Raw genomic sequence first — 72,089 nt, 5'->3', positions numbered from 1 at the left:
CACTAACGTTTACTCTTTAAGTGCAATTATATCACTCCACCATTGATGATCTAATGAGACGATGACATAATAGTCATGCGCCGTGACGATGCTGACTCATCAAAACAACATCATTTTGTTTAAGAAAATTTAGTAAAATATAGTATGTCAAGATATTTAGACTCGAAACCTTTTGAAACAAAAACTAAAGCTTAACCACAATGCCAACTTAAATTTTTATTATAATTTTACAAACATAATATACATAATTCCGTGATTCCCTTTTACCCCTATTTCAAATCACCGTCTTTAACCTTTCATCTCCACCATTATTAGCGACAACAGTGATCTTTACTGTAGACACCCGTTTCTGTCCGGGTCTTTTTTATGTTATTTATTTTATATTATTATTATTATTATTATTATTATTGTTATTATTTATAATTATACATTTTGCAGGCTTGAAAATGGAGCCCAATATAATATCCCCAAGCCAACCCAACTACACTCAACAGACCCAAGATCAATTCAAGCCCATACCCAATACCAACCCAATTAGAGCCCAACTACATTTAACCGACCCAAACTGATCCACTTGGCACAACCCGAACCGGCCCAAGCAATTGGCCCGAACCAACTAGGGTTTCCCCCCATTTTTCAAGTGCCACATCTCCCTCAGCCACACGAGCTGGACCCATCCAACGATCCATATCAGTGGCCATTAGGTTTTACCCTAATGAACATCATCAGCCACTACCGCCGTCGACCAGCTGACTGGTACGTGAATGCCTTTGATGATTTCCCGAGCCACTGCTGAGCCATCTTGAGCCACTTCCTTCATCAACAATGACCAATGCATCCATCAATCAAAGCAATTCAATCAGCAGTAAAAGATTGGCAGAGAAATCAGAGGATAATAATAAAAATGACAACAAATCTAAAGGCAAATCCCCACTATCTCGAGGAAATCTCTGCCACAATCTTATCTCCTCGGCAACAGGGAGATGTCACACATGCAAGATAAAAGAAAAAATAGAGAGAGAAAAATATTCATTCAGGGTTTGTCAGGAAAAAATCCAGAAAAAGAGGAAAAATAGGGGTAACCATTCGATGAGAACCACACACACATAAAGAAAATCAGTGAGTAAATGAGAGTAAAGAGGACCCTTACCTTGGTCAGAGTAGCGTTGAGAAGCCCACAGGTCGCCAAAATCTTGATTTTCCGTGAGGTAAACCCTTATATCTAAGGATTTAGGGGCAATTTTAGGCTAGAAGGGGATCGGTTTTGGGTTGAGGGCAGCGATATGATTCTTTTGGGTTAATTTTTTCTCTCCGGCCACCGCTGTCCACCGTCGGCTACCACGAGCTCCGCCGTGAGCTCCGCCGGTGGTCGTTGTTTCTTCTCTCTTCAAAGGAGAGAGTTGAAAGCGTTTGAAGCTCTCTTTCTCCTCCCTCAGTTTGAAACCGAAACAAATGGGAAATGAGAGAAATTAAGCCTTGGGTTTAGGTTATTTGTCCCCTACGAAACGATGTAGTTTCAAGGGGGACCGTTTGAAGATTTTGTGCATGGGTTAATCCCACTCTAGGTCCTTCTACTTTTGTAATCATATTTTTCAGCGGTTTAATGAAGTTTTATTTTATTCGACTTTGAGCACTTATTTTTTAATTCTTATGTTTTAGTCCTGTTAATTGTGTGTTATATTATTTTTTTATGATTGGACTTTGGACATGATATTTATAAATATGTTATTTTAGTCATTGTTTTACTTTTAGCTTAATTATTATTCAACCCTCATGTTTCTATTTTAGCTATTTTAGTCCCTTAAGTTGTTGAATTTGTTATTTTGGTCCTTTAACTTTATGTATTTACTGTTAAGTATTTTAAATTTTTGTTAATTATATTTTAGTCCATAAGATTATGTTTTTTTGTCATTTTAGTCATTTAGTTTTCTGTTTTACTGTTTTAATCCCTAAGTTTTTATTTTTGGCTATTTTAGTCCTTTAGGGTTTTGTCTTGTCTACTTTGGTCCTTCAAGTTGATGTTGATCATATTTTGGTCTCTTAAATTTTTTCCTATTGTTATGTTTTAATCCATTATGACTGTATGTTGTATATTTTGAGTATAACATTAAATAAATGTTATTATTTTATGTTATAAATATTTTATTTGTCTTTTGCAATCATATTTGTTTCTATTTTATTTCCTTATTTATTAATATTATTCGAATGTTTTTGAAGAACACCGATTTGTAGAATGAGCGTGGAAAACTTCACTTGGTCGAAGTGATTCGATCCAATATGTCATTTTAACAAAAATGTGAACATGAAATAAATCAAATTTATTGTGTTAATTAATTCATCTTGTATTTTATTTCGAACAATGTGATGCATATTACTAAATAGCGATTTATTTTATGCAAAGATTGATTTTCATTTTTATATTCGATTCACATTTTTTACAATCAATTATGAGGGAATATTCTATTACTGATAAAAAATAGTTGAGATAGCTTTCCCGAAGGAGGATTGTTAATTTCAAGATTTTTATCGAGTTAAAGAATTTTATCTAATTAATTGGTTCGAAACAAATTAATCAATGTTTAATAAACAAATCATCTTTTAACTTTATATTCGATTCATCATTCCCACTATTTACGACGACGTGTAAGCGATACAGTACTAGTTTTTGGGTGTTGTCGGGGTGCTAATCACTCCTCACACGTAACCGACTCTCGAATCCATTTAATCAAATCTTTGTTGGCGCAGACCATAATTTTGTCTTAAAAAACGATTTTTCTTAAAATTGTTTTTAAATGACGTTATTAGGTATTCGATCTAACTAACCCAAAGGTCGATGACGACTCCATTTCAACTTAATCCAAATTTATCTAAAATCACCAAAATTTTACAAATTAAAGTCATAACTGTTTTTTAAATAATATTTAATTGTTTTTTCAAAAAAATAGTTACGACAGCTTGGCAACTCCGCTGGGGACCTTTTTTTAGAGAGTAAGGCTGTAGGTTGCTTACATATTGTCGTTGTGGTGGAAATTATGAGTTTGAATCTTTATTTAATTTATGATCCGTTTATTGAAGCTTTAATTTTTTCATTTTTAATTGTCATACTAACGTTTGAATTTTTGCTTTCAACTTTGTCAAAGTTTTTGTCGATTTTTTTTATTTTCCGTTTTTTAGTCAAAGGTAGGTACGTTCCTCCTCACACACATCACATGCATTTGCATGACATAAGCTCTAGACATGAGCTTCGATCCAATTAAGTCGGGGTGAATGCTTTACTCTCGTAAGAATTTATTCTTCGTATGAGTTTTAGCAAATAACCCATGGGATACATACCTTATACCTTTGTAGGGATTTATTCCTTGTATAGGTATAAGATAGTGAATCCCCTCGAATTGAACTAGTTCCGTTCGAAACCTGTAATGGGTGAGGATCGAGGGTTTGGCAGCCCAATGAGGCACCGACATCAAGGACAATTCGAGTACCATTTTCCTGTTAGAGCCGAAACCATGCATATAGTGAACCGTAGAACGATCACCTTAGGTATAGTCATACTGAACCTTTGTCCGTCATTAGGTAACTAAAATAAGTATACACAAAGGAGGAACATTTCTAAACCTTTACCTTTTTCTTTAGATTCGTAGAATATATTTATTATTTTTTAATAAAAACATGCGAACTAGATACCATGCGGTTAGGACCAATTTCTTGAAAATAGATCATTATGGGTAGAAAGCATGTCCGGGTAGGATTGCTATCTATTGAAAGGATGCTCGGGTAGATCTCATATCGGGGTAGGTGTTATATTCATATTTGAATAACATATTTATCTGTATAATTTGTCTTACATGTACTAACTAATCTCTTTTATTTGTGTATACTAATTTATTTATTTTGTTTGTTATTTTTCATCATTCTTTGCATTGCATTGCATCGTCATAACATAATGCAAAAATGTTGATCCGCAAGGGGATATTCAAGAGAAAATTTTCACAAGAAGAAATAAAATTTTCAATCAAGCAGTCGCATACACAAACATGCATCGAGGGATGAAAAAAGTTCAGAGTACAAGAAGGAGACTTGCTTGAGGATCGTGTAATATTCGAGACTGAAATGATGATCCATTGATTCAAGCGGTAATTCAGTAGTGGAGTCTTATCTACAATCATGTCATTTCTAGTCATCAAGGAGCGACGCATTGACTTTACCACCGCAGGGGCATTAACCGAGTTAGGTTACAGAGCATTGAGGGGCATCAGTTCCAAATACGAAGATACGAAACTCAAAGATTGTGCAACATTCGAGACTGAAATGATGATCCATTGAGCCAAAGAGTAATCCAACAGTAGATTCTCATCTACAATAATTTCATTGCTAGTTATCAGGGAGTGACACACCAACTTTACCACTGCAGGGGCATTAACCGAGTTAGGTTACAGAGCATTGAGGGGTATCAGTTCCAAATACGAAGATACGAGACGAAGCAGTTAGCTTGAAGATTGTGCAACATTCGAGACTCAAATGATGTTCCATTGAGCCAAAGAGTAATCCAGCAGTAGATTCTCATCTATAATCATTTCATCACTAGTTATCAAAGAACGACGCACCGAATTTACCACCGTAAGGTCATTAACCGAGTTAGGTTACAGAGCATTGTGAGGCATCATTTTCGAGGATGAAGATCCGAGACGAAGCGGTGATCCACTTCAGACTCAATATCTAACCAAAGGCATGTCTGTAAAGTGGTCTGTCTTGTAATGTGAAAGCTTTTATTTCTGGTGAAAATTATCCTAAGATATTCATCGTTTGTATCAACATTTTTGCATATGCATTTGCATCTTTTCATTTGCATTTCATCATTCATAAAAACATGAAATTAATCAGTGGAGAATTTGATGAGGTGGTCCAAACCACGTGACACCATATAGAAGCAACATTCAAATAAACCAGTACAGTGAAAACATATTCAGCTGGTTGTAAGACTGAGCTTTCCAGGATGATCTAAGAAAAGAGTCCTCATTCCCTGAAGTCCATGATGTTGACATCATATAGGAAGCTCCAGACATTCCGCTGAAAACTGTAAGGCACTGAAGCTCAAGATCCAAAACCCGATGGATTCAGGGGCATGAACAATCAAAGAAGGATGAGGGCATTTCATCTACCATTTGTATCCATAAAGATTGTTTTGTTTGAACTCGTTTTTGTTCTGTTTTTAATATTTGCTTAAATATTTTTAATCTTAATGTTTGAATTTATTCTACCTTCTAAGGTTGAATAATTGAGCGAATTTTAATCTTTAGTTCTTTGAATATCAAATGAATTACGGATTCTCTTAATTCTTCAAGAATTATAGATTTTTGATATATGGCAAGATTAGACCATTTCTTATCCCATCTAAACCAAAAATAAAATATCAATTTTTTACCCAAAATAATTCCTGATCACTACCAAAGAACCAAATTTTGACATTCCCTCTCTTTGAGACCTCGAAACATTCTTTTCGACCTTGAAACATTGCATTTATCCTTTCGATACGCAAAAGTCATACCTTTCTTTGAGCCAATAAAGTCACACCATCATCTTCTTAGACGCAAAACCAATATTTTTCTACCAATAAAACCTTAAGACATTGAGTACAAGTTATTCACTTGAACATGAACTTTCCTACCATAATAAACAATGTGGGGCATCTCGCATCAATCCAATTCCGATGACAAGTGAGGAATTACTCCCAATGCTAGTTGAGAAGAACATTGGGACTCCATTTCAATCCAAACCAAGAGAAGCACCATATCCTGAAGGCCATGTTATAAATTCCATATGCAGCTATCACATTGGGAGCTCAGGGCACACCTCTGAGAACTGTGAGATATTGATGCGCAAGGTCTAAGATCTGATCAATTCAGGGGCATTGAAGTTTAATGTGTAATGGGGCATTCTGATCAGGAGTTGACTGGGGCATCCATAAGGAGCTTTGTTGTATTCTTATGCATGTCATCTTGTTTGAATTTGTTTTTCTTTTGTACTTCTTATGTTTAAATGTTTGTAGGTCACTTGGCGTTAGAACATTTTCAATAAAATGCTTCATTCATAGGAAATGAATAATGAGCAAATTTTAATCTTGAATTCTTTAAATACCGTCTTAATTAAAAGCTCTTTAAGAATAGAGGTTGTAAATCTTTGACAAATGACAAGATTGGACCCAACAAAACAAGGACCTCTTGACCCTACTCCAGAGATACACCAAAATATATACCCTTCTCTTGCAGGGACCGATCTAGTTTTGTCTTCACATGAAGAGTCAATCAAAGGGTTTGTCATTCAGGTATGTGTTAGGAGTAGACAAAATGGAGCAACTACCACATGAGCTTGCAAAACTAATTAGTTTACGCTTTTGTTAATGACATTAAATGATGATCATGATCTTCTCAGATGGAATGGTCAAGTAGGCAAATCTAGTTTAGGTCAGTTGCTTGGGAATTGAATTCTAACAATGAGATTTCCTAACTTTTAACAAACACAGGGACGATAACAAGTTCTCCTCAACGAGCTTAAGAAATGAAATCTGTATACCTAAAATATATATATGTATACAATAAAGCTGAGCTATTACTCTAAAATAATTGGTTATAGAGGAAACTCAAAAGCCCTGGATTTATGAATAGATTAAATTCAAACCATGAAATTGATCAAGTACTTGGCAATCTGGTGTTTGCTCCACTGTGTTTGTCAAATCGAAGACTTTGTGACGAAATGAATCCTTCAGCTAGTCTGATAAAGGCAATTATAAAATATATGTACAATAAAACTGAATTCAGCTAGCCAAACAAGGGCAAATTAAATCAAATTTATTAAATAAGGAGTTTCGGTGAATATGGACTAATGGAGTTGAGAAACACCTGTTATAGTTAACTTCACACGAGCACTCAGAAATCTGATTTTTAGATCGATATTTATGCACTGCCTTGACTAGAGGAGTCTATGAAGCTTGAAAAAATAGAAGATTTCAAAGAGCTAAAACAAAAGTGTGTTTTAAAGAGTCTAGCAATTTACTATGCTAGTTGTGACATTTTGTCCGCCTCCGATCAAAATGCCAAACTAAGAAAGAGGGGCACGCCATGATCTTCAAGGTGACCGAATCTATGAAACAAACCTTATAGTTTAGGTAGCTAACCTCAAAACTAACTTTTCAATCTTGATATTTGTCAAAGATTTGTAGTTATCAAAGATTTAAAAAGTAGTTGAGTTTTTGATATCCAATGAACTCCTGTTTATGATTTGTTTCAATTATGAAACTTAGAAGAAGGCAATATTTTTTCTAAACTCTTTTGATATTTTTTTCAAAATTTTGAAAATCCAAAGGAAGAAAAACATTTTCAAACAAGATAAGTTCTCTGGAAGTATATTGGAATTCAACGAATATTTCTATGAAGCTCAAGATCGAAGCTAGAGCAAGGGAAGCCAATTTTTGGAACAAAATTTAGTGGGGCAAGGAAGCAACTTGTCTCAGGTCGAGGTTTGCAAGAGTACACTTTAGTGGAAAATGAAGACTGTGCAACTATTGTATAAGAAGAGATCGCACAAATCCCTTGATAAGGCATCGCACAACATGAATGAGAACATGAGAGCTGGGAGTCGGAGTACACTTACAATAAATGAGTACAGAAGCTACATCATCAGATCAGTGCACAACAAATAAATGATAACACCATACCTTTGACCAAACACAATAGTCTGAACTCTTTTTATCATTTCCTTACTTAACCATTTCTCAAAGATAGCAATGATCTTGACCCTTGTTAAATAGCTATAATTTATTGAAGGATTAAAAGTGTAATTAATTCTTTGATTTACAATGAACTCTTGTTTATGATTTGTGTCAATTGTGAAACCTTGAAAGGGGCAATATTTTCAAAATCTTTGATTAAACATTTTTCAAAACTCTTTTAATTGATATTTTCAAAACTTTTTGAAAATACAAGAAGAAGAAAAACGTTTTTCAAACAAGACAATCTCTCTGGAGTGGATCTTGGTAGTTGACATATGGCTCTCAGACACAAAGCTCATGCTTAGAATCAGTGCTGAAGCAATCAACATCGAATGATGGGTCATCTTTGGAGATTCAACATCAAATATTGGGATATCTTTGGGGATTCAACATCTTGATGCGAACGATCAGATCTTTTGAAGGCATTTCCTCCACTAGCAGGAACAAGAAGACTATCAGTATCCTTTGATAATATTTCTCTCGTAACAAAATATTGTCTCGCTAGAGACAACTTCTTTTGAAAAACAAATTTTTTCTCGTTTGAGACAGTTTTCTAAAATAATTTTTTTCTTGCTTGAGACAATTTCTTTCAAAACAAATTTCGTCTCGCTTGAGACATTTTTCCTTTGAGATACAAATTTCGAATTTGTTTCACATTAAACAAAGTTGATCTTACTTGAGATCGTTTTCTCAAAAAAACAAACTTTGTTTCACATTGAGACAATTTCTCTAAAAATAAATGTTGTCTCACTTGAGACAATTTTCCAAATTATGATTTTTTTCACTGGAAACAAACCATCATCTTTGAGTCGTTTCTTTTGAGACAAAAATCTTTGAGTCGTTTCTTTTGAAACAAAAATATTTGAGTCTGTTTCTCTTGAAACAAAGTTTTGTCTCTCTTGAGACAATTTCTTTTGAAAAAATCTTTGAATTTGTTTCCTTTGAAACAAAGTTTTATCTCTTAAGACAATTTCTTTTGAAAATCATCTTTGAGAACGTTTACCTTGAAACGAATTTTGTCTCCCTTGAGACAGTTTCTATCAAAAACCAATCTTTGAGTCAGTTTCCCTTGAAACCATTATCCCTAAAAATGGTCAGACATTCTCATCATGTAGGAACAATGTCATCCACCGACGAGATCTCCTCATCACGTAGGAGCAACATCAACCTTAGATAACCAGACTTCCTCATCACGTAGGAACCGGGTTATCTCTAATTATCCCTAAAGATGGCCTGCCATCCTCATCGCATCAAAATCGTGTTATCCCCGACCAGACCTCCTCATCATGCAGGAGCCGTATCACCCTAGATAACCAGCCGTCCTTATTGCGTAGGAACTGTGTTATCGCCCTTCCTAAAGATGGCCAGAACTCTTCATCACGTATGAGACGTTCCATCCCCCGACTAGACCTGCTCATCACGTAGGAGTCGTGTCGCCCCTGATAACCAGCCGTCCTCATCACGTAGGAACCGTGTTATCACCCTCCCTAAAGATGACCAGAACCCTTCATCACGTATGAGAAGTGTCATCCCCCAACCAGATCTCCTCATCACGTAGGAGCTGTGTCACCCTTAGACGACTCGAACTCTTCATCACATATGAGCAGTGTCATCCCCACCAACAAACCTATCCATTTTTAAACCAAAAAAGGAGAACCAGACAAAAACGTGTTGTCTTGTCTTCTTTGCCCTATTCTTGTTAACACAAGAATGTCCAAAGAGGGGCAGTTGTAGACACCCGTTTTTGTCCGAGTCTTTTTTATGTTATTTATTTTATATATTATTATTATTATTATTGTTATTATTTATAATTATTTTGTTTATATTTTACAGGCTTGAAAATGGAGCTTAATATAATATCCCCAAGCCAACCCAGCTACACTCAGCAGACCCAAGATCAATTTAAGCCCAAACCCGGTACCAACTCGAATAGAGCCCAAATACATTCAACCTGACCCAAACTGATCCACTCAGCACAACTTGAACCAGCCTAAACAATTGGTCCTAACCAACTAGGATTTCCCCCCATTTTTCAGGCGCCGTATATCCCTCAGCCACACGATATGGACCCATCCAACGATCTAGATCGGCGGCCATTAGGTTTTACCCTAATGAACACCATCAGCCACCGCTGTCGTCAACCAGCCGACCGACACGTGAACCCCACCGATGATTTCTCGAGCCGCTGTTGAGCCATCTTGAGCCATCCATCAATCAAAGAAATGCAATCAATAGTAAAAGATTGGCACAGAAATCATAGGATATTAATAAAAGTGGCAACAAATCTGAAGGCAAATTCCCACTATCCCGAGAAGATCTCTGCCACAATCTTATATCCTCGGCAGTAGGGAGATGTCATATATTCGGGGTTTACCAATAAAAAAATCCAAAAAAGAGGAAAAATAGGGGGAACCATTCAGTGAGAACCACACACACACATAAAGAAAATCAGTGAGTAACTGAGAGTATAGAGGACCCTTTCCTTGGTCGGAGTAGCGTTGAGAAACCCACAGGTTGCCATATAAGGATTTAGGGGTAGTTTTAGGCTAGAAGGGGCTCGGTTTTGGGTTGAGGGTAGCGAGAGGATTATTTTGGGTTATTTGTTTCTCTCCGGGCACCGCAGGCCACCGCAAGCTCTGTCGGCAGCTCCGTCGGCGGCTGTTGTTTCTTCTCTCTTCAAAGGAGAGAGTTGAGAGGGTTTGAAGCTCTCTCTCTCCTCCCTCGGTTTGAAAAAGAAACAAATATGAAATGAGAGAAATTAAGCCTTGGGTTTATGCTTATATGTCCCCTGCGAAACGACGTAGTTTCAAGGGGGATTCGTTTGAATTTTGTAATCATATTTTTCAGCGGTTTAATGAAGTTTTATTTTATTCGACTTTGTGCACTTATTTTTAATTCTTATGTTTTAGTCCTGTTAATTGTGTGTTATGTTATTTTTGTTATGATTGGACTTTGGACATGATATTTGTAAATATGTTATTTTAGTCATTGTTTTTACTTTGGCTTAATTATTATTCGACCCTCATGTTTTTGTTTTAGCTATTTTAATCCCTTAAGTTTCTATATTTGTCATTTTGGTCCTTTAACTTTATGTATTTATTATTCATCATTTTAAATTTCTATTAATTATATTTTAGTCCCTAAGATTCTATTTTTTTGTCATTTTAGTCCTTTATTTTCTATTTTTACTGTTTTAATCCTAAGTTTTGTTTTTGGCTATTTTAGTCCTTTAGGGTTTTGTCTTGTTTATTTTGGTCCTCCAAGTTGATGTTGATCATATTTTGGTCTCTTAAAACTTTTCTTATTATTCTGTTTTAATTCATTATGAATGCATGTTGTATATTTTGAGTATAACATTAAATAAATGTTATTATTTTATGTTATAAATATTTTATTTGTCATTTGTAATCATATTTGTTTCTATTTTATTTCCTTATTTATTAATATTATTCGAATGTTTTTCAAGAACACCAATTTGTAGAATGAGCGTGGAAAGCTTCACTTGGTCGAAGGGATGCGATCTGATACGTCATTTTAACAAAAATGTGAACTTAAAATAAATCAACTTTATTTTGTTAATTAATTCATCTCGTATTTTAATTCGAACAATGTGATGCATATTACTAAATAGCGATTTATTTTATCCAAAGATCGATTTTCATTTTTATATTCGATTCACATTTTTTACAATCAATTATGAGAGAATAATCTTTTACTGATAAAAAAAATTGTTGAAATAGCTTTCCCGAAGGAGGGTTGTTAATTTCAAGATTTTTATCGAGTTAAATTTTTCTCTCTAATTAATTAGTTCGAAGCAAATTAATCAATGTTCAATAAACGGATCATCTTTTAACTTTATATTCGATTCATCATTCCCACCATTTACGATGACATGTAAGCGATACAATACCAGTTTTTAGCGTTGTGGGGGTGCTAATCCTTCCTCAAATGTAACCGACTCTCGAATCCATTTAATCGAATCTTTGGTGACGCAGACCATCATTTTGTCTTAAAAAACATTTTTTCTTAAAATTGTTTTTAAAAGACGTTTTTAGGTATTCAACCTACCTAACCCAAAGGTCGATGTCAGCTCCCTTTCAATTTAATCCAAATTAATCTAAAATCACCAAAATTTTCCAAATTAAAGTCATAACTGTTTTTTTAAATAATATTTAATTATTTAAAACAAAATGGTTATTACATTTACCATTGCAGGCTTCCCATTCTCACGCTCAGATAGCACGTGGAGCAGATTTATGTGCAACCATATCGAGCCCCACCCTCATTTCGGAGACCGGGCATACCTACGAACCAAAAAAACATCACAAACTTAATTTAGAGTCAATAAACATCTTCAGATCAGTTAAACTTGAGCTCTTAGCTTTCCTGGCAAAAGCTTGAAATTTTGAACTACTAGGATCCATAAATCTTAAACAAATCATTGATGGTGAACAAGAAACCAATATACCCTCGATTGTTCATCATCAACGTGACAGCACAAGCCAACAATATCGAAATACTCTGAACAAAAAGGGCATGAAAATTCCTCTCATATCATCTTCTCCATCTATTTCTTCAAACCCCATTAACACATGAATTTTGAACCCATTTTCAAACATTAAATCATTTATAATTAAAGGCAACAAAATCTTCATTAAAATCTAATATTCCGGTAATAGATTTAAATCAAGTTACTACCTTATCCTTCATTTTCCACTATACACAGAAAAGAAGATAAAATATATATGTTTTTTTATCCGTAAAATGGAAGTAAAAACGAAGATGGGATATTTAAAGCTTACTAGATCGTTATTGAATAGCTGATTGATATCTCATAGAAGCTGAAGAAAGACGAACAGCCCATGATTCGGCATCCATTTCTTAAACACCCTATTTTTTTTCCATTCCAAAGAGTAAAAAATAATTTCGGGGAATTGAAACTTGAACTTTTTTGAGCTCTGATCTTGGATTTTGAGTTGAGTAAGAAGAATAAAATAACCGGGATTATACATATTATGTTAGTAAGATTATATCAAAAATTTAAGTTGGTATAGTAGTTAAATTTAGGTATTTGATTCAAAAGATTTTGAGTTCAAAACACCTCAAATGTAATATTTTACCAAAATTTTTTAAACAAAACGATGTCATTTTGGTGAAGTAACCATGACAACAACGTCATGGTGCATGAATGTCATGTTATCATCTCGTTAGATCATTGACGACGGAGTAACATAATTACACTTAAAAGTAAATGTTAGTGTTAAAATTGATAAAATTAAAAAAATATTATATAAACAAGTAATGCTTAAAGTTACGATGTAGTTTTGGTGAGACAGCCACATCAATAATGTCACAGCGCATAACTGATATGTTATCATCTTGTTAGATCATTAATGACAGAGTGACATAATTACACTTAAAAATTAATGTTAAAATTAGTAAAATTAAACTTTGATAGTATAAACCAATCAATACTTACAGTTTGGTGATATCTAAGATGGTTTATGAAAAACGAATTATATTTGTTTAAAAATAACTCAAATTAAAAATTGAATTAAAATAAATAAAAAAGTGAAGCCTGACAAGATGAATAAAAAAACGTTAAGCAATAGTATTTGTTTTCTCTCAAAATGATGAATCCAACTCTTTTCCCCAAGTAAACTGCTCTCTTCAACAGTTGTTCCAAAGGCCCCTCCATGTGGCCATTTTGTAAATTTATTGCAAAATTTTTATCCGATTTAATTTGGGAATTTGACCAGCCAATTAGAACTGTTGGGCTGATTTACTTCTTCAGAATATATATATATATATATATATTTGTTATCCTGATTAATTCGGATTGATTAGTGTCATATACTTCTTTTAGCGGGGATTTTTTATACGTAAAGCCTCGAACTCAAGACATGCTTAATTGATATCAAATTGATTATCATTTAAACCAACTCCGTTGGTGGAATATATATATTAATCACATAAAATTTTTAAAATATTATATAAATAAAAGATTAAACATTCGATCAATTAATTCATACAAATAGCAGTTACAAATATATATTGTGTAATGTGGGGATTGTGTACCCTATGAAATTTGAGTTTTCTTTTATTAGTTATTTATTTTATTAACAATATCCATATTGAAATTTTTTTTACACACTCATTTAAAAAAATTGATGTTGTTAATGTATGCGTGTTCACCTTAAAAAATATATTTAGATCTGATACTAAATATATCACTCAGAACTTTTAAGAATAACAACCCTACCTTAATTTAATTCGGTATATAATATAGCCTTTTTCTTGTACCCTTTTAACACCTCCCTCATTTATAATCTGACTGGTTTCTTCCTCTCTTCTCCATGTTCTTTCCTTCACCTGTCTCTTTTCTCAAATCTATCTTCAACCCATTCAATGCTGGTTTTTTTTTTTATGTTTCAATGGATTTCAAGCATTTAACAAGATCCAAGTAAACTCTTTTCTTTGCATTGTCTGAAAAAAAAAACAGTTCTTGTTTTTTAATTGATCTTGTAAGAAAAACCAGATACTTAAGTCCAGGGAGCTCCGTCTTGGTGTCTCATCCCCATTCCTCAGACACAAGTTTCCCCATCATATTCATTGCCATGTTGGGAATTTTAGCAACAGCCTTCTTGTTGCTCAGCTATTACATCTTCTTCATCAAGTGTTGTTGTCTCGATTGGAGAAGGATTGATCTTCTGAGGCTATTCTCGTTGTCTCGAGGATGATACGAAGACACTTTAATGTCGTACTCCCCAGCGATAGATCGACGACGACACGGAGGGCTTGATGAATCTGTTATAAGGTGAATCCCGATATTTCGGTTCGATAAAGATTCGAAAGAGAGAAGCTTTTGCGAATGTGCTGTTTGCTTGAACGAATTCGAGCAGGATGAGAAGCTGAGGATGATACCGAATTGCAGCCATGTTTTCCACATCGATTGCATCGACGTTTGGCTTCAAAACAATGCAAATTGTCCCCTTTGTTGAACGAGCGTCTCGAGCCAATGCCGGTTCAGAGCCGACGATCCCGTCATTGCTCTGAGCTCAACCCCACAAGATCCGAATCCATACACTGAGACCATCATCAATGGCAATGAAGATTTCGTGGTGATCGAAATAAGTAACAACACATATCAAACGTTGTTTGATGCTCAATAAAGATTGAGCTCGGTGAACACAGCGGAGTTATCGACTCGTTCAATTAGTCCTTCTCCGTCGAAGTTGGACCAAAGATTGTTGCAGAAGAAAGCTAAGGGGACAAGCATGGGAGATGAATGCATTGACATTAGAGACAAAGATGAACAGTTTGTAGTTCAGCCAATAAAAAGGTCTATTGCAATGGTTTCATCGGCTGATCGGCGGCTATTTTTAGCCGTTCAAGAAGCCATAAGATCGAACCGGGACCAGCAGCAAGCGAGGCTAGCCCCATTGAAGGTTGCAGTAGCAGCAGAGTGAAAATATCATTTTTCTCTTTTGGTCATAGCAGAGGGTCCAAAAATGCACCTTTACCTGTTTTTTTTAGCCTTGAAAACCAGAGTTTTAGGGTTATTTTTTCTTTTAACATAGAGGTTAAGAGAGTTCAACTAAATTTGTGACATAAGAATCATTATTCTATTAGAAGTTCTCCATGGGTTTATATATATATATATATATATGGTTAAGATCTACTTACACAATGTAAAGTTATTTAGTTTTATATAAATTTTGAATCGTTGGATGAGTGAAAATAGATGGTTTAGATTGATTCTTTTGTTTTTAGTGAATATCTTATCATTTTTTACAATTAATCTCTACCATCTATTTTTAATCACTTAACTGTCTCAAATCCGTGTAAAACTATGAGAGTTACATTGTATAACAACATCATGTCCTTTCTTTATATATATGATTAAATATGAGTATCAAATATAAATATTTAATGAAAATGATGGAAGAGAATCGTCTCCAATTCAATTAGGAGAATCCGACAGCTACCAACTTCCATTGCTAATAATGTTATGGTTGTTGAAGTAGGAATATATGGTTTGTTATTTTTTAAGTACCTTAAAATTCCAGCATGTAGAAATCATCAATTTAGCAAACCTTAGTTTAATCAGTGAATTGGTGTTGATTAGGACTGTAAATGAGACAAGTCAGATCGCGAGCTACTCAAAATCGACTTGATTAAAATTTAATAAATATTTGACTAAAACTCGAGTTCTTAATGAGCCGAAACGAACTACTTCATACTCGGCTCGAAAAGTTTGCGAGCAACTCGAAAAGTTTGCGAGCAACTCGAAAAAATAATATATTAAAATATTATTTTTAATAATTAAATTATTAATAATATTAACATTTATGTGTTAATTGTTTTTAAAAAAAATACATGATAAATGTACTTAAGATTCAACTTCGAGTTCAAGTTTGAGCTTTAATCAGTTTAAGATTTTTTTTATTTCAATTTTTTTTAAGTTTTTCGAGCTTCTATTCATGATTTCGAGTTCGAGTCATGCTTGAAAATTTTAGGCTCGTAAGTTTTTGACACGATTCGAACTCCATTTCAAAGTTTTCGAGTCAAGCTCAATAATACTCAAGCTCGACTCAGTTCATTTACATCCTAGTATTGATGACCAAACGTAGATTATGACAATTGTAGATGATTTGTTTTAAGCAAAGAGTCGGGACGAGTGATTTTAAAATATAATAGAGGATGTAAGCTCAAGAAGATAAACAATTAAGTGTTCAGAAAGAGAAATACTCTTTTCAGTCTTATAGGTTTATATTTTGACTCTTAATACTAGTGTGAGATCTAAAAATATGATGATTATCCAAAATAAATAGATACAATTGTCGAATAATATATTTGGTCATGATAGATCTAATGGACTTACCAATGATCTTATTAAGGAATTATACTAATCGAATAATATAAATATTTAAAGATTTTGATAAGTGGAAGAATTGACTATATTTTTTTAGAATAATACATTTTAGTTTTTTATTTCGTAAAATAATGGACATTTGAGATTAATTCTTCAAATGGGGTGATTGCTACAGTACACCGGGGAGTTGCACGGTGATCCATGAGACCAAGGGGAGACGCCATGCCTACAATGTGTCTCTCACCTCCACTGTGCCAACACTGTCTGGTTTTCCATATCACCCCTTGCATGCCTCATGCGCTACTTCTACGTGGACCAAAAACCCCTGGGAGACGCATGGAAACCCATACGACTCCCCTACCCCACGAAGATGCATTGAAATCTGTGCGACTCCCCCTGCATGCGAATCACGTGAAGGCTGCCATGCATGTAGACTGCGACCTCAGGCAGTAATAATACTGCCACTATTGCATCAATAATGTGAGGGAGGGAGAGATGGTTGGGGTTGGGTTTTATATATATATATATATATATATATATATATATATATATATATAGGATGTAGGGAAGGAGGGTTAAACCGGGAGTGAAAGAAAGAAGGGAAGAAGAAAGAAGAGAAAAAAGGAAGAAAGAAGAGAAAAGAGGAAGAAAGAAGAAGAAAAGAAGAAAGTTAAAGTCGGTTTATGCTACATTATTCGACAAATTTAATCCGGTTAGTTTTCTTTTTTAAAATCTATATTATTTATAAAATAAGATGAATAATGTAGACAATAAATTTTAATTTATTTGATTTATTAAAGTGATTATTTAATTAATTAATGTTGTTTAGTTTGAATGGAATTTAGTTTTTAAAAAATAAATTATCTTGAATTTAACTTAAAAATATAATAGATTAGGTTTAAAGGAGAAGATGAACAAGAAGGTATTTTTTGTTGTTATTGTTGTTTTTTTTACGAATTTTTCGATTGCATTATTCTAAAAATTCAGCCATGTATTATATGGCACATTGGTTTAAATTTATGTTATTTTGTCTGAAATTAGTGTGATAGTTTGTTAATTCTTTTGTAGAAAGAAGGTGAATTAAGCTTGAAGAAATTTTATTTGAGGTATTTGACTATTGATTATTATGTTAATATTATTTTTATAAATATTTGTTATTTTTACGATTATTGTTATGTTAATCTTATTTTTATATTGTATAATATCAATTTTACGATTTATGATCATAGTATACCATAATTTTGTTATTCTAAATACAAATTTTGAATTTGTAGAGAAAACGAGCAACAAGTTTTTCACGATTGTCTATTATAATGAACATATTATGGAAAATGAGGTCGGAGTTGTTTTTCACTCTGAAAGACCTATAAATATGATGTTCAAAAGTGACATCACAATTGTAGAAATGAAGCAGATGATAGAAATGAAAATCCGAGTTACAATTGATGGTTTGAAGTACATGTTCATGGTATGTCCCAATCCAATTAGATATTGTGAAGTACCAGTAGAAGAATATGATGATATTAGAACCATGATTGGATTACATGAGATAACAAATATTGTAGTTATTGAGTTATTTGTTGATGTGCGTAAGATATCTGATATTCCTGGGTCATCAAGAAATATGGTTGGAGATTCATCTCAAATGGCTTTCAGAAGTGAGTTTGAGGACCCAACATACATATCGATAAACAAATTTTTGGTGCTATTGGAAAGTGGAAATGAAGTTGGTGTAACATCCACAACTATAGAGTATGAGGATAGAAACATATATAACTCAGAATTGATTGTTGATGTTGATGCTGAAAATCAATGGGGAGAAATCCATGATGATTCCAACGAAGATGAAGAAAATAAGGAATCTATTTTGGATGACGATTATAATTTTGGCTGTGGTGGTGCACCTAACCTGGCCACTGATGAAGTTCTGACACCGTATCAACCTAACCTTCACATGTACGAGATAGACTATGATACGGTGAGGGCACTAGAATTCCCAGACAAGCCATATATACCTCCATACCACATGGTTGAATCATTCAAAAATTCTTGTGAATTTTTGGTTGGGATGCAATTTAGAAGAAAATATGATGTTACGCTGGCGATTAAAGAGTATTGCATCAAAGGCCATGCTGATGTCCATGTTGCGGAGTCCAACTAAAAAACCATATATGAAAAGTTTGTTAAATATAGCCCAGAGTGCAAGTAGAATATTAGAGTGTCCAAAATTCAGAGGCACAATGCTTCGATCATCACAAAGTACAATAGTCCTCACACATGTTTGCGAAACTCAATCGAACAAGAGCACCAACTATTAGACTCCAATGTAATATGTGAATAGGTAAAGGTGTTGGTTGATAAGAATCAAATGACCCCTTGTTCAGTGTTAGCTGCATCTGTTCGAAGCTAATTTGGATACCAAGTAAAATACGACAAGGTTTGGAATGCGAAAATGAGGGCAATGAAGCTGACATATGGAGATTGGGATACATAGTAAAATGAGTTACCACATTTGTTACAAGAAATGAAGCGATTCATCCCAGGAACCATAGTGAAGTCTCAAACCATGCTTACATATGAAGAATAAGGCCAACTTGGTCCAGGGAAGAAAATATTTCATAAACTCTTTTGGGTATTCAAGTCATGCATAGAAGAATTTCCATTTTTCAAATGTATAGTCCAAGTGTATGATACATGGTTGTATTTTCAATATAAACATGTATTGTTGATGGCAGTTGTGCAAGATGGTGAACGAAATATCTTCCTAATTGCATTCACCATTGTTGAAGGAGAGACAACAGAGGCATGGGATTTCTTTTTGACCAATCTATGTCAATATGTTGTTTGAGAATATGGATTTTGCTTGATATATGATCGAGGAACAGGTATTTTAGTGCCAATTGAATGACCAGGAAGTCATTGGATACCTCCACATGCATATCCCATATTTTGTATCCACCATATTGGTAAGAATAGTATCGATCAGTTTCATAACGCCCACATTTTTAGTGAGATAGTAAGTGGTATGATCTCGATTTTGTGTTTTGAGTCATATACGTTGTTGCCCGATCGTGATTCTAGTAAGAAACTCCTTAGTGCTTGAAATGATTATGAAAGTACAAAATTAACATTGTGAATATGAGATAAACATATTAAGAATGAAATTGAAAAGGACGTGGATGAAGTTGAAGTGGTTTGCAAATGAAGGAAGTGGGGCGGTGATAATGATTGAATAAATATAATGAAAATGGTGAAAGAGGGTTGTAGTCGGCGAAGAGGATGATAGAAATTCAAAGGATGGATCGTGACCCGTTAGTTATATATATAGCTAAGAACCAACAATATAATATGATGGAATTGAGGTGTAAGAGGATGAAACGTGACCCACTAGATATAGGTGAGCTAGGAACCAATGTTATAATAAAATGAAATGGATGAAGGCTTCAAGACTGACAAGAAACCGATATAGTTCTATTCCAATAACTAAAATGAAAGCAACCTTTCAAAGAGTTTATTATGCAAAAGGTTCTAAGTACAAATGCAATGGAGGTGCCTATTTATAGTGTTGATAGGCACTATATGAAGAGTTTTTACAATTAAAATAAATCAATCACTTAAATGTAATTTAATTCAATTAAATGACTTGTCATTCCTCTTATCCTTTGATGGATGACCATGTAAACTTTAATTTTAGATAATTCTAGCCATAAATTAGTCCAAAAAGGAGGGGTGACTCTTGGGATGCCTTGCTTTGCTTGCAAACGGAAGAAAAGAGGATAAATGAAGTCATATGATGAATGTGGACATCCTACATGTCCAAATCAACTTGTCTCTTCAAATTCCTTGCTAATTTTATCACTTAATTTGATGATTAAATGAAATAAACTCAGCCTTCATTGCTTGTTCCCTTGTAGAATATGACCATCCTTCAAAATATGATAAAGGCCTTGAATGCTAAGTTTTGAATGCTGGTTATTGCATCTCCCCTTACTTGAACGTGAATGGACTTCAATGGGTGATAACATCAACCTTGAATACCTTGAATTGGTGGATTAAGATGGCCATAAATTGCTTGTCTCTTGGTAGAAGATGAAAGGACTTTTCCTTGGCTCAAACTCATCCAAACCATCTTTGTATAAAATTCCCGTAATGAAAATTCCATCATGCATTGTCCTCAGTAAATGGATCATATCTCAAGCTCCCGAAATTGTATTGAGTAGATTCAAAAGTCTTTGGAAATATAAAAGATAGAGGAACAATTTCCAAATGATTTCTGGACCTAAAAACATCTGTATCATATCCAAAATTAGAAGACATTCTAATTGATATTCTTGCATTTGTTGAAACATATCAACTTCTCTCATGCACCTAGACACAAAGGTGAACTTTATTCAATCTTTAACTGAAAACATGCATGGAACAATTAAGAGTTAGTTTAATAAATGAACTAGTTTGATGAATTAACTAATTTAATTAATGAACTAGATGCATGAATGAAGTAGCTTACTATATTATCTAAATATGCATAAATGAACTACTTCCCTAAATGAACTAGATGCTTTAAATGCAATGCATGATTAAATGAACAACACACTTATTAAATGCAATGAATGTCATGCAACTAATAAAACTCATGAAAATTCATGCAATGAATGATATCATATGATAAGCATATCCCAAGAGGTAAATGCAAACATATGATAAAAATAGTGCATAAGTGAACAGGTATATGATGAAGTAAGGTAGAACTCCCTTTGAATTAACCTTGGTGAAATTCAATGATTTAATCAGATCAAGATGAAAGTTAGGGCTTATTGGGATCACATCATTCCCTCCCTCTTTAATATGATTTGTCCCTATATCGACGCATTCTACAAAAGGAAACAATCTTGACTTCCTTTAAGCTGGGAACTTCTTCATTCTTGTTTTGCAAAAACATCATTTTGGAATAAAGTTTTGCTTGCTTGTGCACTTCATTTCCACGTTGTTTATTCGAATAGGTATATGTTCTTTGTACTTGTTCTTTGATAGAAATGCCATGACAATTGATAAAAGGACTTGTCCTTTCACTTTTCTCCGTTGGATCAACACAATGCTTAAGAAAGAAACCTCCAATTTCCCTCATTGAATTGTCATGTTGGCTGGTGAAAAGTGGTGTCTTTTGAACTCTTTCAAGTTAGTAGATATTACCAGCTTTCTTATGCTTTGTTTCCTTCCAAATGATGGCCTTTGAAGAGATCGATAATGCCCACTTCACACGCTTGAAATGGCTAAGTTTAAGGAACCAATTAACAAAAGGATAAATGATCTTGCCATCATAAGTTGGAAGAATGTCACCATATGCATGAAATAAGTTGCAGAAAAATAAATCAAAGTTGGCAATTGAGAATTTAATAACAAAATGGATGGAAATAGAAAACCAAGGTGGATGTTTAATTTGCGTTGGTTGCTGAATTTCCTTCAAGATTGGCAATGAACTCGGGATACCAACAAACACAACTTTTGGAACTTCAAGTGATGCATCTTGTGGGACGCTCATTGGTTCTTCAAAAGGCATGATGCTTTTTTTATCAATTTGAAATGACGTGTCTTTTAGAGAATCATGCAAAAAAAAAGAAGAAAGAATAAGAAGAAAAGAATGGTTAGATAAAGTCTGTTCTTTTTCTTCTTTATACATATTTTCAACTCCAACTTGTTTTCATGCTCTACTTCAATCTCATTCTTTTCAACTCCAATGTTTTCATCACCAATTGTTTTTGTCTCCTTACAATGTTCTTTATCAATTGAAATCTCTTTGTTATGATGCTTTTCCATAATATCTTCAACACTTCTCTTCAAGAGCAATTGATCTTCTTTCACTTGATTTGGCATTTGGGGTGCCAAAGTGATCTTCTTGTTGTTGTGTTCAGAAACATCCTCGAATGTGATTTCTCCCTTGCTTATTGCATCTTTTCTCCCATCTTATCTTGGATTAACTTCTTTATTCACCTATACTTTGATTTCTTCTTTTGGTTGATGGTTAGAGACAACTTTAGACTTTGTAACACTCCGATTAGGACATTGACTAGGTGCGTTTCCTTTTCCCAAGCAATGATAGCATCTAAAATATGGATGTAAGTTGCATTTAGTTGGAGTAGTCTTCTCTTTTGACATGTACTTCCTCGATTGAGAAACTACATCATCTTTTCTTGGTCTTTGACTCGAGCTAGAGATTAAACCCGAAAGGTGATTTATAACATTTCTTTATCTTGAAATGGTTCTCATTTCTTCCCTCCACAATCTTGACAACTAACGAACCATTGTTTGCATTTGTAATTTAGGTGCAACACCGTAACTTTTGTTATCACCTTTTCCTAAAAAATGTGAATTGTCTCTCGATTGTTGAGACATAGTTAGTAAATAACAAGATTTAAATCCTCACCAACAAAATCTCACCAATACACTCCAAGGAAAAGTCACTCCCACTCGTGTTTTCACTCGGAATGGCTTTTACCCTTAATGTTCTCTCGTACCTTTTTTTGCTCTTTCTTTTCTTTTCAAGTTCTTTGAGAACTCCCTCAAGGTTTCAAGTGGTATTGTGGCCTTTTGGCTAAAACAAGTGTGGCTAGGTAGTAAGGATAGTGAAAAGAAATTGGCTACAAGGAAAAGAGATGGTAAGTAAAGGAAACAAAATTGAATAATGGAATATAAAGATAAAGTAAATATTTTTTCTTTAAAGATGAAAAGAATTACTCCATCCCTCTATAAACTTTTTATTTATTTTGTTTTGTTTTTTTACTAAAATGGGACAGAAAAATGATACGGTACGCTTACTGAATTGGCTAGCTTTGAAACCAAATGATATGATCTCGATTATGTGTTTCGAGTCATATATGTTGTTGGCTGATCGTGATTCTAGTAAGAACCTTTGCAGTGCTTGAAATGATTCTGAAAGTGCAAAATTAACGTTGTGAATATGAGATAAACAAATAAAGAATGAAATTGAAAAGGATGTGGATGAGGTTGAAGTGGTTTGAAAATAAAGGAAGTGTACTGGTGATAACAGTTAAATGGATGTAATGAAAATGGTGAAAGAGGGTTGTAGTCGACGAGGAGAATGATAGAAATTCAAAGGATGGATTGTGACTCGATAGCTATATATAGCTAAGAACTAACAATATAATATGATGGAATTGAGGTGGAAGAGGATGAAACGTGACCCACTAGCTATAGGTGAGCTAGGAACCAACATTATAATAAAATGAAATGGAGGAAGGATTCAAAACTGACAAAAAATCGATAGAGTTCTAATCCAAGAACTAAAATGAAAGCAACCTTTCAAAGAGTTTATTATGCAAAAAGTTCTAAGTACAAATGCAATGGATGTGCCTATTTATAGTGTTGATAGGGAACCATATGAAGAGTTTTTACAATTAAAATAAATCAATTACCTAAATGCAATTTAATTCAATTAAATGATTTGTCATTCTTCTTATCCTTTGATGGCTTGCCATGTAAATTGAAAATGGATGAATTAAGCTTTAATTTGAGATAATTCTAACCTTAAATTCGTCCATAAAGGAGGGGTAACTCTTGGGCTGCCTTGCTTTGCTTGCAAATGGAAGAAAAGATGATAAAAGTCATAGGATGAATGTGGACATCCTACATGTCCAAATCAGTTTGTCTCTTCAAATTCCTTGCTAATTTTATCACTTAATTTGGCGGTTAAATGAAATAAAATCAGCCTTCATTGCATGTTCCCTTGTAGAATATGATCAAGCTTCAAAAGATGATAAAGGCCTTGAATGCTGGTTATTGCATGTCCCCTTGCTTGAACGTGAATGGCCTTCAATTGGTGATAACATCAACATTGAATGCCTTGAATTGGTGAATTAAGATGGCCATAAATTGCTTGTCTCTTGGTAGAAGATGAAAGGACTCTTTCTTGGTAGAAGATGAAAGGGCTCTTTCTTTGCTCAAACTCATCCAAACCATCCTTGTATAAAATTCCCGTAATGAAAATTGCAGTATGCACTGTCTTCAGTAAATCAATCATATATCAAGATCCCGATATCGTATTGAGGTTATTCAAAAGGCGTTTGAAAGCTAAAAGATAAAGGAATAATTTACAATTGATTTATGGACCCAAAAAAGTCTGTATCACATCCAGAATATAATACATTCTGACTGATATTCTTGCATCTGTAGAAACCGTTCAACTTCTCTCGTGCGCCTAGACGCAAAGGTGAACTTTATTCAATATTTAATTGAAAACATGCATGAAACAATTAAGAGCTAGTTTAATAAATGAACTAGTTTGATGAATGAACTAATTTAATTAATGAACTAACTTTATTCAATGAACTAGATGCATGAATGAAGTAGCTTACTAAATGATCTAAATATGCATAAATGAACTACTTCCCTAAATGAATTAGATGCTTTAAATGGAATGCATGATTAAATGAACAACACACTTATTAAATGCAATGAATGTCATGCAACTAATAAAACTCATGCAAATTCATGCAATGAATGATATCATATGATAAGCATATCCCAAGAGGTAAATACAAACATATGATAAAATATAGTGCATAAATGAGCAGGTATATTATGAAGTAGGGTAGAACTCCCTTTGAATCAATCTTGGTGAACTTCAATGACTTAATCAGATCAAGACGAAAGTTAGGGTTGATTGGGATCACATCAGTAAGCATGGGTAAATTTTATTTTCAACATGTGTGTATTGATTTATATGGTTTTTTTAGTTGGGGTTTAACACTATATATATTATGAAACATGATACGAACTACGCCGACGAAATTGTGACAAGAGGTTGTAAAATTTGAAGGTATTTTATGATATTCAGTGTGTTTGGAAGTGTGCTTTGAAAATATCACGAAAAAATGGTCGCAAGCATACAACGAGGGTCGGCGATACAGATACATGACCACAAACTTTGCTGAGGCCATTAATTCAATACTAAAATATTGTATGCCTTCTTTTTTCTATAAATGTCGATCTTCAACAGAAACTCTTTGACATTATTATGCACTAGCCCCGTCCTTTCTATTTTATGCCTCCATCTGTAAATAAAAAAATATTTGTTACTTTCTTTTAATCGTAATAAATAAATTCTAATTAAAAATTTAAATTAAAATAGAGAAAAGAAATATTACCTTTTGGCAAGAGGAAAGTCAATCGTTGTTCGACTAATCGGTGTTAAAAATGGAAGTCTGTGCCAAGCCCAAGAATGTAGCAACATCATACATCCATTGATTTCTGTTGCATTAATATTATTGACGATTACTGACGCCTTGCACATCTCATGGTACAAGAACACCAATATCGCAAATCCCCAACTGTACTGACACATATCCTCAAAATTTCACAAAAAGGAGAGATATTACGTGTGAACCACATTACCAGATTTATCCGACATCAAAACTCCCCCAATCAACTGCAAGATATATGCTCGAGTTGCATATACGATTTTTTATTGGGTACTATTTTCTTGGAGTTTAAATTGATTCTCCAACCACGACAGCCTCAAACGCCACCCTTTTAAATATGGGCTTATTTTCGTTTGCCCAAGAAACTCATTGCAAAGTGCTTCAATGGTATTGTAATCATTTGTCATCACCACTGACATCCCATTTGTTAGAACCTCGAGATGGAAGGCCACATCTTCTAGGGTTATCGTGCATTCTTCGCACGGAAAATGAAATGTATGTATTTCTGGCCTCCAACGTTCAATCAATGCACTTATCAATCCCGGGACCAACTTATACTCTCAAACAAATGTAACATAATAAAATCCAGCCTACTCCAGGTGATCTTCAATCAAAGGGTGTGGCTTAGCGGGAATATTGATCCGATTACGGAGGACTCGCTCCTCATCTTACTACAATTATAATATTCATGAAATTAATGAATTAATCATAAAATAAGCATTAATATTTATGATATTTAATAAACAATTATAACATTTTATTAAATAATAATAACAACATCGCTCCCAAATGGCTAGAAATATGTTAAGCGTCAAGATGAAGTAGTTGATTTTGTTCTGCCATTTAAACGAATTTGTAGAAATATTTTTAATAACATTAATAAGTTAATAACACATAAAGTTGTTGATGCTTAAAGGGAAATGTTGTATAAAAAACAAATACTACTACATCTAAGTATTCTTCAACACAAATAAGAAACACATACAAGTTACATACAAAAGCAATATCTATACATGCATCTAACTTAAACAATTTGGTTTAGTAGATTAAATGCTGAATAACGGCAATATTATAACGAATTCAATTTAAACAAGTTATTCACACAAAAAAAACAATAACAACGAAAAAATACGTTGTTGCTCATCTTCTCCTTTAAACCTAATCTATTATATTTTAAATTTAAATTGAAGATAATTTATTTTTTAAACTAAATTCCATTCGAACTCAACAATATTAATTAAATAGATAATCACTTTAATAAATCGAACAAATTAAAATTTATTATCTACATTATTCATCTTATTTTATAATAATATATATTTTAAAAAAGAAAACTAACCAAGTTAAATTTGTCGAATAATGTATCACAAACCGAAGTGTAACCCTCCCTCCCTACACCCCATATATATATTTAAAACTTAACCCCAATCGTCCCTCCCTCACTCCCATTATTGTTGCAATAGTTGCAACATTATTGCTGCTTAAGGACGCAGTCTGCATGCATGGTAGCCTTTACGTGGTTCGCATGCAGGGGAGAGTCGAGTGGATTTCCTTGCGTTTTTGGGGGTGGGGGGAGTCGCATGGATTTCCATGCGTCTCCCAGGGGTTTTTGGCCCATTTAGCAGCAGCACATGGGGCATGTACGGGGTGACTTGGAAAGTCAGGTAGTCTTGGCACAATGGAGTCTTGGCACAATGGAGGCGGGAGATGCATTGTAAGCATGGCGTATCCCCTTGGTCGCATGGACCACCGTGCAACTCCCCGGTGTACTATAGCAATCACACCATTTACGTAGTTAATCCAAAATGTGCATTATTTTAGGAAATAAAAAACTCAAATTCATTATTCTAAAAATATAGCCGGAAGAATTCATCAAAGGTTTCAATTATAAAAAAAATGAAAATTGTTTAAATATTATATTAGAAAACAGTAAATAGAATGGGTATTTCAGCACAAAATAATAATAAAAAAAACCAGAGGATGCTTTCGATGTCTTTCACCTGGTCAAGTCAAAGTGTTACTACTTACTTTCCATAACAGGGAAAATTCTAAACTTCAGCAGCTCAATGTTTCAACATTTCTAATATTGGAAAACAAATCCAAATAGATTCCTTAAATAAATAATAAAATACAAAAATCCCTTGCATTTAGGAATGGGCACATGACTCAAACCCGACGAGTTTCGATCTGATCTGGTAGGATTTGTTTTTAAAAAATCAGGTTTGAGAGGGTTGGGTTTTTTAAAGGTTATGTTCGGGTGGGGTCGGATCGGATCGGGTTTATAGTGAAAATACCCGATCTGGCCCGACCCAAAAAATATAATTTTACATTATATATTTAAGGACAACTTTAATAGTACCCCTATATATATAGTTAAATTAAATCTATATTTTTATTGAATAAAAATAATATTTTTTAATAATTTTATATTTGGGGTCGATCGTGTTCGGATTTTATCTCAAAAAGTCAGGTCGGATTTGGGTTGGGTGGAGGGTGTATATTCTTTGGATCGGGTTGACCGGAAACCTAACCCAACCCGACATATGTCCATCCTTGCTTGCTTTGCGTTAATGGTCAAATTCTTCTATTGGTCCTATACTATATGTAGGTGATACAGTCTAGTCATTATATTATTAATTTCATCATTTTTAGTCCATTTATTATTACATATAAAGTATTATTATTATTATTATAAAGTACTATTATTATTATCAAGTACTATTATTATTATCCCCTTATTATATTATTACTATACTATTACTATTATTAGTAGTGTGTATTATTATTATCATATATTATTCTTATCTTTATTATTAACATTATATTATAGTATTATTACTATTGTTATTAGCTATTATTATTTTCGTTAATGCTACTAATATTACGTACTATTATTCTTATTAGCTATTATTATTATTAGAGAAAATCGCCTCAGTGACCAAAAATGCCTTATAATATACGATTTTAACCAACTTTTTTTGGATTTGCCAAAATGACCAACAAAATCGCAACGCGAAATAAAAATCGCAACGCGATCCCCAGAATCGCAAATCAGTTTCCAAAATCGCAACGCGATTCTTGAAAATCGCAATGCGATAGTACAAATTCGCATTGCGATTTTCCAAAATCGCAACGCGAATATGAAAATCGCAACGCGAACACATAAATCGCAACGCGTATCCGTAAATCGCAACGTGTATCCGTAAATCGCAACGCGTATGGGTAAATCGCAATGCGTATCCGTATATCGCAACGCGTATCCGTAAATCGCAACGATAATACATAAAATCGCAACGCGTATCCGTAAATCGCAACGCGATATTTAAAGCGCCATTATAATCGCTACGCGTATTTTATTTTCAAATTACAAAAACGAATATTAAGACAAAATCCCGTAATCGCAACTCATAACCTAAAACCTAAAATCACAACTCAGTCCCATCTCCATCTCTCACTCTCTACGGCGAAGAAATCCGTCCCCATCTCCGAAGATTTCCGTCCCCATCTCCGGCGAAATCCCTCAAAACCATTCACGGTCAGAAATCCCTCACAATATTCAGAAATGGAAAATCAACCTCCGAGGGTTAGTTTTTTTAATTATTTTTATTTTGAAATGTTTGCATTATTGTAGGTTTTTCATATTGAAACTGATGATAAGTTTACTGGTCATTTCAATAATAGATTAACCATTTCACTTAGATTTCATTTCGCGTTACGATTCTGTCGTTGCGATTTTCATTTCGCGTTGCTATTCTCTCGTTGCGATTTTCAAGTTAGTATTTGTCTTTGTCTTTGTTCTGTCTTTTGGTTGAAGTAATGCAATCCATTCAAGTTTCAATTTGCAGAAGAGTCGCAATGAGATAAATGAAAATCGCAACGAGAGAATGACTGTCGCAACGAGAGAAATGAAAATCGCAACGCGAAACCAAAATCGCATTGCGATTTTCATTTCGCGTTGCGATTCTCTCGTTGCGATTTTCATTTCGCGTTGCGATTCTCTCGTTGCGATTTTCATTTCTCTCGTTGCGACAGTCATTCTCTCGTTGCGATTTTCATTTCAACCAAAAGACAAAACAGTGTTGCAAATTTTAGTTTCAAGAATAAACTACTACTTTTATGTTTATTGTTTTTGGTATATCTTCACAGTGTAGTTTTTGGTATATCTAACTTGGTATGTTTATTGTTTTTGTAGAAATTTTTTTCGGCTTCATTGACATTAAGGAATAAAGTTAGCCTAGCCACTACAATTGCTTCGAAGCTTTCACCTGCTCAAAGACAATTGTTTGAGGAAACCTGCTTCGGGCCATGGCTGAGAGTACAGCATCCGGGTGGAGATGCTAATTTGACCCATTTGTGGCTTCAGACCATGACATCAAATCTACCCGACAGTATACAACGTGGTGAGGAAGAGATATGGTTTCATTTTCCACCAGCGTATACTTGTTTTGGGCGGAAGGAGTTCTGCTTAATCACTGGTCTACGATTCGGACACGATGATGTAGGCCGGTACACTCGTCATATCGCCCGCCCATCATGGTTATCCCGGGTTTTTCCGGATGAGTCAATGGAGAAGCCGAACCTACACGTCGACGACCTGAAGAAATTGTTTAATAAGAAAGCTGGTTTCGCTCGGATGGATGACGTCGATGTTGTCCGAGTATGCCTTCTACTACTTGTGTATGCCGGCTTTTTAGGCAGAGAGGCCAGACAACCTATTCCTCGGGAGCTAATAATATTGGTAGAGGACCTGAATGCATGGAATCTGTTTCCGTGGGGTTCGTATATATGGAAAGCTACCTGGACTAAGTTGTCTACTGCCTTTGATGACCGCAAAAGTTTGCGTGGCGATGGGTCGAAATACACTTTGTCAGGCTTTGTTTGGGCCTTTAAGGTAAGAATTTCTATATAATGTTTCTAAAATTATAATTAATTATTTAACAATTACTAATTTTGTTATTATATTGTTTGTAGATTTGGATATTCGAGGCTTTCCCCAGCATGCGTACATATGCAATAAAAACGTCAAATGATATTCCCAGGGCTATTTCCTGGAAGAGGAAAACTCTGTTGGATTGGGAAGACTTAATACCATATGCGACAATAAATAATGTAAGTTAACACAAATACTTTCATATAATATTTAAACAAGTTATTAATAGTAGACGTTTAACTTTGTTTGAGTTTTTATATTTTAGGAGGCCAACATTCCATTACAAAGACTGACACCCACGGAGGAAGAGCTTGCCACTGATTGGTGGCAAGCTAGTCAGAGTTTTTTTGATGGCACGGATGATGAGCAGCATCCACTTCCTCCAATTCGAGAGCCATCACCTCACCTAGAGCCATCACCCGATCGACCCGACTATACACCTCTAGAACGAGAGCCATCACCTATCCCGTCACATCATCGAGCCTCTTCTCCACCATCACCTCATGATAGGCGACCGGCAAAGATGCCACGACTCCTATCTCCCTGTTCTCCACCTCCACCTCCACGGGATGAGTCAAGGGAGTTACGTGATGAGGTCAATGCCTTGCGTGAGGAGATCGGTACTCTACGCGATAACGATGATGCATGGCGTGTGGAGGTGTCAACTTTACGTGGTGAGGTTGCCGCTCTACGTGAGATGATAGTATCATTGCAGAATGAGGTTCATACTCTACGCAACGAGGTAAGTTTAAGATTTTCCATATTTAACTTAATGATAAATTTACTCGTAATTTCACTTAGATTAGCCATTTCACTTAGATTGCTTAGTAAATTTATTCGGTTGCTGCCAATTCTGCTAAACTGTGTATTCTTTAACACTGTGAAATAGTATTTGTCTTTGTTTTGTCTTTTGGTTGAAAGTAAATTTGTTCGGTTGCTGCCAATTCTGCTAAACTGTGTATTCTTTAACACTGTGAAATAGTATTTGTCTTTGTTTTGTCTTTTGGTTGAAAGTAAATTTGTTCGGTTGCTGCCAATTCTGCTAAACTGTGTATTCTTTAACACTGTGAAATAGTATTTGTCTTTGTTTTGTCTTTTGGTTGAAAGTAAATTTGTTCGGTTGCTGCCAATTCTGCTAAACTGTGTATTCTTTAACACTGTGAAATAGTATTTGTCTTTGTTTTGTCTTTTGGTTGAAAGTAAATTTGTTCGGTTGCTGCCAATTCTGCTAAACTGTGTATTCTTTAACACTGTGAAATAGTATTTGTCTTTGTTTTGTCTTTTGGTTGAAAGTAAATTTGTTCGGTTGCTGCCAATTCTGCTAAACTGTGTATTCTTTAACACTGTGAAATAGTATTTGTCTTTGTTTTGTCTTTTGGTTGAAGTAATGCAATCCATTCAAGTTTCAATTTGCAGAAGAAGAAATAGTTTACTTTCGCAACACGAAACTTAAAATCGCAACGCGAAACCAAAATCGCAACGCGAAATGAAAATCGCAACGACAGAATCGCAACGCGAAACCAAAATCGCAACGCGAAACCAAAATCGCATTGCGATTTTCATTTCGCGTTGCGATTCTTTCGTTGCGATTTTCATTTCGCATTGCGATTCTGTCGTTGCGATTTTCATTTCGCGTTGCGATTTTGGTTTCGCGTTGCGATTTTGGTTTCTCGTTGCGATTATCATTTCGCGTTGCGATTTTAAGTTTCGTGTTGCGAAAGTAAACTATTTCTTCTTCTGCAAATTGAAACTTGAATGGATTGCATTACTTCAACCAATAGACAAAACAAAGACAAATACTAACTTCAGGGTATTAGTTTGAAACATATTTTTCTTTGTTATCTGATGCATTTTGTGAACTATGATAGAATAATGACTTGGGTGAATACAATGCAAGTTTGAAACATATTTGTCTTTGTTTTCACTGTTTAAATATCATGTCTGTTTATTTACTGATTTTGTATTTAATTATTTAGCGGCCCGATAGAGTGGATGCTTTACGTCGGGTTATGCTTGCACGACGGAGTTCACGCATCAGACAGCGTGCACGTGCTATTAAGTCTCCGTACACCCCAATAGTGCGAAGACACCGCAAGAAGAAGCCCGACTCGCCTGTCATCCCTCAAGAGTCCACTCCTATCGTTGAAGAGGCCCCCCTATCATTCCTCGAGAGTCCCCTCCCACCGTTCAAGAGGCCACTGTCATCATTGAAGAGGTCCCTCCCACCATTCAAGAGCCCGATTCACATGGCGTCATATGTAGGCTTCTTGAGAAACCCTCTGACGTGCCGGACATGATGGATTCAAGTTGGCTCTCGTATGAGTTACCGGCCAGTACCATACCGGTATCTGAAGAGGAGAGGGAACAACTACCGGACACAATTCTGGATAACACCCTTTGGGCTAAGACCGCTGTTGATTTTTATCTACATGAGCGGAGCCAGGGGTGTTTCACTGACATATGCAAGCTCACCGATGATATCTATTTGTTGCTTGATCGGTCTTGGTGGGGCGTATTATTAGGGGTCGAAGACAATGGCTATTTCGATGGGGGGGGTAAGTCTTATATTTTCTTATATTTCAATTTGATTAATTTTTTTTTAAATTTATGTAAGTCACTAATATATGTCTTTTTTGTAAAACAGCATATCGATGCGTGGGTGACACGTCTTCTAATAATAAGAAAACTTAAGAAAAATAAAAATATACGATATACAATTATGCCGACGTCTTTTAACGCCGTTCACTTGAAGAATGCACGAGATGAATCATTTGATTTGGGCAATGGACAAGCTAAACTTTATCCTGCATGGTGGGAGGTCGATAAGGTTAGTATTTATTTTAGATTGAGTTTAAAGGTTTTATGAAATAAGTACACAAATGAATGAATTATTACTTATGATTGCAGGTGTTTATCCCTGTTTTGGAACGTAAACATTGGATTCTCGTCGAGCTTCAGCTCCCATCCCTTAAGACAATAGTGTATGACAGCATGATAAATTACATATCATTGGCTGATTTAAGAGATGTTATTAAGGGATGGAGCTCTCATTTGGCTAAATTCTTGGATGCGATCAATTATTGGACTCGTTCTGGAAACAAGAAGCCAAAGAAGCTCAATATTACAGTTATTAGAGACGAGACCGCGCCACAACAAACGAGCGGAGCCAGAGGAGATTGTGGTCCTCTCGTATGCTTGGCGTTGGAGCGTTTGTCGACGGGAAGCATCAAGTATCTACCTCCCACTGATAGAGATAGAGCTGCAGTAGGCTTGTGGTTTCGGCATTATATGGCTAAATCGATATATACGAGACGCTGCCTACCTGCATCCGCGTTATAAAAATGTCCATAAACAATTGGTAAGTTTATATACTTTTGGTTTGAAAATGTTTGGTTAAGTACCTAGAATTCAATAATTTGCTGTTTGTAGGTTTTAGATGTGTAGAAAGTGTTGTTTGAGCAAATGTTTGGTTTCTGCAGGTTAATCTCAGAAGTGAACTGCGTGAAAATGATGTATGGCTGCAAAAGTTGATTCAATAGTTTAATTGATTGTTTTTTGATTGTTTAATTGATTTGTAAAAGTTGATTCAATAGTAGATGATCGGAAATAAGAATTATTGCTTATTTTTTGATTGTTTAATTGATTTATAAAAGATGATTTGTAAAAGTTGATTTGTGTAATTGATGCGAACATAATTCTTATTTGTGCTTGTTTAATTGATTGAAATGTAATGGTTGATTTTGTTGATTTCAATCTGCATTATGTTGAAGGCAAAAATGACTATCGCAATGCGAAATGAAAATCGCAATGCGAAATGAAAATCGCAACGAGAGAATCGCAATGCGAAATGAAAATCGCAATGCGGAAATGAAAATCGCAACGAGAGAATCGCAATGCGATTTTAATTTCGCATTGCGATTCTCTCGTTGCGATTTTCATTTCGCATTGCGATTTTCATTTCGCATTGCGATTTTCATTTCGCATTGCGATTTTCATTTCGCATTGCGATTTTCATTTCGCATTGCGATTCTCTCGTTGCGATTTTCATTTCGCATTGCGATTTTCATTTCGCATTGCGATTCTCTCGTTGCGATTTTCATTTCCGCATTGCGATTTTCATGTTGGGATTTTCATTTCGCATTGCGATTCTCTCGTTGCGATTGTAATTTCCGTGTTGCGATAGTCAAATGCATGCCTAATAGTGATAACAACTGAATAACAAGAGTTGGTTAAGTCAAAATGGTTGGCCTGAGTCATTAATTCAACTGAAAATGTTAAAAGTTCACACATAAAATCCACATAATACAACGTTTGCATTTAAAAATCACCTAAGTTAACAGTCCCAAAAGGTGAAGCCAATTGTGATTGGGATTTTAAAGATGATTGCCTTTTGCTTGACACCATATGAGCTTTGGATTTTGATGAGGATCCATATTTTGGTAGAGGAAAAGATGATTTTGATGGCACTGGTGATCCACATGTCAACCTTGTATGACCACTTTCCTTGCACCGACTACATGTCGATCTCTTCTTCTCTTCACCCTTAGACGGTATACGATCGTGACTTTTTGGTCGGCCAGGTAGCCTTCTGTCCATGGCTGGTGGCAAAACTGTTTGTAAGTCATCTGGTATGTCCCACTCAGAAGGATGTGGAATAGGGTAGACAATCTCGGCATAAGTCTGTCGATAAACTTCTGTAGTGTAGCAATCCATAGCGTATGCGCTTGAATCATCTTGGTTTAAATGAAGAGCAACTTTTATAACATGGCCACACGGATAACTAGATGTTTGCCATTTCATACAACTACACGTCTTTGCATTTAGATCGACTAGCCCATTTAAGTTATTATCCAGTACTTGAAACAAAGTGTTTGAACATGGTTCAACTCTCCATGACGTTGACTTCACAACACGTTTCGTTATCTTTTTTTCAGTCCATGGTGTAACACGATGTTCCAATGTTCCTGTAAATTTAAATAAACAATACTTAGTAAAATATATAAATATGATAAGTTACGAATTCAAAGAAATAATACCTGCATGGTTTCTTTTCTTGTAGTACCACTGTTGAATAGAGGCTCGAAAAAACTCCATTAACATAGTAATGGGTAATTTCCGGGAATGACGAGTTAGAGCGTTGATTGATTCTGCACTATTAGACGTCATGAAACCATATCTTGCTCCAAGTTGATGTACTCTTGACCATCTTTCAAACCCGACATCTTCTACTGTTTGAGCACACTGAGGCAAAACACGTCTTAAACAATTTATATGCTTATTGAAATCCACTTCCCGATAAGCTTTTACAGCCTTCCAGTATGTCCATTTGTGCTTTTTTATACCAGCAGACCTTGATTTTAGATTTCTATACAAATGAACACCACAAAGTCCATGAAAAGCATCTGGGAAACACCTTCTAACAGCGTTGTCAATTGAGTTTGCCCTACCGGATATGATTGTCAGATTGCTAATAGGACCTATGCAATCCCTAAGATGCCCCATAAACCATGTCCATGAATCAGAGGTTTCAGATTTGCCAACCCCGTAAGCTATTGGCAATATCCCATTGTTAGCATCCATGGCTACTGCTAATAAGTTTACTCCAAGGTATCGACCTTTCAAATGTGCTCCGTCAACTATAATAACTGGGCGCATGCAAGTAATAAACGAACGAATCTACAAAATAATATACACAAGAAATATAATCATTTAAATGTGAAATGCATGTAACTAACAAAAATGAGTCAACAAAATTATATTGATTTACTAACCGTAGCACCAATGGCGATAAACAGCAACTCAAAGCGTCCATCTCTATCTGTTTTGATATGAGTTACCGACCCAGGATTTTTCAGCTTTAAATTGTGACAATAAGCCGGCAGTTGGGCAAACGATGCTTCTGGCGACCCCTCAACAATTCCAAGGCATAACATTTGGCTCTCCAAGCTTGAGAATATGATATACTAATCTTGAACCGAGCATTCATGTCAGTCATAATTTCATGTCCCCGATATACCCTGCCATTCAAAAACATTAACTCAGCCAGAAAACCACCCAACACCTTTTTGTTTGCCTGTCTATGGTGAGGAAAAACTTGGGTTCTTGAACATGTATGTTTATCAATAAAAGTCCTAACTTGAAACATTTTGCAATCTTTTATTCTCTTTGCAATCATACGCCACGTACAGTTTTTGTCAATCATACACCTTGTTTCGAAACGATCTTTGCTTGATTTGTTAACTTTTAGTTGATAGCCATCTTCCACACATTTCGTATACAAAGCTATCTTCAAGTCTTCCTTTGTATCAAAACAATCATCTTTCTTGATACGAATAACTTTTGTGTAACAATCAACTGCTTTCTTTATCAACTCTTCTTCCGGTATCTGAAGTAATTCTGGCATATTCCAGTTATACGCCCGTGGCATTTTCTTTTCTTCGGGGACTTTTTCTTCTTCTTTTTCTTCTTCAGGATTATATGAATTACAGAATGGATGTTCAACATGTTCATTCACAGTCGTAACTTCCTCCTCATTATCATCAACAATACATTCTTCGGCAACGGCTGTTTCATCATCAAAATTCGGGTATTGACCAATATCAAAATCATTACACGCAGGGTCTGTTTCTTCTTCTGAAACATCATCAAAATCCGTGTATTGACCAATATCAAAGTCCGGATATTGACCAAGACCAAATTTCGAATACTGACTAGTACTCACAATTTTTTCTGTTGGCTCATCATCGTCTAACTGGTCAATACGAAAACCGGAATTTGGTGCTGAAAGTTGATTGGGATTTGGATTAGAGAAAGGTTGTGGGTTTTGAGAAAAACTTAGTTGATTACTACCCGCTACTGACCCAACAATACTACTTCTAGGTTCAACAACATACAATGTAACATCATCTTGTGAAACACTAATGTAAGTAATGAATCGTTCAACATCTTCATTGTCGGTTAACAAATAAACTTTACCATTTCTCTGATAAGATAGCCTAAATCCACTTAGGGGCTCTAAATTCAATTTATTTGAAACACGTAGCATTAGAGTTTCATAAGTTAACTTTTGTAAAGACAATTTTAGTTGAAGATTCATGGGTAAAGGCATATATTGTAAAACACCATGAACATTATCCCATGACCCTCCAAAACACAAATCTATCCAAACATGATCAACATTAGATGATTTCATGGTTGTAAATTAATTTACTAAACAGACGAGCTGCGAAACTAAAACCTGTTGCCGGATTGGGAAGGATGTCGTTGGATATAAGAACGGATGTCGCCGGAGAGAGTGATAGATGGAGATGGAATGAGTTGCGATTTAGGGATTTAGTTTATGATTTCAGTGTTATATACCCAAAATTTCAGTGTTGTGATTTACAGATTCTCGTTGCGATTTACGGATTATCGTTGCGATTTACAGATTCTCGTTGCGATTTACGGATTATCGTTGCGATTTACGGATACGCGTTGCGATATACGGATACGCATTGCGATTTACCCATACGCGTTGCGATTTACGGATACACGTTGCGATTTACGGATACGCGTTGCGATTTATGTGTTCGCGTTGCGATTTTCATATTCGCGTTGCGATTTTGGAAAATCGCAATGCGAATTTGTACTATCGCATTGCGATTTTTAAGAATCGCATTGCGATTTTGGAAACTGATTTGCGATTCTGGGGATCGCGTTGCGATTTTTATTTCGAGTTGCGATTTTGTTGGTCATTTTGGCAAATCCAAAAAAAGTTGGTTAAAATCGTATATTATAAGGCATTTTTGGTCACTGAGGCGATTTTCTCTTATTATTATTATTATTATTATTTTTGACGTTATATTAATATTATTATTAGTATTATTTTTATTACTATTATTATTTATTATTAACGATTATCTACTATGATGATTTACTATTATTATTACTATCTATTAAATATTGTCATTATAGTATTATTATTATTATTATTATTATATTATTATTATTATTATTATTATATTTACTATTATTATTAAACAAAATACAAAAACTATCAAATATATATATGTTAAGCCCAAAATACCTCCAACCCAACGAAGCCAATCTAATAATCGAGGAACTAATCCCGTGATTTTTTAATACCGAGGCTGAAAATTTTAAAATTATCTCGTGGTTTTCTTTAGAAAGATTCTCGAGAAATTAATTTGGTGAATAGAATGAGGAGATTCAGATTAATCTTATAGTGAAATTTAGGGTACATCATACAACGTATATAATGACTGACAGCGATTGACGTAGTGGCACACAGTTTTATTGTTGCAATTCAATTAATTAGGTGACTTAATTGTAACCCTTTAAAATCTAATACTTTTAATGAGTAAAATATTCAATGTTAAAAAGCCATCTAATAATTGATTAATTGATTGACTCGTTTGTAGCTTTAAAAACGAATGATCCATTTATAATATTATAATTAATTGAATGACTTGTGGTGTAGTTTACCTACAAATTTTCAATATGAGGTTAGGTGGTTTTTTCTTTCTTTCTTACAATGTTACAAAAGTTGAGTTAAACTAATCAATCGAACCAATTGATGTAACACTTCAACTAGTGACATAAAGTCAAATTTAAATATAAATGTAACACTCATGGTTTAACTTAGTCATAAATTAAATCTGAAATATTATATTAACTTATAAAAATTTAATTAGATTTAAATTGAAATTAAATTAGACGAACATATATTTAAACAATCACCAAACACTGAAATTAGGGAGTAAGATGTCACATATATCAAACATAAGGTCCAAATTATAAATTATAAATAAAAATATGGGTACACGATCTAGCACATAAAATAAAACTAAAAATATAAATAAATGTGTAAACTACGCGAATAGTCCCCTTTGTTTTTGATTTGACCGACTTTGGTCACAAATTTAAAAATTAAGGGTACATGGTCACTAACGTTGTCGATCCGTTCGATTTAGTCCCTAACATTACCAATCCGTTTGATTTTAGTCCCTCAGCCGTTAACTCCCGTTCAATTTTAGTCTCTCAGCTATGTCATATATTTGTTAAGGGTTAAAGGCGGAGGGACTTAAACCAGATGGACCGATAATGTTAAAGACCATTTACCCTTAATTTTTATATTGGTGACCAAAATCTGATAGGCCCTAAACAAAAGGGACTATTTGCATTGTTTACACTAAATAAAAACATAGGATACAATGACTAGGTAATTAATTCCATTATTCCCTGAGATGGGAATTAATTTATTGACACACATGAACGATTGAAATTACCAGAATTTATTCAAAGCTTGAAATGTGCAAGAGCAGAGGTCCCTTCCACACCTTTAACATGCTTGAATTTGAAATAATCGACCTCGTTTGTTTCCTTGTAAATCGGCGGCTTATCTTCCGACAGCAATTCCTTAATCGGTCCGTACACTCTCGATGCGTTTTCCGGTTGAATATATGTTCGGAAAAAGCTAGCGATTGATATCCTCGGCCCGACGTCTCTCGCCAACACTCTATGATACACGCTTATATACTTGGCATTTGTAATCAGCTGCAAACGGACCAAAGAAAAAGGTCAAATTTGATCAATCAGAAGTTGATACTTATACTGATTAATGGGGAATCATTGACTTACTTGTAGCAGATCTCCGAGGTTTATTATAAGAGCTCCCGGGATCGGAGTAACATCGATCCATTGATCATCGTGTAGGACTTGGAGGCCACCGATTTGGTCTTGGAGAAGCACAGTGAGGAAGCCACTATCTGTATGGATGCCGGTCCCCATTGTGAGTTCGGGTTCAGGGCATGCCGGTGAGTAATGACCCATTACGTAGAGTCCCTCAGTACAACCAATGTCCTTGAGGTGGTTCGGATTTAGACCGAGTGATTCGGATAACAATTCGAATAGGGTATGCCCCAAGTTCATTACATTGTTTGTGTAGTCTAGCAATATGTACCTGCAGGCTTCAGGGATTTCTTCGGGTGCAGGGGGATTAGGGGCCATAACACAAGTGAGGGTATCCCTCCAATAGGCAGCCAAAGCTCGGGACATGTCGATTTTAGTGTTGAATGTGACCTTCTTCGATTCTTCTCTAGAATAAAGCTTTTCTTTGGCTTCGGGATCCTGCTCGTTGAACCGACAGATCCCGGTGATCATCTCTTCCAGGGTGGTAGCAGGGATTCCGTGATTAACAAGCTGGAAGAATCCCCATTTCTCACAAGCACTTCGGATTTCGTCAATTATCACCGCACGTCGAGTGGAGTTGGTGTTGACACCTGCGAAATCAATAACTGGGATCTTCACATCAACGGGTGGAGGCCCCGATTTAATCTGAAGATTCAAGTAATCATGTACAAAAACTTGAGGGAGCTTAGCTAAGCCGGCATCAACGAGTCCTTTAATGCCGGATTTTGATCCGTCGATAGCCAATAACTCACTTTTTCGGTCATAGTTGGACTCAGTTGGTGCTGTATTTGCTGTGACAGCCATTTTCTTTTGCCTTAAAACTATATCTAATGCAACGAGGAAATGAATGTCACTCTCCTCTCTAAAATAGACTTGAGACTTTGATTTTGGAAGCGAACCTGAACTTCGTTCCCTTTATATAGAGGTTTTTGCTGTTTGGATAAATTACACTACAAGTCACTTAATCTAAAATTTTATAAATCAAATTGTCAATATATATATATATATATATATCAATCAATTAATTGACTATCATAATAATATTACTAGCAGTTAAAAAAAAGAAACGGAAAGCGTTAGAAAATAATCCAATTACTCGCAATTAAAAAAATCATCTAAATATATATGAAATTTTCTGATTGTATTGTCTTCATTAAAATAATTATATCTTAAGTTTTCAATGTACGATTGAGATTTTTAATATGCATTAGAAATGTTAATCTCAATCGATTGATAATTATCTTTTATAATTCTTATATAATATCTGTTGATTATATATATAGGTTAGAGATCCATTTATATTATTTAAAACTCTTTTAGTTTTATACCGTTTTAAAATCATTGGATAGCATGTTTTGAAATTACACCATGCATGGAGTAAAAGGAATAGATAATTCCAAAACACGGTATCCACATAGTTGTGTAAATAGATGATTCGTCTTCTCACCTTGTCGTATAATATACTATATAGTATTTTTTAATTAAATTTGGAGCATATTTTTAATCCTGAAAGTCGTACAATTAAAATTTAGGCATGCAAATGTTATTGGCCTACCAATTAAACAATATCCACGTGTGCTTTCCCCTATGTATAATCGCTTCATGTGGAAATTCACATTCTATTGGGTTCTTCCACGTTCCAAAAGGTAGGTGGCTTTGTTTTGTTTCCTAAATGGAAGTCAATTACAATAAACATTATTGTTATATATAATTTTTAATAATAACACGATAGTTATTTTTAAGAAAGATGGTGTTAGGTTAAACCAAACTTATTTGTTTCTAGAACACTTCCATTCATCATTTTATGGTAATGTTTAAGGATGAATTTGCAATGCTCTACAAGAACCATTGAGTATCACTAACGATGAGCATCGATGAGTAGGGATGGGCATGGGTCAGATTTTTGGTCAACTAGACCCCCGAAAATTATACATCTTTCATTTGCCCGATCCGACCCAAAAAATACACACCCTCCACTTGACCCGAACCCGACCCGACTTTTTGAGATAAAATTCGAACCCGACACGGCCCGAAATAATATATTTATTAAAAATAATATTTTTATTCAATAAAAATAGTTATTTCATTGAAAAATAAATATATAGAGGAGTATTATTGCAATTATCCATAAATATATAAAGTAAAATTATATTTTTCTTCGGGTAGGGTCGGATATTTTTCACCCTAAACTCGAAACCAATTTTTTTTAAAAAAATCCGATCCGATTGGGTCAAAACCCGTCAAGTTCGGGCCCCATGTCCATTCTTACCGATGAGCACCATTAATTTAATTTTTAAAAATTTAAAATTCTAAAAGACTCAACGTATAATTATAAATTAGTTAAAAATCTAAAAGTAAATTATTTGACATAAATATTAATTACATTATTTTTCATATTTTTTTAACAATAATTAGATCAAATATTAATTACACCTGAAACAATGTTCGGTACACGGGTAATCAAGTATCAGTACCGGATTGGCTGCACGAACGACGGTAAACGCCAGCTAGGCTCAAACGGTAGCCATGCAGGGAGGGAGGAATTTTGTTGACTATCTCACCGGTGAAAAAGACTAATGGCATTGACGGCTTCAATGGCAAGGAAAAAATATTTGTCGTTATTTAATTTAGGGGTTGGTATTTGACCCAATTATTGTAAAAAAGAAAAGATTATGGAAAAGAATGTAATTAATATTTTATTTTAAAAAATTTACTTTATATTTTTAATTAATTTATAATTATACGTTGAGTCATTTAGAATTTTAAAATTTAAAAAGATTATGAATAAACACTTTTATTTTGCATCCATTGCATTTATTATTTGCCATTATATTCTTATATTCTTAATTTCAAAGGAAATGTTGTTTTGGTTTAGGAGAATTGACTAGTTAGTATCCTAACTCTAAAGGATGGCAATCTTGGTTAATTTTCTTGAATCGAAAGGACGTCATTTTAAATAAATTTGAATGAATGAGAGGATCACAATTTAAATATATATTCGAGTTTGCAATTCCAGTATTTAGAACATATAATCGTTTGGGTACTAAGTTTGGGCACCGTGGGTGTTTTTTCTTCTCTATACGTAATCGATTCTCGAACTCTTAGAAAATGAATCTTTGGAAAACGTAGATCGTTTTTGTTTTTTAATGATATTTTTTTATAAAATTCATTAAAAATATATTTTTAGATATTCGACCTATCTAACCCAAAAGATTGATGGCAACTCCAAACCAAATCATTTCAAAATCTAAACTTCACCATCTCTTCTCGAATTAATTTTTAAGTCGAATTGATTCCCCCTTGTCATTGGGCTATTTGGGGAAACATTATGATTTGGTTTGATGCCCTAGTTGATTTTTTAGAAAGTTTGAGGACTTACAATTTTTAAAAAAAAATTAAAAATTATTTAAATTAAAAATATAAAATATAAAAAATTATTAAGATATTTAATACATTAAATATAAAAAACTACAAAATTAAATTATTAAAAAATTTCAATTTAAGGTCTATATTGACTATAAAAAAAAGTTCATGGACTATTGATTTTTTACCAAAGTTTGAGGGTTTCAAATATCATTAAATCAAAAAATTATTGTTAGAATAATTTGAACCCTTGTAAGTTAAGTTAAAAATCTAGATCTCGTGCTTCCTTATTTTTCAAAATTTCAAAATAATTTTAATGAAAATATTGAAAATATATTTTTGATGTTTCCATATTTTCACTTATTTTTGTTTTCATTTTCAAAAATCATTTTTCAATTTTACAACCAAACATGTTCATCATTTTCTATTTTTTAAGAAAATGAAAATAATCTATATTTTCTAAAACCAAACGAAACTTAATTTTTATATAGTTTAGGTAGTTTTTCTATATTTATATTGATGATATAATTTATTATTCCTTTCAAATTTATAATTTCTTATCCCTTAAATTTTTAATATAAATATTTTAAATTTTACATCTTTTAATATAAAATCTTACTTGCATCTTTATTTACAGAGATAATGTACATAGCCATTCTCATGTGTTTCCGATTTCCATTCTTCCATCACTAAATATTAGACAACAACTAATCCGGTTGGTGTTTAAAATGGGGGGAAATATAACATATCACCCAAGCCTTTGTTTTTCCACCCATGCGCTTCTAAGTATGGGATCCATTTGGTTGAATATATATATATATATCTTTACAGTTGGGTAAATAAAAAAGAATAAACTCTCATTTTTCATTTAAAAATAAATAAAACCGAACACTTAGAAGCATTGATACATATATTGAGTAATAGGGAATCATTGACTTGTAACAGATCTCTGAGGTTTATTATAAGAGCTCCGGGATCAAAGTAACATCGATCCATTGATCGTCGTGTAGGACTTGGAGGCCACCGATTTGGTCTTGGAGAAGCACAGTGAGGAAGCCACTATCTGTATGGATGACGATCCCCATTGTGAGTTCGGGTTTGGCGCATACCTGCAAGTAATGACCCATTACGTAAAGTCCCTCAGCACAACCAATGTCCTTGAGGTGGTTCGGATTTAGACCAAGTGATTCAGATAACAATACGAATAGGGTATGCCCCAAGTTCATTACATTGTTTGTGTAGTCTAGCAATATGTACCTGCAGGCATCAGGGATTTCTTCGGGTGCAGGGGATTAGGGGCCATAACAGAAGTAAGGGTATCCCTCCAATAGGTAGCCAAAGCTCGGGACATGTCGATTTTAGTGTTGAATGTGACATTCTTTGATTCTTCTTGAGAATAAAGTTTTCTTTGGCTTTAGAGTCCTACTCGTTGAACCGAAAGATCCCGATGATCTTCTCTTCCAGTGTGGTAGCAGGGATTCCGTGATTAACAAGCTGGAAGAATCCCTATTTCTCACAAGCACTTCGGATTTCGTCAATTATCATCGCATGACGAGTGGAGTCGGTGTTGACACCTGCGAAATCAATCACTGGGATCTTCACATCAATAGGTGGAGGCCCCGATTTAATCTGAAGATTCAAGTGATCGTGTACAAAAGCTCGAGGGAGCTTAGCTAAGCAGGAATAAACGAGTTCTTTAATGTTGGTTTTTGATCCATCGATAGCCAATAATTCACTTTTTCGGTTAGGATTAACTTTTATTCACATGAAAACAATGTAACTAATGCATGGTAGAATTATTCCAAACCATTTCATTTATCTTTTCTTCTTGCTTCCAGCATATCCCAATTTTTTAGGCTCATCTTCAGAAAATTGATTCGAGATGCTCCATTTTGTTTTCCATGCAGAACCATTCTTGTGCAAGTAAACATCTTGTACTCATTGCTTTTAGGTTTTATTGGCAGAAAAATGTCAGTTTTGTGTCTCAAAAGACGAGGACATGACTTTATTGTCTCAACGAAAGGTAAGGGCATGTCTTTTCGTGTCTCAAAAAAAGATAAAGACATTATTTAAAAGTTTCAAAGAAAGATAATGTCAAAATTTGGTCATTTGGTAGTGACCATGAATTATTTCGGGTAGAAAATTGAGTGATCTTATTTTTGGCTTTGGACGGGATAAGAAAGGTCTAATATTTCCATATGTCAAAAATCTATAATTAATGAAGAATTAAAAGAATATATAATTCAATCGATATTCAAAGAACTACAAGATTAAAACTTTCTTCATTGTTCATAGCCTTAGAATGTAGCATAAGTTCAATCATCAAACATTTTACAAAATATTTAAGCAAATACAAAACAATGCTCCTAATACAAGTGCAAGAAAGCTTCATGGTAGATGCAATGACTTCTCGATCCACATCAGAATGCACCATCATTCTTTGAATGCCCATGCCCCTGAATCAATCAAATTATGTACCTTGCGCTTCAGTGCCTTATAGTTCTCAGTGGAATGTCCTGAACTTCCTATGTGCTAGATGCATATGGTACCAACATCATAGCCCTCAGGATATGGGGACTCTTTTAGCTTGTACTGAACTGGAGTCACAAGATTCTTCTTAACCCGCGGTGGAAGTAATTCCTTATAGGTCATTCGAATTGGATCAAATTGACTCTTTTCTCGGATCATCCTATAAGGTTCAACCCTACGACCAATTGAGTAGGCTCCCACCATACTGATTTCAGCTTCCTCCTTTAATTGTTTGAATCTTGCTTATATTCTTAAAGTGATGTCACATGATTAGGACCACTTGCGAAGGTAATGTAGTTTAGGTTAATTTGGGGAGGTAATGTGTTTCAAGTTGGCTTATTGCGTTCTTGATTTTGGTGTTCATTGATCTGATGAAGCAACCATCATGCTTCTCTTCTGGAAATGTTTACTGGTTCTCAACCCTTGTGAGCGCCTTTGGACTGTGGAAAGCTTTATCAAAATGTATAAGATCGTCTTCTGTGCAGTGATTGACAATCTTCGTGTTCGAGCTACCTTTTCAGGTTTTCAACTCGAATTCTCCTTTGGTTTCAAGACATCATCTAAAATTTTACGTCTTGAACCCTCATTTTATTATTTTTCCCTATCATGCATTAAATATTTTAGAAACCATTTTTTTGCAAATAAAATTAACCATGAGGGGCGTAAAGAAATCTGAAGACAGTCTCTCCACTTAGAAATCCATGTATAATTAGAAGGGACTTTTTAGGCACGTAATGTAGGTCGGGGTTCACGGTTATGAACGAAAGGGATAAATAGGCCCAAATAAATTTTTAAGGTTTAACGAACCAAGGATGAATTCGTCATGATGTCTTCAATCTTGTCTTGCTTGACTTGAATCCACTCGTGTGTCTTTATTCTCTTTCATTTTCCTTTTGTGTTCTCTGATCTTCCGGGGAATTGATTCTAGATCTTTGAACCACTCGTCTTGAAGTGTTGAATCTATTTATTTTCTTCTTTCTTCTTTCTTCTTTCTTCTTTTTTCTTTTTTCTTTTCCCTCTTTTTTCTCTTTTTTTGTTTCTTTTATCTTTCTTTTCTTCTTCTTTTTCTCTTTCTCTCTTATTTCTCATTTTTTCCTCCTTTTTCTCCTTTTTTCTATCTTTTTTTCTACATCTTTTCTTTTTTCTCTCTGTGTCGTCAACACGATTTGATCTTCGAGCGTTTCGTATTTGGTCTACCTCATGGTATCTTGTTATTTCTCACTTTATTTCATCATGACTTGCTTCTGTAGTGAAATCTGGATTGATTATCTTCACTCATGCAAGTAGATGTCGTTCATCTTCCCCCCAGCGTAGAGGGTGATTCTTGGTTAGGATTGAATCAGAAGAAAATACTATAGGCTCAAAGGGGACAACAAGTGATATATACACACACACACACACACACACACACACACACACATATTTGAAAGGATAAATGAAACAAAGTCGTTCATCATCTCATACATGGAAGTCTTTGTAAAAGAGGTATCCCCAGAGGACGAGTATTCAAGATTAACCTTATTTATATGAATACAATGTAATTAATGCATGATAGAATTATTTCAATGATTTTTTTTATTTCTTCTTCTTCCATTCGCTCATGGTATGCCCCAATTATTCAAATTCTCTTGCAAAAACTTGATCTGCAACACTCCATCTTATCTTTCTTACAGGAAAAGTTCTCGTTATGCCCCTAGGATTTTTTGTGGTTGGGAAATGAATATTGGTCTCGTTTCTAGAAAGGGAAATGTGTGACTTTCAAGTCGTTATTCTGAAAAAGGTAATGTCATGGGAAGATTATTTATGTCTAGGAAGGTAAAAGTATAGGTGTTGGTACCTCTAGGGGATAAAGGCATGACTTTATGGTTTCAGACGGAAGTGATGTCAAGGTTCGATCTTTTGGGAGTAAATGTGTTATTTCGGGCAAGAAACCCAACAATGGTTATTTCAGCTTTGGATGGGGTATGAAAGGTTTAATCTTGCCACTTTTTTAAAGATCTGTAATTAATGAAGTAGTAAAAGAACCTTTAATTCATTCAATATTCAAAGAATTACAAGATTAAAACTTGATTTATTTCTCATAACTTTGGAAAATGACATAAGTTCAATCAACAAAATATTTATCGAGTATGCAAAGAACAAAAACACTTCAAACATGACAAGGCCAGTGCAACAAGGTTTCAATGTGGATGAAATAATTTCTCGGTAATTGGGCCCATAATGTCTCATTACGAGTAAAAGGTCAATGCCCTGGTTCAAACAAAATATGGGCTTTGCTTCTCAGTGCCCCACGGATCTCGACGACGTGCTTTGAACTTTAGACGGTTTTAACATCACGTCCATAACTTTCAATTCTCTTTAGGTGCGAGTGAGGTGACTTCATCTTACCTCAAAACTTTTATCGCAAGACTTCCAGCGAGTTACTCCCGGGATCAGTGATTAATGCATGTTGAGATACAATGTATACCATGTAATGTACAATGTATATATGCTAATGCAAAGATCTAAGATGCAAATGCAAAAATGGGGTTGCAAAATACGAGATGCAAATGCAACAAGGAATTGATCCCAAAATAATTATTTCTAGAACAAATCTAAAAAAACCGACAATGTCTCGGTACACTAGGGAAGTGAAGATATGGTTCATCTGTAAGTTGCCTAACTCCTGCGAGCATCTGGGTACTGTATCATCTTCAAAGCTTCTACCTCGTCTATTAATTTCAGAAGGCTTTCCAGATGGTTTGTGATCTTCCACTATTTACTTCGGCGTCGAATCATCTCGAGTCCAACTTGATATCTCAGTAGGAAAATGTATGGATTGTCTCCTTGGTAGATAGACTTCCTCTAGCTCCTACTTCATCTCTTATTTTCAGAAATCCTTCGAGCTGGTTCGTTATCTTCAACTGTTGCCTTCAATGTAAAATCGTCTCGAGTCTAACTTGTTACCTCTGCAGACAAATGTATGGATCATCTCCTTGGTAGGTAGACTCCATCTTGACTCTACTTGATCTACGTAGAGCATTTTCAAATTTCTACCGATCCCAGCGAAAGACATTGCTGTGGCATTGTTTTTCAAGAACCTTCTAAATGATTAATTATTTAGGGATCAATACCTTTGAATGATATGTCATGTTCATGCAAAAAGGCAATAAGAGCATACAAAATGAAACCAATGTTAGTAGAAAGAATCAAGTTAGTTGAAATGATTAGTAAATAAAATATAATCTTAGCAGAAATAATTAAATATGACTCAAAGTTGAAACTGAAAAAATAAAGCATACAAAGAAAATTAACAGTCTTAACCGCATGCGTTATTGTTCTCCTAGGCTATCCACGTGGCTCTAGCGGGGTAGGCTTACTAATTTCTCTATATGTTGGTAGGGTTCTATCAAAGGTTCCCGAGCCATCTTTACAACTGCTAAGGTTGACACATATTCTGGCCCATTACAGACTTGCGAATCAAGTTCAACTCAAGGGATCACACCACTAAAAGCGTACCTTAGAATTGGTGTTTGAATATGCAACTTAGAGTGCTTTCCAGAGATACTTTGTCAAACCCAAACAAGGAAGCCCAATGCTCCTCGTGAGGTGTGACGTTTCTCTCTACTTAGGTAAATCAAGTTTGATCTCGGGTTTAGAGCTTATGATATGCAACAGTTCTAAAATATTCACAGAAGTGTAAGCATTAACCAGAGAGGAAATATATATATTTTTTAAAATAACATAATGAACCGTAAATTAAACAAGAACAAACTCGTAATTTCCAGAATTATAAATACATGGTAACCAACTCGTGGCTCGACTCTCAATTTGTTTTAAAAACAAAAGTCCCTAGCGGAGTTGCCAAGTTGTGGACATCATTTTTCGCCCGGGCGGGGAAAGACCGATACCGACTCGAGGGTTTTCTCTTTGAAAAGAATTTTCTAAAAGTGAGGAGTCGCCACCAATCATTTTAGGTGAGATTGGAACACCGTAAAAATCAGGTGATTTTAATAAAACATTTTATTTTTATTAAAATATCGAGTTTTGGGGTCTACGAAAATCCAAAAAGCAGGTTCGGGAGTCGGTTACGCACGGGGAAGGATTAACACCCCCACAAGAGCCCAAAAATTGGTACCTAGTTGATTACCCTATATTTAAAATCAAAAATTTTGAGTTCGATCTTTTATTTAATTTAAAAATCATTGCGAATGCAAAGTTTGAAAAGGGTATTCGTTTATTGAGACTGATAGCATTCGTCCCCGAGTGTAATTACGGCAGATCAACTATTGTGCCTAATAACCGAACATTGCCTTATTTTTAGAAAACATTGATGCAATTTTGAAAATGATATCGACTTATTTAGGGAATTACCAGTAGTCACCCCCTGAGTATGATCGCGGGAGATATACTATTAATTCCTTAATAAGTGAACAGCACCTTAGATTTATAAAAACTATGTGATCAAGCAAACTTTTATTGAATCCTAATTAATCTAAAGTAAATTAAGGTTTTTTCTAACTTACGGTGTCAAATTATGAGAATTAAGGAACCTAGGGGCTCAAATCTAAAAATGTAGGCTCTAGTATTAATCCTATTTGATTTTAAATAATTGTTGAATTGAATAACCGAGATGGTCCCTCGAGCGTTAACGCGAGGGCCGACTCGAATTATCCCCTAAATTAAAAGACTAGTTTAAAATCTAAGCTAAAATGGAGGCTCTATTTAACCTATTTAATTATGTCAATATTAAGAGTCTAATCTAAGTTTAGGGACTAAAACGATCAAGGTCTAAAGTACCGAGTTCTAAAAAATTTAAAAGTTTAGGACCTAAATTAATAAATTCTAAAGTTAAGGGGATAACCTAATTTTTATCTAAATTATTAAACCTAAAGCTTTTTTTTAGAAAATACTAATTATTAATTAATTTTAGAATTGAACAATCAATTCGAGTAATCAAGAGTATAATGGGAAAACTCGACTCGAATTGCTCCCTAATTAAAGTAGAGTGTCATCCTAATTTTAAGTTTGATTCGAATGTTAAACCTAATTTGAAAACTAAATCTAGAAAATTAAAATTATGAAACAAATTAAATAATAATAAACTTAATTAAAATAATTAAAATAACAAATAAAATCAACATAAATAAAAAATAAAAATAAAATAAGTACAAAGACCTAATTGCATAAAATCTAATTACATTGACTAAAATGCAAGAAAATAAAAGTTAGTAGTTAAATAAGAAATAAACAGTGACCAAAATGCAAAAATTAAAATAGCAGTAGCTAAACCATAAAAGAGCAGCGACTAAAATGAATAAATTGCAAATATCACATCCAAATCATAATAACATAAGAAGCATAATCCAATCAGTGACTAAAATGAATAAATATAAAAACAGTGACTAAATTTGGAAGTTAATAAAATCAATATGCATATTCAAAATAAATAACAAAGTAAATGACCAGAGTGTAAAAGTAGCTAAAATACGAGGAGCTTAAAGATGATTTTACCTTGATAGTGACCAAAACATAAAACATGCTGAAACGGTGAGGACTTGGATTGTAATTTGACCCTAAAATAGGTGAACAAAGTAAAAAGACCCTAGAAAATGGGGACCTGATGCGTGATTTACCTTTTTTCATACAACCAACGTATTCCCCCATTCATTTTACGTGAACCAGGAAGAAGCATCTTCAACACTCACTCGACCAACGCTCACCGACCCCCACACGCCGGCCACCGGGCTAATGACTGACCTAAACCCATCGAAAACCTCGACCGAGACCGTAAGAGGTCTGACATACCACCTTAAACGGCCTAAAACTCTACCTATTATCTTCCTCTCTCACTCTCAATTCTTTCTCTTCACCAAGCCGAGAGGTTTAAATTCGAGTCTCAACGACGGCAACCAAGACTTTGTGACCCCCTCACTCCCTCACGATCGACTCCGACCGGCCAGTAAAGATCTAGACGATGTAAACGTCCGCCACCCTTCGCTCACCACTCACTCAATCGAACCCCGAAAACTAACCTCCTACCATCAACCTCTCGGTTGAAACTCACTGACCTTCGCCAGCAACTAACAACCGGCGTTGCTAGGCCACGAGCCGACCTCTCTCACACGTTGGCCAAGTGAGAAAGCCAAAAAGAAAGGAAAAAGGAAAAGCAATATTGGAGAGAAAAAAAAATCAAAAGAAGTTGTCTTTCATTCCCAAATTTTGGGGAAAAGCTTGTATGTTTGATACATGGGTGGTTGGGGTATTAATAACCCCAACTGGTACAATATTATATTATTTTTTTAATGATAAAACAAAATAAAACAAATAATAATAAAAAATGGTGTTTACACAGACATTCTTTCTACTCGGCATGATTTATTTTCAAGAAATTGATCCTAACCGCATGGTATCTAGTTCACAGCTTTCATTCGAAATGAAATCTATTATATGAATTTAAAGAAAAATGTAAAGGTTTAGAGTCGTTCCTCCTTCATCTACACTTATTTCGTTACCTACTAACGGAAAGAGGTTTTGTATGGCTCTACCTAGGGTGACCACTCTATGGTTCACTGTATGTATGGTTTTGACTTTAATAGGGAAAGGTACTCGAATTGTCCTTGTTGTCGGTGCCCCATTGGGCTGCCAAGCCCTCAATCCTCACCCATTATTGGCTTAAACAGATCGAGTTCAATTCGAGGGGATTCACTTCTTTATACCCATTTGAGGAATAAATCCCTACTAAGGTATAAGGCATGTGTACCCCAGAGGTTATTTGCTAAGGCTCATACAAAGAATAAATTCTTACTAGAGCAAAGCATTCACCCCTACTTACTTGGGATGAAGCTCGGGTATAGAGCTTATGTCATGTAAATTCACATGAGGTGTGTGAGGAGAAACACACAAACCTTCGACCAAATAAAACATCAAAAATAAAAGAAAAACTTTCGAGAGAAATTTTGGTGAAGCTGAAAATATGAATTTAAACATTAGTACAACTATTTACATAAAGAAAAAAATGCAAAAATTTAATAAAAGGATCATAAGCTAACTATAGACTCGAACTCATAATTTTCACCACTACGATAATGTATAACCGACTTACAGCTTGACTCTATAAAGTGTCCCAGTGGAGTCGCCAAGCTGTCATAACCATTTTTTTAAAATTTTATATTTAAAAAAACAATTATGACTTTATTTAAAAAAATTGGACTTTTGAATTAATTTGAATTATTATGAATTGGAGTTGCTATCAACCTTTGGGTCAGGTAGGTCAAATATCCAAATATGTCTTTCAAAGCAATAATTTAAAAAAAATAATTTTAAAGACAAAAAAAAATTGGTCTACGTTTATCGAAAAATTCATTTTAGGATTCGGGAATCGATTACGCGTGGGGAAGGATAAGCACCACCACATCGCCCAAAATTGGTAATTAGTCGCTTACACATTGTCGTAAATGGTGGATATCATGAATTCGTATCAATATTTAATGTATGATCCTTTTATTGAACATTAGATAATTTGTTTCAAATTAACCATTAGAGGAAATTCTTTAACTTGAAAAAGAAATCTCGAGATTCGTAATCCTCCATCGGAAAAGTTATCCCATCTATTTTTTATCTGTAAAATAATGTTATCTCTTCGAATTGTTTAAAAATATTAAATTGACTACGAAATTAATATCAAAACTTGCATAAAAGAATTTGTTACTCTTTTTCTAAAAAGCATAAAATTTTCAATACTTAAATTAAAATAAAATAAAAAACAAAAACAATTTTAAAATATTTCTATCATTTTAATAGATAAATACAAACGTTCGATTTATTTCAAGTTCACCCTTCGTTCGAATATTGTATTGAATGGCACTACCTCTATGAGGTGGTGTTTTTCACACTCATTCTAAGAAGAGTGTTCTTGAAAATGCTTGAATAACATATTAAAATAATATTTATTAACTAATAAAGAAGTATAAAATTTTAAACTTGGTAATAAATATATATAGAAACATAATAAAGAGCATAAATATATCAGACCAACATACATAATGTACAAAATATGTTTATAGTGTGAATGTAGTCAAGTATATACCTTTAATATATAAGTATTTATATATATATATATATATATATATATATAGTGTGTTTGTGTGATACTATAAATCGTAATATGTACTGTTAATAAAATAATATTACAATTTGGACTAAAGTGCATATATACAAATATGATAAAATAAAATACGAATAAAAGAATCTAATCATGCTTAGTAAATAGGGATTAAATAATAAGAACAACAACTTTAGAGATATAATAATGATCATATAAAAAATCATAGCTAATGTGCAAATATTATATAACAGGAGTACTAAAGCAACAATAAATCCAAAGCATCATGCGAGACTAAAATGAAAATAAATAAAACATCATGCCACCAACAACAATTTAACCAAAAACACAACAATAGGAAAAAGGTGACTAAAATGAACCAATAATAACATGTATTGCTTAAGTATGGTTAAACTAAAATACAATGGTTCGGGCTTGAATATAAACATAAAAAATATAGGCAAATGAGGACGAAATTGCAACGTAAAACAAAATAGGAGCTCAAAATAGAAGAGAGTAAAAGTTTCATTGATGACTAAAATGAAAATGTTACAAGATGAGGACTCTCCTGACGCGAATAAACCAACCACCAAACGTATGGAACCCTAGCACAAGTTTTGTGAAGATAGAAGTCACAGTACGAGGGAACAATAGTAGTAAAATTAAGTTGAGATGAGTAGCATGCAACCATCACAAGTCTTATCACAATCCATGAAATTGTCACTTAATATCAGATGATGTGCATGACTGAAATGTTCTATTCTTGTCATTTCTCCACCCTCATTTTCCTCAATTACATGATTGATGGCATTAATGGATGCCAAATCATCATCACGTCCCTTATCTAAATCTTTTGCCTCAATTACAACGTACCAGCCTTCTCGCATTGGGCAGTAAAATTGCAAATTGAGCAATAGTAACTTCCATGGTCTATATTAACCTCGGTGTCACAAAACTCACAATCCCGATTCTTGAACTCATTTCTGAGAGGAAATAGTTGTGAAAAATGGGGTGATCATGCCGTGGGAGTTTGATGATAGGTGGTATTGAAGCGCATTTTGGATGGATTACAAGGGTGCATGCAGAGAACATATAGGAAAACGAATTCCCTTCGAGGCCACATGCATCGCAAATGAACGAGGCTTGTTTCCAGACCAGAGCGAATGGGCGTTGATATTTTCCTTTAAATGAAAGGTGGTGGTGTTGCGCACTTGATATGAAGAGCAAACTTACAAGGTGAACAAGAATAAACAAATCTCTCATTATGGGTTTCTTGACATGCCTTGCAAGGCTTTGATGTCCGTATCATATGACTATCAAGATAGTCTTTGATGTCCCTTTTAAGTGTATCACGATTTTGCGATCAAATGATTAGACATAAGGTAAATTATGTATTTAATATCTAAAACGAACGATGAATGATGCAATTTACAGAGGGTGAATTAACAAAGGAACATACCTTGTATTTGATAATCATGTTTTCCTCCAATTTTAGCAATCTGCTTGAGTTTTGTAAAGCAGGACTGGTTTGTCAGTTTCGAAGTAAGCAGGCTTTACACATCCCCAATGGACAGTATAATTGCACGTTGAGTCTGCACATTCGAGAGCCAAATCTTCACAGAGCTTACTGCGTTCGCGACATTGAAGATAATAATGAGGCTTGCGTACAAAAGTAAGAGGATGTGGGTGGTGGCCTTCTGCTTTGTACATGCTTCCAGGTTTGATCAACAGACGGCTTTGAGGAACACATTGCCTAGAATTGGTACTTAGTCGCTTATACATTATCGTAAATGGTGGATATCATGAATTCATATCAATATTTAAAGTACAATCATTTTATTGAACATTAAATAATTTGTTTCGAATTAACAATTAGATGAAATTCTTTAACTTGAAAAAGAAATCTCGAGATTCACAATCCTCTATCGGAAAAGCTATCATATCTATTTCTTATCTGAATAAGAAAGTTCTCTCCTCAAATTGTTTAAAAATATTAACTTGACTAAGAAATTAATATCAAACCTTGCATAAAATAATTCGTTACTCTTTTTCTAAAAAGAATAAATTTTCAATACTTAAATTAAAATAAAATAAAAAATTAAACTAAAATAAAATAAAATAAAAAATAAAAAATAATTTGAAAATATTATTATCATTTTAATAGGTAAATACAAACGTTCGATTTATTTCAAGTTTACCCTTCATTCGAAAATTGTATTGAATCGCACTACCTCTATAAGGTGGTGCTTTTCACAAAGAGTATTCTTGAAAATGCATGAATAACATATTAAAATATATTTATTAACTAATAAAGAAGTATATAATTTTAAATTTCATAATAAATATATATAGAAATATAATAAATAACAAAAATATATTAGACCAACATACGTAATGTACAAATATGTTTATAGTGTGAATGCAATCAAGTATATACCTTTAATGTATAAGTATATATATATATATATATATATATATATATATATATATATGTGAAACTATAAATCGTAATATGGACTGTTAATAAAATAATATTACAATCTGGACTAAAGTGCATATATGCAAACATGATAAACTAAAATAAGAATAAAATATTCTAATCATGCTTAGTAAATAAGGATTAAATAATAAGAACAATAACTTTAGAGGTATAATAATGAACATATAAAAAATCATAGCTAATGTGCAAATATTATATAACAGGAGTATTAAAGCAACAATAAATCCAAAGCATCATGCGAGACTAAAATGAAAAGAAATAAAACATCATGCCACCAACAGCAATTTAACGCGGCCTTATTTGCACCGGGTCTTGCTTTCAGGTTGAGGAAGATGGCCCTGAAAGTTAGCAAGCAAAAGCAAAAAACAAAAGTATTAGCAACATGTCTATGTATGTATGCTATACGAACACGGATACGAGATGAATCCTTTAATCACATAGAAATATAATATATCGAATACAAATCTGTAACAAAGGGAAGAGAATATGAGGGAACGACGGATGAAGGACTCACCAGCAGGAGGCAACGAAACTGTGGAACAGAACTCGAAACTGTGGAACAGAACTCGAAACTGTAGAGGCATGTACTGGTAGTTTATCCAGTCAAATACCTGTAGAAACCTATTTTCGTCCATAATAGTATATATTATATAGTATAAGTATATAGTATATATATTATATTATATTATATATTATATATTTTATGATAGTATTATATTATATATATTATAGTAGTATATATATATTATATATATTATATTATTATATATTATATTGTAGCATATTATAATATTATATTTTATTATTTAGGTCCAAAGAGTCTAGAAGTCCAAAGTTCAGGCCCAACAATGAAGCCCAACCGAAGTAAGCCTGACCCAGCAAGCCTTGCAAGGCCCAACCAAAGCAAGGCTGACCTAGCAAGCCTGGTAAGGCCCAAGCCTGTCTACCTGACCTAGTAGGGGCTAGGGTATTGTACCAAGCAAGGGCGTCGCACGAGGAGATCAAGCAGCGCGTGGAGGCCACACGCCAGCAAGGTTCGAGAGTCAGCCGAAATTTTCAGCCCCTGAAACTGTAAAACCATAAAATCAAAGCAAAATCCGAACAACAACGACATGCCGAGAGAGTCAGCCACACCCAAATCCCGACGAAATTAGGATTACAACACCCGATTCAAGGAAACAACTTGTTTCCGGAGGCTATAAAAGGCCACCAGTGGAGTATTGCAAGACACAAAATCCAACATAGAGAAACCTATAAATATACAGAGAAAACACATAAAAAAACCGAAATACCAAACATCGAGCAACAAATATTACAATGCAAACAAGTATTTTTAAGCATAGAAATATCATCAAAAAGAAAGTTCAAACACGAAGAAGAAAGCTTTGTTCGTTTTCACTGCCAGAGAGAAGCTAAAGGTCGTCGGAATTCCAAAAGTCATTGGACTAAAGGTAAAGTTCTAAACTTCAAACGTAGATCTATGTCATTTGGGGGTCTTTTAGGGAATTTGGGGCTCGGTTTCGAGATCGGGGTATTGAGAGGAGTATTTGGGGGGTTAGTTTATGTTTTTCCGCCATCGACAGTGGTGGCCGGAGCGGCGGTGGAAACGGCGGGTGGTCATCGGGGGTTGACTGGCCATTGGCTGGGTAGGATGAAAAATGACATAGTGGGGAGAGAATTTTTTAAAAGGGGGTTTTGATTTTAGGAAATGGTTTGAAATGAAATAAAATGGGTTTTATGGGCTATTTATAAGGGGACCTATGTGCAAATACTAAAATTTTATATTGTTTCTGTAGTCCCGGTGCTTTTGATGCGTAATTCATTTTGGTCACCTGTTGTAATTTTTCCTTTGAATTTTGAATTTATTCCATTTAATCCATGTTTATATTTCTTATATTTTGCAAATTGATCCTCTAACTTTTTATTTTTCTCCTTGCAGCTTTTAGTTAACATCAATTTGATTATTAATTTTAAATTCTTATCAATTTAACCCTTTTTTTTAAAAAATAAAATTTCTTTTTATTTTTTTCTTTATATTTATTTAATTTATTCAATTTATTTGTTTAACATTAATTTAATTTTTAGGACAATTTTAAATTCATCAAAGGTAAGTAATTCAGATTGAACCTTTTAATTCTAATTTAACTTTCAATTTTTCTCAATTAAGACAATCGAGAAATCAAAAATGGTACTGAAAGGACAGTAAAAGAATGTTAATCCTTCATTGGATGTAATCAACTCCCAAATCCGATTAATTTTGGTAAAACACAGATCATATAAATGGTAAATTAAGGTGTTCGATCAACCTAATTTAAAATGATTGGTGGCGGCTTCATTCATCAAATTAAGTCAGAACCCGATTCGGAGACCACCCGAAGGACAATTACGATAGCTTGGTGACTACACTAAGGATAGGTAAGAGAGTCAGGCCAAGATTGATTTTTGGTTGTCTTCTTAAGCGAAAATTGTAAGTTTGGATTATAATTTATCCTTTAAATCCTTGTTATTTATCTTTGATTATTTTTTTCAAATAAATAGTTGTACTATTTTTTTAATGATTTCAGCCTTTTTAAAAATCATTCATCTCAGGCTCTATTCCCAAGCTCTAAACCCTTTTTAAGTGGGGGTGAAAGCAACACCTTCGTGGGAATTTATTCTCCGTATAGGCCTAGCAAGTAATCTTTGGGAATCATATACCTTATGTCTTTGTGTGAATTTGTTCTCCGTATAAACATAAGGGAATGTGTCCTCTCGAGTTAAACTTGGTCCACACGAGCTTGTGATGGGCTTAGGAATGAGGGTCCACATGAGCCAGCGATATGGTGATATCGCACACCTGCTCTACGTCAAGATAGATGAACCTTTAATTTGAACCCTAGTGCAATTTTGGAATCCGGTATACAATTGTTTTACTTTCAACCAAGATGACATGGTACCCAAAATTGAGGATTACACCACCCTGTTACACTGCGATGGAATCATAATCGGTCGGGTCTTCACCAAATACATCAAAAGTTAGCCTTTCAAGAATGGATTGGAAAAGGTTGCGGGATTGATGAAAAATGGGTAATTGACTGGATTCAACACAAAGGAAAATGAGAAGGAATTGCTTGGACTCACATCAAGCAGTTAATGAGGTATCATCCTGATGAATGAAAATGTGATCGATCTTTTTGTACTGGGTATCTACGACTTGGTTAGCTTCCTAAAAACCTTGGGATACACGAGCCAGCTGTGGTGGACTTGTTCGAAAAACTACCTAAGCGAGTAAACCATGCACCAACAATCATAGCTGAAACTTTCTGCTCATTAAACCATTGTAAAAGAACTGATGGATGACGTTTTATAGGATGCACGCAGCTACTTTAGGTGTGGATCCATAGCTATTTTTGGAAAACTGACGGGGTTTCTTACTACTAGTTTAGCATGTCATATTCACCTTTGGAAGAATTCCTTACACAAAAATGGCGAGAAGGCATTCCAGAGGAAAAGTGGGAAAGGTATTTATGTACCTCCAGGATAAGGACATCGTATGGAGAGCCCCTAGGCTAACTCATAGTGACATTCTTTACCGATGTGGATATGCATGATTAGTAATGTTACTTGGGCTATGGGGAGAGGTTGGCTATTCTCCGCTCTTAGCACTTCAACAGTATGGGGCATGTCAGTTTGTCCCAATTACACATGAGATATATGGATTCGAGTTCGCATATCATGAAGATAATTACAAGAAGAAAGTCAAAGATATAGTCGAGTCATGGAAGAAGATATTCCATATTGATGTTGTGGCTGCCAAAGACATGCTTACTCCAAACTATATGGAATGAAGGAAGTAGAGAAAAAATGACATTGTTCCCATACCAGATCACGATGACACTCGGACCATTGATGAACATCTTAAACTAGTTCCCTTTGAGCTAGAAATAGAAAATAAGGAATTTAAAGCTGAAAAGAGGAACTGAAACAAAGATTAAGAGAATTAGAAGCTGAAAAGTTCCAATGAAAGCTAGACACCGATACTTAAAAGGACCGAGTAGATAAATTAGTAAAGGAACAGAAGAAAGTTTGCTTTGAGTTAGAAGATTTGAGAAAAGGATATCAACAATAGGTTCAGAAAAATACCATCTTGAAAAAATCTTCTGAGTATTGAAAAATGAAGCCGATAGCCTGAAAAGGAAATTTGAAGGACATGATGACAGGGAAGCACTAAAAAACCAGTTAAGAGCTTCCCAAAGACATTTATAAAAATTTCAGGACCAAAACAAGCGGTTAAAGACCAATGTAAATGATCTCGAAAGGTCATTTCAAAGGAATCAAGAACAGGATGATAAAACTATAGTTGAACTGGAGGTCATCGTGGACAAATTCAAGAAGCATACAAATGAATGCCAAATAGTTCCTTTTGATGGAGGGCTCCAATGGCGTTTCTGTTGGGAACAACCTCATCAAAGGGTAAAAACTAGAGATGCAGTCATTCAAGACTATCTAGAACAGGTACAAAAAGCAGCACACCACTTGCATGGTTTGGCAAGAGAAACTAGGGGTGGTTCGACAAGGTATTCAGCTAGTTACAAAAGAAGTAAAAAGACTTGTCAACTTATTAGAAATCATTCGGGGTCTAAAAAATATGGCTAGAATATACCTTTGAATTGTTTTTGGTCTCTTAGAAATAACACTTTTGTCCTAATAAAGACTATTTATAATAACATACATGTTTTGGATCAATGCCTCAAAAATTTCATAAATAATGAATTTTTGCATATTTTTTGCATTTTCATTTCTTTACATTCAAATTAACTAACATAAGATGTCTCATCAAAAAAAGGAACAAACACTGGACACACCTAATCAAGCACTAGACAAACCTCATCCTCACAATACCCGTACAAAGAAAAAGAAAATAGAAGCAAAGATTACTCAACTTGAGGAAAACATGCTAAGACTGCAAAAGGAACTTGAGGAGAAAATAAGTTAGAATCAACAAAATACCTTAGATTCCATCACTAGGAACCAAGATTCATTGGTTGACCAGATTGTTGCAAGGTTGTCTGGCCTGAATCAAATGAATGCTCTTGGGGCAGAGGCTGTAACACCCATCTCTCGTGTACTTTCCATACACGAGGTACAAATGTCACATTACTATTATTATTGTTCCTCATTTAAAGACTCATAAAAAATTGTTTCGTTTATAAAATATTTAATTCTCTTAAAATATAAAACATACATTAACTTAAATAAAATAACAAAAAGAGATGTTCTAACACCCCACCATCTTACAACAGTTTAATCTAATACTATTCAGAGTGTTTTTACTAAACTCTATTACATGCCAACTAAAATAGATCAAAAGTAGACGGTATGTCATATGGTTACTGATAAGGCGACTCTGGCTTGGATGTCCAATGATCTCCTTACTAAACTTGTATTCAACCTACGCGTGAAATAAACACGTGTTAAGTACTACTTAGTGAGGCAAAAACTAATCATACAATGAAATCAATATATATATTTATATATCATTACTCTTTATCGATCGAATACCAATTCGTTATTTCCATTCATTATCATTTCTTTGTAATGCACCAGTAGTGCCCAAACGATCATTCATAAACATATTATGAATTCAGTGTTTAGCACACATAGTGTCGAAATGGTTATTTATCCACATAGGATGAATTTCGTGAAATGCCCACTTAGTGCCAAAACGGTTATTCATCCACATAGGATAAATTCTGTGAAATGCACACTTAGTGCCGAAACGTTTATTCATCCACATAGGATGAATTCTTTGAAATGCATACTTAGTGCCGAAACGGTTATTCATCAACATATGATGAATTCCATGAAATGCACATTTAGTGCCTATTTGATAACCACCACATACATTTTTAAACAGTCATACATATTTGATTAGTACATCATATAGTTACACAATTAAATGCACGCACCTGGCTTTTCCCGCTATGTATGCAAAAAGTAAGGCTAATTACTCCGGTACTTTGTCTTTGCCCTTAGTTTTGCTATTCTCGGGAGCTTGGTTTCGATCTACTCAAGCATCCATTTAAAACATATATCATACCCAATGTTAGTATATTTTATAACCATTATACTTAAACAATATTCAAAAGGACATATCATTAACTTTACTATAACAATATCAACCTATGTTTAATATTTTTGGCTCCATAGTATTCGATACCCTTACCATGGTATCGATACTACTATACTATGGTACCGATACTACTATACTATGGTACCGATACTCTGATATGGTATCGATACTATTTTTGCATTATGTTTCAAAATTGTATCGATAACTTCTCTTCAGTATCGATACTCTACCTTCGGTATCGATATTGATTCAATCAGCATCGATACTACTTAGCAAGTTCACCTTATTGTTAGCTTGTAGTATCCGTATTGTTCTATCAGCACTGATACCCTTACCCAGAATTTTCAGTTTTCAACCTGATTAACACCCAAATGGGGTTAAGTTTCGTTATATATACACCATACAATGCTATTAAACTCTTCTTTAACTATCTATACTAACATTCCTTCATTTAGTCTATTAAAACATATAAAATCTTCTAAGAACAATCAATTTTAAGAATCACACCACTTTTCCTAAGGTGTTCTTAATCCTATCCAATGCTTCTAATCTCTCATTTACCTCTTTGACAATTCAAATCTACCAGTAAACATCCATAAACAATCCTATTTTAACATATCACTCAAAAACTCATTTTCTTCAATCCTATTCAATCACTGATTTAATTGAAGCTTACCTATGGAGCTATGGAGAAGGCTTCACCCTCGTGAAAGAAGAAGAAAAGGAAATAGCTTTTTGGTGCTCACTTTCCCTTTTCCCTTAGATTTAATACCTTAGTAACTAATAATTTTAAATTCATTTTCTTGTAAAGGAACAAAATGCCCTCTAAACTATCCATTATTTCAATTTAGTATAAACCACTAATCCAAATCATTCTCATCTTCTATCATTTAATCGAATAAATTCTGATATTTTTAAATCATTTCTTTATAGTCCCTAATTTAATATTTGGGGCATTACAGAGACATGAAGGGGTGGTTGTACCACCTACTCCACATTTGGTTATTTTACCTGAAATCTTACCAGGACTTCAAATGGATTCATCTACTATAAAAGGTACATACCTATGTAACCAACCCTCAAAATAATCCAGATGATTATTGTATTCTAGCTTTTAATGAGGAAGCCAAAGCAAAGAAAATGGAGGAAAAGATCCAGCAATTGGAAGATCAAATGAAGATAGTTAAAGGAGATGATAGTTATTATGGAGTTGACGCTCTTGAACTAAGTTTGGTCCCAGATTTGATTCTTCCTCCTAAGTTTAAAGTCCTAGATTTTGAGAAGTCTGGCAGGTTCAACCATCCGGTGGTACAATCAACTAAACCGCTCTCACATCAGGATGTGGAAAGATCTTTCCAAGTCGTTCTTGGAGGAATAATAACATGTAAATAACTTGAGACCAAATCATGTTATGTTGCATAATATTAAGAAGAAGTACAATGAAAGTTTCAGGTAGTATGCACAGGGATGGAGGGATTTAGTCGCGCAAGTTTATCCACTTCTGGATGAGAAAGAAACAAGGAAGCTATTCGTACACACTTTGAAGGCTCCCTTATTTGGGAATCTAGTTACAATCACATCAAGAAACTTTTCTTATTTAGTTATGGTCGGAGAAATAGTGGAGATGACCATAAGATAAGGAAATATAGAAGGAGGTGCGTCAAGTAAAAGACCTCCCATGAATAAGAGAGAATGAGAGATCAATAACATCAACACTTTTAGTACCGTTAAAAGTGTTACGATCTCCAAGTAAAAAGTAACTGTAGTTATACCGTCAGGTACTTCTAGACAAGATTCAATGGAACCAAGAAAGAAAGTGAAAAAAACTTTTTTATCCTATCCCCATGATGTACAAGGAACTTTACCAGCAGCTTTTCTACACATGTGGTGTCACCATACCCAGTAGAGCCTGAAAAACCACCATACCCAGGTGGTATGACGAGAACACACATTATGAGTATCATGGTGTTGTCATAGGGCACGCTATTGAAAATTGTCTCATCTTTAAGAGGATTGTTCAAAGGATGTGCAATAGGAACTGGATTCATTTCAAAAATTCATAATCACCCAATGTTGTAAAGAACCCTCTTTTTAACCACAAAAAAATAGGATTACTGCAATCATCGAGGAGAGAGGCAAGAGGGTTAAAACCAATGTTTTTGAAGTGAAGTCTCCTTTAGCTTGGATATGGAGATAAATGGTAAATAAAGGATTTCTTGCATTGTATTCTAGCACATCAGAATGCGAAGGTGGCAGTCATTGTTGTTATCACAATGAAGAAGGACATGATGTACAAGAATATTCGGAATTTAAACCTTTGATCTAACTATTGATGGACAGAAAATAGATGAAATTCTACAAGGAAAATAAGGATGCTCCAGAAATTGATGTTTGTGCTATTAGAGATTCATATGAAAAAGGATATGGGCAGCCGCCTTTTGATAATCACCACCCAAGCGAGGATGACAAACAAGGCACCATAAAAAGTGGTGATTGTAGCACCAAGTCCTTTCCATTATAAAGATAGCAAACAAGTGCCTTGGAAGTATGAATGCCAAGAAAGCTCTTTAAAGGAAGATGTTAATGAAGTGGGGCATACAATTGGGAAGTTTTATTCCCAAAAGTCTAACTTACCCCAGAGAATGCTTAAACCATTCAAAGGGGATAAGCTAGCATTGAACGAGCCAATAAATAAAAAAGAAGCGGTGGAGTTTTTAAACTTTCTAAAGCACAGTGAATACAACATTGTAGAACAATTACATAGCTTACCAGTTCGTATCTCAATATTGGCTTTACTACTGAGTTTAGAAGCACACAGGGAGACACTATTGAAGGTCCTGAATCAAATATTTGTGCCAAATGATGTACCAATTAATAAGTTGGAGAGACTGGTTAATAATATCCAAGCCGATAATCTTATCTCATTTTCTGATGATGAGATCCCTTCCGAGGGAAGAGATCAGGCCAAAGCGTTACACATTACCACTTATTATAAGGGGCATGATTTATTAAGTGTACTAATCGATAATCGTTCCGCCCTTAATGTAATGCCTTTGGTCATCCTAAAGGCTACCAATGGATACCTCCAATATGAGAACATGCCAAAGTATGGTTCGAGTATTTGATGGGATGAAAAGGGATGTGCTTCGCAAAATTGAAGTACCATTAACCATTGGACCTTTCACTTATAACATAGTATTCCTAGTGATGGACATTATGCCTCAATATAATTACCTTTTAAGAATGCAGTGGATTCATCAAACTGGGGATATAACATCAACACTCTACTAGAAAGGCAAGTTTGTTATTGATAGGGCTCTTGTAATCATCAATGCTGAAGAAGACATAGTGACAAGAGTGACCACCAATGTCCCTTACATTGATGTGAATGAGGAAGCCTTGGAGTGTTCATTTCGCTCACTAGAGTTTGTTAATGCCATATTTGTAGCTGAATGGGGTAAGATTTCTGATCCTAAACTCTCAAAATGAACCATGATGATAATCAAGTAGACTTTGGGGAAATGTACAAGGTTAAAAAGAGGGTTAGAGAGCTCTTTACAATGAAGAATCAATCCCATTTTACCTATTACCAAACTGGGTCAGTTTGGGCTTGGATATCAACCTAGTCATCTGCAAAAAATGAAGGAGATTTAGAGGTGCCAAGAAAGAAGAAGGGCAAGATTGACTGGGGAAGAAATTCAATAGGAACCAATGGTTTTTCCACCTCTTCACAATATATTCAAGTCTGGTGGTTATATGTTTGAAGGAGAAACAATGATGGTCGTGCCTGATCTAGAGAAAGCTTTGAAGGACTTGAGTATCAATGCCATAATAACATATTGCCCTGAGAATGTTGATAAATTTGGAATTCGTCCATTACTGCTGGGTTCATGCTTAATAATTGGATTACTGAAGAATTACATGTGGTTTACAAATCCCTTTTAGAGTAATACTCAAAATTTCCCTATTTGCCTATACCCGTTGCAATATTTGATCTATTGTAAGGGTTGATAAACTGTTTTATTTATATTTCAATAAAATACGCAATTTTCCTTTCTGATAAAACATTTTTTCCTTTCCTTTCTTCTTTCATATATATAATATATTTGTTTTTACATTCTATGTGGGTATTTTTCCTCTAGCTTATATATATTTTCTCTCTTTTCCTTTCAGGTCTTTGGATATTAATGATGTGGATAATGATGATTCTGACCCGGAGATCAATTTTGAGAAGCTTAAGTGTTTAGGGGAAATTGATGAATGTGACAATGAAGAATAGTGCAACTTACCTTCTGAGTTATAAAGAATGGTGGAAAATGAAGACAAGAAAATATTTCCCCATGAAGAGAAAATTAAAGTTTTGAATTTGGGCACTGAAGAAGAAAAGAAGGAAGTTAAAATTGGCACAACACTTTTGTCTAAAGCAAGACAAAGGTTGATAGACTTACTCCATGAGTACAAGGACGTGTTTGCATGGTCGTACCAAGACAGGCCTGGACTAGACACTTATATGATGGTCCATAAACTACCAATCAAGCCATAATGCAAACTGTATAGAAAACACTAAAGAGGATGAGGCCTGAAATGCTCTTTAAGATAAAAGAATAAGTCCAGAAGCAGTTTGATACCGGCTTTCTTCAAGTAGCCAAGTATCCGGAGTGAGTGGATAACATAGTGCTGGTACCTATAAAGGATGGAAAAGTATGCATGTGCGTTGACTATTGTGACCTCAACAAAGAAAATCCTAAAGACAACTTCTCATTGTCATACATAGATACTCTGGTGGACACTACAGTTGAAAATTCCTTTTTCTCGTTCATGGACAGTTTCTCAGGATACAACCAAATTAATATGCATCTAGATGACATGGAGAAGACCACATTTGTCACAATGTGGGGAACATTTTGTTACAATGTGATACCCTTAGTAAGAAGTTTATTGATTACGAGGATATATATCCACTAATTGAGAATGTTTGTTGTTCTCTAGTCTGGGCTACACGAAGAATCAAGCAATATATGCTATATCATACCACTTGGTTAATTTCCAAGTTCGATCTGATAAAATTCATGATGGGTATAACCGTACTCTCTAGAAGATTAACCCGGTGGGTATACACGAAGACTCAAGCAATATATGTCAAAATTTGACATTGAGTACGTAAGTCAAATTGCTATAAAAGGAAGTGTCGTATCTGACTTCCTAGCAAGTAGAGCTTATAAGAACTATGAACCATTTGACTTCGATTTTCCAGATGAAGACTTGATGGCCATATATTTAGAAGAAGCAATTACTTCCACATGTGATTCTTGGAAAATACATTTCGATGATGCATCAAATGCGTTAGGGCACGGTATTAGGGCTATTTTGATCTCACCTAAAGGAAATCATTACCCATTCACTAGAAGATTAAACTTTGATTACAATAATAATATGGCGAAATATGAAGGTTGTGTTTTGGGGATTCTAGCTGCTATTGGACAAAACATAAAGACTTTGAGGATGTATGAAGAATATGCCTCAGTAATCTATCAACTCCGAGGAGAATGGGAAAAAAAGATTCTAAATTGATAGAGTACAAAAAGATTATATTGGATCTACTTAAAGAGTTTGATGAAGTCACTTTCCATTACGTGCCCAGAGAAGTGAATCAGATAGAAGATGCTTTAGCTACCTTGGCAATAACATTCAGGGCCGTGGGAGTCTAACATATGTCAATCGACATGCAGTCGTACAAATACCCAGCTCATTGCTATCACATCGAAGAAGTAAAAGATAAAAACCCATTGTGTCATGACATTCTACAGTATATTAAAAATCAAGGCTATCGGGAGAAAGCTACCGAAACTGATAAAAGAACGATAAGAAGAATGGCAGTCGGATATGTTTTTGATAGAGAAGTCTTATACAAGAAAAGTCATGATCAAGTCTTTCTAAGATGTGTAGATGCAGAAGAGGATAAGATGATAATGGGAGAAGTACATGACGGAGTGTGTGGAACTCAAGCAAATGGGCATATGATGGCAAGAGAAGTCATAAGATGCGGATATATCTGGTCCACATTGGAGAATGATTGCATCAACTATGCTAGAAGATGTCAGAAATGCCAAGTCTTTGGGGATAAAATAAATGTCCCGCCTCATCCTCTTCATGTGATGACGGCTCCCTGGCCTTTTTCTATATGGGGCATGGACGTTATTGGACAGATCCATCCAAAAGCTTCAAATGATCATTAGTTTATCCTTGTAGCAATTGACTACTTTACCAAATGGGTGGAAGGTGTATCATACACTAGTTTCACTCAATCCACTATTTGTAAATTCTTAAAAAAAGAGATCATATGTTAGTATGGTTTACAATAAAGGATCATTATCAATAATGTAACAAATTTAAACTACAAGATGATGGATGTTGCATGTGAACAATTCAATGTAAAGCATCACAACTCAACTGCTTACTGACGTAAGATGAATCAAGCGGTAGAATCAGCAAACAAAAACATTAAAAGATAGTGGAGAAAATGACCGAGACATATAAAAAATGGCACAAAAAGTTACATTTCACCTTGTTTGCCTATCGAACATCAGTATGAACTTCGACTGAGGCAACTCCCTTTTCATTAGCTTATGGGATGGAGGTTGTGTTTCCCACAGAGGTAAAAATCTTGTCACTCTGGGTTTTATCAGAAGTAAATCTAGATGATGCAAAATGGGCGCAAACTCGATATGACCAATTGAACTTAATAAAAGAGAAGAGATTGAAAGCCATTCACCATGGTTGACCCTACCAAAAACGAATGATTTGGGCACACAACAAGAAGGTGTGCCCAAGAGTATTCCATGAAGGAGATCTCGTGCTAAAAAAGATTTGGCCAATTCAAAAATATTTTAGAGGAAAATGGATGCCGAATTGGGAAGATCCTTATGTTGTGAAAAAGGCCTTCTCCAGAGGAGCATTAATCTTGACTGAAATGGACGGGCAGAACTACCCAATCCAGTTAACTATGATGCAGTCAAAAGATACTTCGCTTAAGGTGAAAACCTGAATAGGCACCCTAAGGCAAAGATTTAAAAAAAAGGAAAATGTCTAGAGTGAAAACCCGAAAAGGTGCTCTAAATTAAAAAAAAGACAAAAAGAAAATAAAAGGTGGATCCAAAATGAAAACCCGAAAATGGCATCTTGGAACCAAGAGAGGCTCCAAGTTGAAAACCCAAAAAGGCGGCTTGGGTAATAATCCAGGACTCGCGCATGAGGAGGTCCTGGATCAAGGCAATAAAGCATTAGAGCATCCAATTCTTCGGAGACTTAATAATTTAGGAGGAACTTTGCACTCTTTCAAGCATTGTAACAATATTCAAAGTCCTCTTGACAAACGCTACACTCAAAGTCATCTAACAGTGTATCAGTTCAAAGGCGTGCACATTATCGAGATCTAGGGCACCTATTTGACTTTTTGAATATCTTCTCTTTTCAGAACGTTTGCCATGTATTTTATTTTATTCCTCATAAATAAATATGGCTCTTTTTCTGAAAGAGATCAATTTCTTAGCATCTTGCATTGAATTTAAATAAAATGATTTTCCACTTTTAAAAAGATCATTGTGTATTACTGTACAAAGACTTTTTGGAAAGAATAGGTGTTTGGAATTTAATAGAGGTTCTTGCACAATGCTCGAAAGAATGACACGGATACTAGTTTGAAACTCACTAAGAAGTAGAAACAGAATTGATTAAAAATAAAAATCAAATTAACAGAAGAAAATCAAGACTCCTTTCTGAAACAGAAATTTCTAAGAGGATACCAGTTCAAAATCTGTTAATGATCAAAAAATCAAGAACCAAGAATCAGAGAATCAAGATTAGCAAGAGTCAAGAAACCTAGACTGGCAGAGATTGAGATTTTTCTCTAAAGCAGAAAATCCTAAAATGACAAATTTTGCATATGCATTTTAGGCATACATAAGAACATTGCATCTATAGCATTGCACACATGAGTATAATGTTTTAGATATTTTTCAGAGTCAATTTTAACTTCGCAACAAAGGATGTTGAACTCCAAGAACACTCAATTTATCAAAGCGGGATTTTAACTTCACAACGAAGGATATTCGGCTCAAAACAATTCAATCTGGACTAAACTTCACGAAGAATGATTCACCCACGATTTTAACTTCACGATGAAGGATATTGTGCCTAAGAGGTCGACTCAATTTCACAGCAAATGAGTCATTTACAAGATAGTTTAGCTTAACAACAGAGAACTATTTCTCAACTAAGGTCGCCTAGTCAAATTTCAACTTCACGACGAAGAATATTGGGCTAGAAGAAGATCCAAGATTAAATCAATGGCGATGGATTACCGCCAAAACTAGGTATCGAGCTAAATTTCAACTTCACAACGAAAGATATCATGTTTGAAGCATCTAAGATTGACTCAACTTCATGATAAAGGGGTCAAAGAAGATTTCAACTTCATGATGAAGGACATCGTGCTCAAAAACATCTCAAGATCGACTCAACTTCACGACAAAGGGGTCATATGTAATTCAGTTCAACAGTAGGGACCCATATTCTATTAGAGTTTTCAAGTCAAATTTCAACTCCGCGATAGAGGATATTCAATAAAAGAGTCAACATTGAGTCAGATTTCAAACTCAGAGACCGACGACACTTATAAGAACAAGCTTTCCTTCAAAATCCATTTGTACCAAACGAAAACTTGTGTCTTTTTGTCTTTGTCATATTTTCGTTACACAATAATAGCCAAAGAGGGGCAGCTGTAGAAACTTATATTCGTCTGGGATAATATATATATTATATAGTATATATAATAAATAATATAGTATATATTTTATGGTATTATATATATATATTATATAGTATATATATTATATATTATATATTATATATTATATATTATATGTTATAGTATATATTATATATATATATTATATATTATATATTATATATTATACATTATATATTATACATTATATTATTATTATAGTATATATTTATATATATTAT

The 72,089-nt window shown here is 34.4% G+C and overlaps 1 protein-coding gene, 1 long non-coding RNA gene and 2 pseudogenes across 2 annotated transcripts; 2 read left to right on the top strand and 2 right to left on the bottom strand.

Moving 5' to 3' along the window:
- The first annotated feature begins 14,262 nt into the window (after positions 1 to 14,262).
- Positions 14,263 to 15,374, top strand: LOC120125787 (annotated as a pseudogene).
- Positions 15,375 to 16,304: 930 nt separating this feature from the next.
- On the top strand, positions 16,305 to 40,214 carry LOC120125759. Its single transcript, XR_005516397.1, has 3 exons — positions 16,305 to 16,331; positions 33,636 to 33,642; positions 40,089 to 40,214. It is a non-coding gene; the product is annotated as an uncharacterized LOC120125759 (long non-coding RNA).
- On the bottom strand, positions 40,081 to 41,296 carry LOC120125758 (1-aminocyclopropane-1-carboxylate oxidase homolog 1-like). The gene is made up of 2 exons (XM_039144107.1): positions 40,425 to 41,296; positions 40,081 to 40,340 (listed from the first exon to the last, which is right to left on the bottom strand). Exons 1-2 carry the CDS (start codon positions 41,277 to 41,279, stop codon positions 40,083 to 40,085), a joined length of 1,113 nt encoding a protein of 370 aa, XP_039000038.1. The 5' UTR covers positions 41,280 to 41,296; the 3' UTR covers positions 40,081 to 40,082.
- Positions 41,297 to 44,702: 3,406 nt separating this feature from the next.
- Positions 44,703 to 46,571, bottom strand: LOC120125785 (annotated as a pseudogene).
- Positions 46,572 to 72,089: the final 25,518 nt, after the last annotated feature.

The sequence above is a fragment of the Hibiscus syriacus genome, unplaced genomic scaffold (genome assembly GCF_006381635.1).
Source record: "Hibiscus syriacus cultivar Baekdansim isolate YM2019G1 unplaced genomic scaffold, ASM638163v2 tig00110443_pilon, whole genome shotgun sequence".
In the NCBI taxonomy this organism is placed as follows: Eukaryota; Viridiplantae; Streptophyta; class Magnoliopsida; order Malvales; family Malvaceae; genus Hibiscus; species Hibiscus syriacus.
Note: the sequence above shows the minus strand (reverse complement) of the source record. Positions and strands in the feature narration are given on the sequence as shown.

Excerpts from the sequence above, each read along its gene's own strand:
- LOC120125758 (XM_039144107.1), bottom strand. The coding sequence starts at position 41,279 with ATGGCTGTCACAGCAAATACAGCACCAACTGAGTCCAACTATGACCGA. Across the intron at positions 40,341-40,424 it reads ACCTCGGAGATCTGCTACAA|CTGATTACAAATGCCAAGTA; the intron begins GTAAGTCAATGA and ends GTCCGTTTGCAG.